At 36.3% G+C, this 72,089-nt stretch overlaps 2 protein-coding genes, 2 long non-coding RNA genes and 1 other non-coding gene across 5 annotated transcripts in view; 2 read left to right on the top strand and 3 right to left on the bottom strand.

Annotated features, from left to right (window-relative positions):
* Positions 1–141: 141 nt before the first annotated feature.
* LOC133529498 (uncharacterized) lies at positions 142–1,060 on the bottom strand. The gene has a single exon (XM_061867219.1). It carries the CDS (start codon positions 1,026–1,028, stop codon positions 279–281), a length of 750 nt encoding a protein of 249 aa, XP_061723203.1. The 5' UTR covers positions 1,029–1,060; the 3' UTR covers positions 142–278.
* Positions 1,061–36,746: 35,686 nt separating this feature from the next.
* On the top strand, positions 36,747–37,505 carry LOC133529734 (uncharacterized). Its single transcript, XR_009801192.1, has 3 exons — positions 36,747–36,996; positions 37,109–37,241; positions 37,338–37,505. It is a non-coding gene; the product is annotated as an uncharacterized LOC133529734 (long non-coding RNA).
* A 19,678-nt stretch (positions 37,506–57,183) lies between these two features.
* Trnak-cuu (transfer RNA lysine (anticodon CUU)) lies at positions 57,184–57,256 on the top strand. The gene has a single exon. It is a non-coding gene; the product is annotated as a tRNA-Lys (tRNA).
* Positions 57,257–57,302: 46 nt separating this feature from the next.
* Positions 57,303–58,099, bottom strand: LOC133529749 (uncharacterized). Its single transcript, XR_009801200.1, has 2 exons — positions 57,603–58,099; positions 57,303–57,486 (listed from the first exon to the last, which is right to left on the bottom strand). It is a non-coding gene; the product is annotated as an uncharacterized LOC133529749 (long non-coding RNA).
* Positions 58,100–70,782: 12,683 nt separating this feature from the next.
* Positions 70,783–72,089, bottom strand: part of LOC133529615 (uncharacterized) — a 4,531-nt gene continuing 3,224 nt past the window's right edge. Inside the window, exon 2 of the mRNA XM_061867370.1 lies at positions 70,783–71,205. Coding sequence (XP_061723354.1) covers positions 70,949–71,205 — 257 coding nt within the window. The 3' untranslated portion in view covers positions 70,783–70,948. The remainder of the gene's footprint in view (positions 71,206–72,089) is intronic.

The raw sequence follows: 72,089 nt of genomic DNA, 5'->3' as shown, positions 1-72,089 counted from the left end.
ACTTACGCTAGTATGGTCCGAGCTGGGGCTTCCGAGACTTCATTTTCTATGACGGATAATCGGTGAGTACCTACGTTAAGAAAATTGAATTGGATGCCTCGGCCCCGACCTGGAACGTTCTGGCGATAGTTATTCAATTCAATTCAATTCAATTCAATATTTTTAATTCGAATAATACAATCCATATTAGTGTTAGTACATAGCACAGCAAAACTTTTAAATCTATGTTAGTGACACCTATAACAACAAACAAAAATAAAAATAATAATAAACATTAATTAAAAGCGGCGCGGTGCGGCGAGCGGCGGCGCGTGCAGCCTTACCCAGCGCGCGAACAAAGGCGAGTCCCAGCGCTGCGCCAGCACGCTTAGAATACTGTTTGGGCTACTGCGAAGACGGTTTAGTAATGACGCACACCGCTTTCTAACTATTGCGTCGAAACTATCAGTGTGCGCCTCAGCAAACATAGTTGACGCACTGCAGTAACGCGGCAGCCCAAACAGCACTCTAAACGCGTTATTGTATTGCACGCGCAGTGCGTTGTATGCCCGCTGCGTGAAATTGACCCACAGATTGCACGTGTAGAATGTCTGGCAGTATGCTTTAAAAAGCGTTAACTTCACTTCAGTACTACAACGAGCAAATCTGCGGGCCAGCATGTTACTACGAACACACAACGCCCTGCGCTCCCTCTCCATGTCATCATTATCTGACATGTTTTCTGTTACCCGGTGGCCAAGGTACTTAAACTTCTGTACAACTTTTAAAGCGGTACCACAAAGGGTAACAGGTGTCATTTTGTATGATTTTGGTCCAGCTTTAAATTGTATTACCTCGCTTTTCGAGGTATTGTACCTTAACCCATGGGCAACTGCATATGATTCAGATGTCTTCACCAATCTCTGCAGTGCACCAACCGAGGGGCTCAGCAGCACCATATCATCCGCGTAGCTGAGGTTATTAACATACACCCCGTCTACGTGACATCCGACATAGGTACTGCTGAGCTCCTCGATTAGCTCGTTCATGTATAGATTGAACAGCTTAGGTGAGCTCAACCCCCCTTATATCCTTAATTTTTATATCTCGTCGGTGGCAACAAGCATACGCCTACCCTGCTGGTAAGCAATCCCCGTAGCTTATGGACGCGTGCAACTCCAGATATGTTACATGCGCGTTACCGACCGTTTAAAAACATGTATACTCCTTTTTTGAATAATATACTGTCGTCCCCCGAGAAAACCTTGGCAGGGAGCTCATTCCACAGCCGGAGCGTCCGCGGGAGGAAATTCATCTTAAACCGCACAGTACGCGACAATTTAGGTTCTAAGGTGTGAGGATTAACACCCTGCCGATCATTGGCATGATGTTAGTAAGCTCTGGCAAAAAGACTTAGCAAAGGGCTGGCAGATTCCTGACTTAACAAATCAGCCTTTATAGCGAGGAAATTTAATCCTACTATAAGCCACTTAGACTTATTTAAGTTATGCTTTTAAATTTATTTGTTACTACAAAAAGTAATTAATAATTATTCACACCCGCTCGCTACCGCTTCTAGTGCAAAAGAATTCTTTATGGACAGCCTTTGCACCAGAAACGACTCGGAGCGGGATTCTGAAGTTTAAATTCTAGGTTTACATTATATCGTTATTCACTGTAGCGTTTATTTACTCGTATATTGCATGTTATAAAGTAATTAAAGTGAAAATAACAGTTTATCTTGTAACTGACGATGGTTCGTAATTTAACGGAAATATTTTTATTATACCTGCTAAAGAAAAACTTACATATATACAAAGTTTCATTGAGACAAATAAATAACTACAATAGCTATTTCCTTTAGTCCACAGTTTGCAAAGTGAACGCAAACAGCTACCCATTGGGAAATCAATATTCTGTTTTGACTGGAAAAGAGTGGAATCGAATATGACCGTTTATTGGTATGCAGGAAAATATTCCTGACGGTTTAAAAATGTTTCGATGAAAAAATATTCGTCAAGGGTTGGTTATAAGTGCCTGTAATAGTATTTTACAGTACATATGGGGCTACTTTATAGCACTAGTGCGAGAAGTAGCATATTATGTTACTGTGTCGAACATTTAAAGGGCCATATGTACTGTAAAACGTTGTACGATACATGTGCGAATAGGTAATTCGCAACTCGTGTCGATTTAAAACACTCCCTTCGGTCGTGTTTTAATTTATCGCCACTCGTTTCGAATTTCCTATTTTTCGCACTTGTATCGTAATGTACTATTATACAATAATTATAAAATAGAGAGCTTTTCAGTCGAGTACCATGTTTAGGCCATTGCCAACTCTGCTTCGTTAAGCTTGCTGAGTTGCGTAAGTGGGGTACGTGATTGAAAAGCTTGAATATATCACTTTTTTTACGAGTCATCTAAAATAATACTTTTTACGATGAAGCCGATGAAATAATTCATAAAAATTGGTAAGTATCTCAGTACACAAAAATTTAGTACAAAAGACGTAAACACGCGAAGCCCTTGGCCCGACCGTCCCCCGTTTAGTCTTTTCTATGGGAGCGCGGCGGCACGTAATGGTCGAATTAAGATTTTGTATACCACACTATAACTACTACATACTTTTCATGTACGGCGTCCTAACTCAACTAAAATATTATTATTCATTTTGATACGCTGTAGTTCACTTTAAAAAAATGACATAAATATGGCTTTTTAATATAAAAGTATTATTTTAGATGACTCGTAGAAAAAGTATTGTATACAATAGTGATATAATGTATATAATAATGTAATAGTTGACTGCAGCCGTATCGAAATGAAAATTACAGTTGTATGGGCATCATGAAAAGTTCGCAATTATAGTTTGGTATACGGAATCTTAATTCAATCGTTATAGTCAACGAGTAAAAAAAAATTTGCTGTCGTATCTATTCATGTCTTTGTAAAGGATGCAAACGAACATTATTTTATATGAAAAATACCCAGTAATTATAGTATCTACCTAAAGTCCCGTGATTCGTGAACCAATTTATTGTTTAAAAAAATATCTTTAATTTTTCTGTTCTTTCTATACAGAAAAATTCTAATCATCAAATTTTATAAAGCCAATTATAACCAATATTTTTCTAGCTAAATACACTAAGTTTTCAATTAAAATATTTTTCCCTACAGAAAAATATTTTCTGTCTGGCTACACAAAGAGTTCAATTTAAAATTTAATTCCCACTATTTCCAATCTACATATTCTAACATCAGATGCAAGTCAGCTTTTACTGGGCAATTTCGAATTAGAGGGGGAATTAGCATTTTGCTAACGGGTAAAATTGTTTTGCATATTTAGTTTACCAACATGCGGTCATTTGAATTTGGTCTTCAGAATGACCTATTTTATGAAAGGCTTGTTTTGTTTATTTCACCTACCAAATATTCTCTCAGTTATTATAATTCGTAAAAAGTATGGAATAGGTATATGAAATTTCCTACGATGAATTTCCTAATATTTATGTTCATAAATATTTTGCACGATGACTTCGTAAAATTTTAGGATCGTTTTTAATTTCTATAAATAAAAACCGAGTTTTTATTTTGCCCACGAACTTCGCTATATTTAAACAACTATGTTTGTCAGCTTATTTAGGTATTTATCCAATATAACATACGGCCATTACGGCCACTATGCGTAATGGGGAGAATTATTATACCAACAACAAAACATTTTAATGCCTAGACTCTTAAAATAGAGCGTTTAACAAGTAACAAAAGCCGCTTAATATAATTAACGGCATGACTGGTCGATACTAAAGAAATCACTTTCTAAATTTAACACCACAAATGGCTCTTTAGTACCTACGTGACTGGCAAATTTTCCTTCACCTCATCGCCCATCAAAAAAGTTTTCTTTTGGCACTTAAATTACCCGTTTCGGTTTCGTGTAGTAGTAGCTTTGAGTTTGTGGAAACACGGCATGCCAGATTTACATTTTACTCCGTGTTGGGTAAGATTCCTGATAGAAGAAATTAAAATATGGATTGGCGGTACCAAATGTTGTGTCGTATTGGTTTACTGAAAATATATCGTTGTACTGGTAACCAGCATCCTGTTATATATAGATACCGTGTCTTGGTGTTTAATATTAAGACGAAGCTCTTTGTAAACATAACCAGGGAATTCTAGTTATAGATATAAGTAAAATGTTAATTTTATGAAGTATGCGTTCAGAAAATAGTGAACGCTACTAATTATCAAGTCATCAAAATGTAATTAATTCCATTTCACGCGCTCCTGAACATGACGTACCGCTCGTTGGAAGATTTCATTTTTAAATAAATGAAATTGGAAAACTCGGCGGCTGATACTTGTACTGAGTAATTTTTAATTGACGTAATAACTAAATGTTTATTTACTTAAATTTAAAATTAAATAAGTAAACTAGCTAATCAATAAAACTTAACTACATGTACCTAATCTAAAACTTAATATAAACTTATAAATAAAAAATGCTCCCCAGGTCGTTATATCATGAGGTATGGTGCCCAGAAGACAGCGTTACCAATTTGGATAGCCAGACTTAGTCTCGGGCCGAAATAGCTGCTAGCCCTCTGGTCACCAGAGGCATCTACAAGGCGCTCGGAAATCTCTTTGAAATTCGTAATTTACTCGTAAAGCCCAGTAAGTCCATGTTCTTCTTTCATTCTTACTGAGCGTAAGCGTAAGCGACCTCGATGTGCGATCGTTCTGGATATGCGTGACCGAGAGCGCGGATATCATGTTTTTAATTTGTTTTTATACGTTTAAACAAAAAAGTAAGCGATAAGTTCCCTCAAACATGATATTGCCGATTTTTCGAAGCAATTTTCATATTTTAGCTTTTGTGCAAAATTTGTTACTTTTTAAAGTCATTTTAGACCTATCCAACCCCTCTGATGTTGTAAGTGTCCAAGGGCGGTGGTAATCGCTTACCATTAGGTGATCCGTTTGATCGTTTACCTCTTATTTCATAAAAAAATATGTTTTATATTTCTATCGTGCAAAAATAGTATTTGATTGTCCTCTTATACGCAAAATGAGCCAGAGGACCAAATCACTTTTATTAATTTATTATTAGTGTCAGTAAACTAACATGTAGATTAAGTTCAAAACTAACAGTTATGTGGGCCATTATGTTGTCTATAGTAAATAAATTGATTGATTGATAAAAGCCAAAAACTAAGCATTCGAATCAATGGAGTCCCTCGATAAAGCTATCAAGATTGCTAATGAAGTTTTTGGCAGCCGTATTGTGATTCCAACAAGCGCCACGACTTTTCAAAAACTCCGGTTTCTGAACCTACTGCACCTTAAGACGTAAGTAAAAAGAAAAATTTATATTTTCCTCTCGTTTTGGTTTACAGTCAGAAAACCGATTGGCCCTTGATCAAAATTAATGACAGTAGTTCAGCGGTATCACATTATACGGAGTCTTTGTAGGCCAGTAATCTATTTAATCTCCTAATTCCCTTGCCCTTAACAACAATGCCCTTTTAAAAGGAGAAATTCAATTCGAATTTTGAACTATAGGTAATGGAATAAAAGGAGGTTCCAATTTAATTAATAAAATTAAAAAAACCCACGCTATATGCCAATGAAATCTATTTTATGCCAAAAATGCCTAACATCATTTTGCAACTGATAATTTTCAAACCGCTTGATAGATTTCTATGAAACATAGCTAAGAACCACCGCAGAAAAACAGGTTTTTACGTAAAAAAACTGCATTGAAATTGGCTCATCCGTTGGAGAGCTACGATGCCACAGACAGACAAACATTGCCGTGAAACATTCAATACTCCTCTTTTTACGTCAGGGCTTAAAAAAACTACAAAACTGAATGTGGGACTTAGAAAAATAAATTTTTTTAAATCATGCAACTGTAGTATTTAAAAAAAACCTCATTACAAAACCCCTTCATCTAATAGCATCTAAGTTTCAGCACTTTTATTTATATCAAACGCAAAATAACTCTTTATGTGCGTAATGATTACTTATCGATACAGCCAGACAAGACTCAATCAGGTAATCCTATTCCAGTACCGGTATTTACTTGGACCTTTTAAGGGATCTCGACATTAGTTCGCATTACTAAATACCTTTACTTTTCCCTTCGGATCCACTAATGCACCTTTGTTTTATTCTGTTCAGATTTGTTGGAATTTATCTTAGATATTTCAAAAGCACGGGGACTCCCAATGGTCTTAAAATATTGCTTTCACTCTAAACTCCAGAAATGTACCAACATTTATTAATTCATTGTGTTATATCCCTTCAGTGATTTGTATTTTCCTTGTGGATTACAGCGTACGGTAAGCGACATTTAGCGCCGATCCCGTGGCTGAATACTTGTCGCCGACCGTACGGCAATATTGAAAAGTAATTAAACCGTTCGCAGTGACGTTCGCTATAATTTCCTGTCTCGAATCGCTTCCAGATAAGGCTCGTAACGATACCGTTTAACACCGGTGACTCACACAAATGGCAATCTTTCTCTCCCCTTTCTCTCTTTCCCTCCACGCACATATTATGTTCTTTGAGAGTCGGTAAAAATTGCTGCCTATTTATTTACTTCAAAAAATCTCTTCTTCCTCGCGTTGTCCCGGCATTTTGCCACGGCTCATGGGAGCCTGGGGTCCGCTTATTCTTTCTATTTTGCGATAAAAACACAAAAAATTGCAATGAAAGCTTTGTTGATTGACTAAGCGTTAGGGAAGGTCTGCATTTTAGCTTGGGCAAAAATGCTTTTGGTATGTCCGGATGTTCTCCTCTACAAGTCTCAATTTTAGACAGACCGCCCGATTCGAAGAATGATTAAGACACGTTTAAGTTCTTGGAAAGATCTCGGAAAGATCTTCAAATTCTTAAAAAGCAATCAAAATGGTTACTTTTATTTACAAAATACAATTACAAATATGGAATCAATATTGATTAGCAACTCGATATCGGAAAGTTCAAAATGCCGGTGTAGTGTCATACATGTGCGCTGTTTGTTACTTTAAGAACATAACAACTTTTCTGCTATCAGGTTGCCATGGTTACGCCAAAGTATTTTTAACAGAGTGCTCCAAGGCCGCAATTACATTTCATTATTATAGAAATGTGATCACAGATATAGGAGTCAATGTAAAATGACAAACCCATGATGGTGTAATTTGACAAATTTGACGTATATGATCATAATTGTAGGATTACTGTCAGATAGGAGCCATCGCTCTGTTGTTTGAGTGAGACAACGCTATGCGCGCATTATAGCGACACCCCGCTAGCACGCCGGAGCAACGTGCAAATTGGATGTAATGTGCCATGTGCCATAGACACTTACGATTCCCGTCTCTCTAGAGATACTTAACAGACGCGATGTCCCAAACGACTTTCCTTCTTTTAAAAGCTTTTATTTAGTTTCACCTGTCCCATTGTCTGTCTGTCCGTAATCAAGTTAAATTTGTCCGGTTTCCATTGAAGCTGAAAATTTGCATACATAGGTATGTAAGTCGGGTGACAAATGACATTGCAATATTATGTTACCATAAGCCGTAAAAGTGCATCGGCGACTTTATCAATGAATTTATTCATAATTTTTCCATGCAATTTCGTAGCCCACTGTATCATCGAGCTGATTTAATACTGGAGACAAGAGGCTCATAGGAACATAGGAACTCTGTGATGAAATAACGCAACCTAACTGTGTTTGATGTTGTAAGAATTGTCTTGATGAGTAGATATTAATTGCATGTGGAAAAAAGTACAGTAAGCGTTAAAAGTACAAGTTTACAAACCAAAATGGTATTTTTTGCCAATTATTAATTCAATTTATTTTGTTATTCCAACAATGACTTCAAAGTAAACAATGATACTAATACATTTCCATATCCATCCGGCATGTTTTCTTTATTGGACAATGCAATACTTACATTGGCTAATTCCATTTACAAACTCATTGAAGCTAGGAAAAGATTTTCCTCCACCTTTTCCTCAGATTTTTTTTTATGGATTTAGGTGTCGTCACCTTGCTAATAATAATAATAAGCTTTATTGGCTTAGGACTACGTTGAGTTGCGACAAGTGACTTCAAATATGGATAATTTTATGGGGTTCAACAATATTTTTGTCTTACATTACATTTTGTATGACAGCCGGGATTTGAACAAGATTTGTGGAAACAAACAAGTCAAAGATATGAAGTTTCGTGATGACTCCCTGATACGAAAAGTTGTGAATAAATCACAAGCAGAGAAATACAGGTGAAGTTAGACCACTTGGGCAGTCTTTATGGCTTGGACACAAGGTTAAATCTCGACTGTCATATCTGAATAATTATTTAGCTTTGATGTTCGTAGATAATGACATTGATAATGAAAGGCAGTCATTTGTTTTCTCGCTCAAACTTAATTGTTACAAGAATTCATTATAAGTATTAAGTATTGAGATAGTAGGTATAGGTTGGCTATTTATATTTAAGTATGTTTTAATTGAATTGAAATAGCCTGTATTCCTGCCACATTTTTTTTTTACATGTTTCTTTTATAATTATACAAGACGTATCAATTTATTTATATATGTTTTTACTCTTTTTCTGTTTCTTCTTCTTTGTCACGCTGTTTTTGATAAAGGCTTCCTCCAGGCGGCGCCACTCTTCGCGGTCGTTTAAGAGTCTTTTCTAGTCTTAAGGAAAATCATCTTCCCAGTTTTTTTACGGTTTACATTGAGGTCTTTTCTTTCTTCTTGGGTACAAGAACATTCTGTGATATCTTTTGTCCATTGTTCATTTTGTGAGCGCGTTATGTGCCCTATCTGTTTTCATTTGTGTATTCTTTGGGAAACGTCATCTATTTTGGTTGTTTTCTTAATGTTTGGGAGTTTGCATCGATCTCTTAGTTTTATTCCCAGCATACTCACCTTCATACTTTGTTGACTGACTTTGACTTTGTGCTCATTTACACATATATGTTAGGAGTATACATGAGTTGTACATTTTTAGTAAGTACTTGGATTTTAATGTGTAAATGATTACCATAATTAAGTAATTATGTATTTATAAAAATACTAACTTAACCTTCTCCAAGTTACTCAAGTAATGAAATTAAAAGATAGGTAAGGCTCATCCAAAAAGACTAAAATGTTTTATATTACTGCAGTTAAATAGTAAACTTTAAGGATGACTTACGCTAGTATGGTCCGAGCTGGGGCTTCCGAGACTTCATTTTCTATGACGGATACCTACAAACCTACTACCGGATGTGAGTACCTACGTTAAGAAAATTGAAGTGTCGGATGCCTCGGCCCAGACCTGGAACGTTCTGGCGTTAGTTATATCCTTAATTTTTATATCTCGTCGGTGGCAACAAGCATACGCCCACCCTGCTGGTAAGCAATCCCCGTAGCTTATGGACGCCTGCAACTCCAGATATGTTACATGCGCGTTACCGACCGTTTAAAAACATGTATACTCCTTTTTTGAATAATATACTGTCGTCCCCCGAGAAAACCTTGGCAGGGAGCTCATTCCACAGCCGGAGCGTCCGCGGGAGGAAATTCATCTTAAACCGCACAGTACGCGACAATTTAGGTTCTAGGGTGTGAGGATTAACACCCTGCCGATCATTGGCATGATGTTAGTAAGCTCTGACAAAAAGACTTAGCAAAGGGCTGGCAGATTCCTGACTTAACAAATCAGCCTTTATAGCGAGGAAATTAATCCTACTAGAAGCCACTTAGACTTATTTAAGTTATGCTTTTAAATTTATTTGTTACTACAAAAAGTAATTAATAATTTATTCACACCCGCTCGCTACTGCTTCTAGTGCAAAATAATTCTTTATGGACAGCCTTTGCACCAGAAACGACTCGGAGCGGGATTCTGAAGTTTAAATTCTAGGTTTACATTATATCGTTATTCACTGTAGCGTTTATTTACTCGTATATTGCATGTTATAAAGTAATTAAAGTGAAAATAACAGTTTATCTTGTAACTGACGTTGGTTCGTAATTTAACGGAAATATTTTTATTATACCTGCTAAAGAAAAACTTACATATATACAAAGTTTCATTCAGACAAATAAATAACTACAATAGCTATTTCCTTTAGTCCACAGTTTGCAAAGTGAACGCAAACAGCTACCCATTGGGAAATCAATATTCCGTTTTGACTGGAAAAGTGTGGAATCGAATATGACCGTTTATTGGTATGCAGGAAAATATTCCTGACGGTTTAAAAATGTTTCGATGAAAAAATATTCGTCAAGGGATTGTTGGTTATAAGAGCCTGTAATAGTACATTACGATACAAGTGCGAAAAATAGGAAATTCGAAACGAGTGACGATAAATTAAAACACGACCGAAGGGAGTGTTTTAAATCGACACGAGTTGCGAATTACCTATTTGCACATGTATCGTACAACGTTTTACAGTACATATGGCCCTTTAAATGTTCGACACAGTAACGTAATATGATAATTTTCGCACTAGTGCGGTAAAGTAGTACCATATGTACTGTAATAGTATTTTATACAATAATTATAAAATAGAAAGCATTTCAGTCGAGTAGCATGTTTAGGCCATTGCCAACTCTGCTTCGTTAAGCTTGCTGAGTTGCGTAAGTGGGGTACGTGATTGAAAAGCTTGAATATATCACTTTTTCTACGAGTCATCTAAAATAATACTTTTTACGATGAAGCCAATGAATAATAATTCATAAAAATTGGTAAGTATCTCAGTACACAAAAATTTAGTACAAAAGACGTAAACACGCGAAGCCCTTGGCCCGACCGTCCCCCGTTTAGTCTTTTCTATGGGAGCGCGGCGGCACGTAATGGTCGAATTAAGATTTTGTATACCACACTATAACTACTACATACTTTTCATGTACGGCCTCCCAACTCAACTAAAATATTATTTACAGTACATATGGGGCTACTTTATAGCACTAGTGCGAGAAGTAGCATATTATGTTACTGTGTCGAACATTTAAAGGGCCATATGTACTGTAAAACGTTGTACGATACATGTGCGAATAGGTAATTCGCAACTCGTGTCGATTTAAAACACTCCCTTCGGTCGTGTTTTAATTTATCGCCACTCGTTTCGAATTTCCTATTTTTCGCACTTGTATCGTAATGTACTATATTCATTTTGATACGCTGTAGTTCACTTTAAAAAATGACATAAATATGGCTTTATAATATAAAAGTATTATTTTAGATGACTCGTAGAAAAAGTATTGTATACAATAGTGATATAATGTATATAATAATGTAATAGTTGACTGCAGCCGTATCGAAATGAAAATTACAGTTGTATGGGCATCATGAAAAGTTCGCAATTATAGTTTGGTATACGGAATCTTAATTCAATCGTTATAGTCAACGAGTAAAAAAAAAATTGCTGTCGTATCTATTCATGTCTTTGTAAGGGATGCAAACGAAAATTATTTTATATGAAAAATACCCAGTAATTATAGTATCTACCTAAAGTCCCGTGATTCGTGAACCAATTTATTGTTTAAAAAAATATCTTTAATTTTTCTGTTCTTTCTATTATACAGAAATAGTACATTACGATACAAGTGCGAAAAATAGGAAATTCGAAACGAGTGGCGATAAATTAAAACACGACCGAAGGGAGTGTTTTAAATCGACACGAGTTGCGAATTACCTATTCGCACATGTATCGTACAACGTTTTACAGTACATATGGCCCTTTAAATGTTCGACACAGTAACATAATATGCTACTTCTCGCACTAGTGCTATAAAGTAGCCCCATATGTACTGTAAAAATATTTTCTGTCTGGCTACACAAAGAGTTCAATTTAAAATTTAATTCCCACTATTTCCAATCTACATATTCTAACATCAGATGCAAGTCAGCTTTTACTGGACAATTTCGAATTAGAGGGGGAATTAGCATTTTGCTAACGGGTAAAATTGTTTTGCATATTTAGTTTACCAACATGCGGTCATTTGAATTTGGTCTTCAGAATGACCTATTTTATGAAAGGCTTGTTTTGTTTATTTCACCATTTACCTACCAAATATTCTCTCAGTTATTATAATTCGTAAAAAGTATGGAATAGGTATATGAAATTTCCTACGATGAATTTCCTAATATTTATGTTCATAAATATTTTGCACGATGACTTCGTAAAATTTTAGGATCGTTTTTAATTTCTAAGAATAAAAACCGAGTTTTTATTTTGCCCACGAACTTCGCTATATTTAAACAACTATGTTTGTCAGCTTATTTAGGTATTGATCCAATATAACATACGGCCATTACGGCCACTATGCGTAATGGGGAGAATTATTATACCAACAACAAAACATTTTAATGACTAGACTCTTAAAATAGAGCGTTTAACAAGTAACAAAAGCCGCTTAATATAATTAACGGCATGACTGGTCGATACTAAAGAAATCACTTTCTAAATTTAACACCACAAATGGCTCTTTAGTACCTACGTGACTGGCAAATTTTCCTTCACCTCATCGCCCATCAAAAAAGTTTTCTTTTGGCACTTAAATTACCCGTTTCGGTTTCGTGTAGTAGCTTTGAGTTTGTGGAAACACGGCATGCCAGATTTACATTTTACTCCGTGTTGGGTAAGATTCCTGATCGAAGAAATTAAAATATGGATTGGCGGTACCAAATGTTGTATCGTATTGGTTTACTGAAAATATATCGTTGTACTGGTAACCAGCATCCTGTTATATATAGATACCGTGTCTTGGTGTTTAATATTGAGACGAAGCTCTTTGTAAACATAACCAGGGAATTCTAGTTATAGATTTCTAGTAGAGAATAGTAGGGAATTCTAGTCAAATGTTAATTTTATGAAGTATTGCGGTCAGAACATTGTGCGTTGATAAACAAAAAATGCGACTAAGCTTCGAATCGATGCACTCCAGCAGAAAGAAAATCGAGACAGCCAATTAAACTTTGCGTAAAAAATCAAGATGGAATTAATAAGCAAAATCGAAACCGGGCTAGGTTGCAGAACGTCGAGTGGAAAAGTTAGTTTGGAGTCGCAGTGACATAGGGACAGAGGTTTCATATGGAAAATTTATTGAGAATATACACGTGCAGCAAAAGTTAACGATTTGAAAACATTGTTCTGTCATATGAGGAATGAGGCGTCTACAGTAAAAGTAACTCAAGACTGAATATAATGAAAACCTTGGGAGAGATTTTTGTCCAATAAAATATGCTTTTGTGATTCATATGCCCACTATCCTGAAAAGAATTTCGATGCCAGTTTGGGGCGATGTAGAATATAAAAAAGAAATAAGAATATTTAAAAATAAGGCCTGTACCGAAAAAAAAACTGTAAATTTCAAGCCCCTATAATTTTGTTTCTAAGCAAGATGACTACGGCATTTTTACCGCGATAAAAAGTCTTATTATTATATTATATATTCCAATATAAATAATTCTGGTTTTACGTTCTTCGACTTCACGCCGGTAAATAGATACTGATAATTGTTTTTTTTTTCAAAAAGCAAGAAACTTTGCAACATCCTACATGCCTGATTTCGGAACAGTTAAAATTACCTCAAAGATTCGTGCATTTCACAATAAATAACTAATGTAGTATGTTGTCTCTTGAATAAAGGCCTCAAAGCGGCAGATCTCTAGGTACATGTGACCCATCTCAAAGATTGCTAATGAAATTTTCGAAAACGAAGCATACCTGTCATAATTATCGTAAAAACTGTGGTAGGTATTTGGGTTAAGTGCATCGAACTACGATGAAAGTCAGTTCAGTTCTTCGTACGAAAGTTAGGATAACTAAAGTTATAGAAAATGTGTGTTACTTAAATCTAGGCCAAGTCGAAAGTCATACAATTTCCTTCGTACAAAAATCGCATTGGTAGTTGACATAGAATAGAGTAAGAGCTCCAAACGTCCTGCAATGCCGTTCTCTCAAATATTATTGGGCCTATTCTTGGGCTCAAATCAAAAGTGTATTAAAAGAGAAGAATGAAACAGCCAAAAAACTAACAATTCCAGCAGGTGACGGGCTGATGCAGGCAAATATGAAAAACGGGTCCTTAAAAAGCTGCCACTGAATGCGCTAGGAAGAAGCTGCCTATACATAAAAAAATATAAATAAAAGAACTGACAACTATCTAAATTAAAAGTCGCTTTTTATTGTAGTTATTCTAATAACCTTAGTTTGTTCTCAATCGTATCAATATTTTTCTTTTGAAGTTAACAGTTTTTTTTCGGTACACCCCTTATGCTAGACCGCTGATTTTCAGTCTCCAACAATTATCATCATATATTTAAAAGTTAGACTCTTGTCGGGTGAGCGATTTCCTGTTTGTCAGTCCCCAACTAAAAATCTCAAAACTATTTCCTAACTTTGGAAGTTTTTTATTTATTTAGGGACTTAAATAAGTTACATGATTTATGCCAGCCTCATCGTACCTTATTCTAGTATTCTTACATGTCTACTTATAGAAATTTCTGAAGTTCTAGCTCAAAATAAGCTAAGATCTCTTCTAACTCTCAATGGAGATACTGTCAACCCGTATGCTGCGTCGCGGCTGGCTGCCGGCGACAGTCTAATAACAACGGAGTTTAGAGTTCGGCTGTTCGCACTAGGGCCTCTCGACGTCATCTACAACTGTCGTTATGAAACACACTGTAGGATAAACTTATTAAATTACATTTATATTTGCATTGCAGTTACCCGCGAACATGGCCAGTGAACCCTGTGTCGAAACGTAAATAAAGGTAGGTAAGAAAATAAATTCGCTATAGACCGTTATTCATGTGATTTAATATGTGTGCAAAACGCGAAAGTTTTAAATGTTATTAAGGTATACTTAATTTTTAAACACTTTAAAGGAGTGCTAATTAGATAATTAGTTAAAGCGCAACCATATTGATTTAAATGTTCATTTTTAGCTTTCGAGCTTTTGAGTGACAAATTTGGGGCAAAATGACAAAAGTGTGTGTATGTGTGTGTGTGTGTGTGTGTGTGTGTGTGTGTGTGTGTGTGTGTAATATAAACAAATGTCGATATTATAAAATATGGAATAATTTTAACAATTAAGTACGAGTTGGATGTTTCTTTTTTAGGGTTCCGTACCCAAAAGGGTAAAACGGGACCCGTGGGCGAGTCTGACTCACACTTGTCCGGTTTTTTCATTGTAGCATATACATATAACTATATTTATCATATTTCCTCGTAGTGCCCGCAACGTTAGTCGCCACGAAGCGCGACTAGAGCATGCCAATGTCAGTTTTCCACACAAGCGAGGGAAACTGGCACTTCATAAGCTCATGTGGATCCATATAAAAATAAATTGAAGCATTCTCTGGTCAATATTTAATAGTATTTTATATGATGATATGTATATACCCGTTCACGCGGTTGCTCGCGTCTTATGGAGTGGTTGGAATAAGCTTTGTATATTTTAGGACATATTGATCACAAAATGTATTTTCAACTGTTATTTTCCCCGCATTAAGCCTAGGCATTCTCTCGCTGTCTAGTCTATTTTAATTACCAACTCGCTATTATAGATTAAACTGAACTTCCGCCAGCGCTCCAGTCATAACTGCTTTTAAACTTACAATTTATTACAAGGGATTAAATGCACTTGGGAACTGAAAGTTGGCTGTTTATGAAATTATGCAATTTAGTTGAAATTATTTATATTGCTTATAAACTTTAATATAAATAAAACTGTTTCAATGTTCACTCTTTAGAAAATTTCTCTGAAGATTTCTAGATATTATATATAATCCCTCACACAAAATGTCTGTGAAACTAAGACAATTTTACTACCAGCCATCCGCTAGGCGGGCTCTCTGTTCGTAAGCGTTTTTCGCTATGAAGCGGAAAAAACACGTTACAGGGGTACAAGCTAGTGCAAATGCGCTCACTTGCGATTCATTGTTAAATCAAAAACTGATCGACGCGTTTCGTTTCATAACGATAAGCTTTATCTAGATGGTGTTAGCAAATAAACAACCCTCGTTATCGAGAATGTGCCAAAAATTATCGACATAAAAATGCGATTGACCCAATTTACCATACTTTTCTAATACCTCCTATATGTGAATAAGAAAGTATCTCCTTTTGTTTTTGATTATACGTAGTCTTCATTTTCCTCTCTGGATAGAACCATTTAAAAATTTGTATGAAATCTGTTTTTCGCTCCTAACTTTTATAATAATAAAAGAATCTAAAAAAGTCAAACGTAGGGGAATAACTATGGTTAATATTCATCAAATTATGTAAAAATATTTTCCAAAACGTCAATATCCACAGAAGAAAATAGGGACTACGTTTGTATGGAGTATCGGCCGTCCTCTTTCCTCTTAATATAAACTATGGTTTAAGACATTTATTCTCATAAGAATATACATTATTCACTTAAAATGAGAATTTAAATTTGACTTAATGCTACAATAACGTGGTGTGTATGTTTTTGCATCCCTCGGAAACACGAGTAAATTCGCATAAATACTTATTTGAATAGGAGTAAGGTTGGTATTCGTAGCGCACCCGCGGCCGTGCGATGCAAAAACTGTACAATATTAACTAATTAAGAGTGGGTAGCGTAACAACAACATGCATAACTCTAAATAACTAACTAAATAAACTAACCTTATGGTACAGTCAATGAATTTGATTTATATGCCACTCTATACCCGTTGGTATCGGTATAGTCAGCAAAACCATTAGTTTAGCACACCTGCATACATATTTGGATAATACCGTAGCAATCAATATGAAAACCGCCAGTAATCGATCACATACTATTTTTAGTGTGACAAAGTACGAAGTGGTACAAATATCAAATTCCTTGACCGTAGAACGACCCAGTGACGTCATTGGGTCAAAGATGGCCTAATAGGCTGTCTTGGGGGAAATACACGTCCTTGTACTAGCTTATTAGGTACTTTATTAGCGTCCTTGTGGGCGAATGGCAGTAAAAATTGTACAGGCTGGTCAAGATCGGCAGTAGGTAACTATTATTGTCACCGCACGGTTGGACACAGGTGACTTTCGGATGTCACCTTCACCTGTATCCGTCAATTTCCTTAATAAAATTAATGAAGGAATGAACCACTGATTAAATTTCCAAACCGGTATCATGTAGTTGGCGCAAAACCTTTTAGTTTTGGTTTCGTTCGTAAATTCGTTTTATTAGGAAATCATTTAAATAAAGTTATTGTCAGATTAACCGGTTTAGAACTAAAAAACCTGTTTCTTCCTATGTTGGTGTCTTTGTTTACGCGGCACACCACCAGGCCGACCGGCCGTCTCTTCGCTCGTCGAATAAACCGGTTTATTTAGGTTACAATAAAGTTCTTAAAACGTTTGCGTTCTTGTGAACGTTCGGAGTAAAACCGAAATAAACCGGTATTTACAGTTTTTTTTTTTAAATCGGTTCCGAGCCTTGGAATCAACGACATAATCGCGGCAGCAATGCGGTGGCGAACGTTTCTCATTTTATCAAGAACATTTACAGATACAGCGGCGGTAACAACGACGCCGCAATAGTAACGAAGCTGCTGATGACATCCGGTCATTACCTTAAGTAACAGTTTCCAAGCGTAATTTCCTATCAGGTAGTTTTAATTATGAATAATATTTTGTAAGAATATATAACGCAGCAAACTATGATAACTGAACAATTTACATCCGCTGTTATTTGACAATATCGACACTGGAGCCCAGTTTTTTAATTTTGAGTGCCCGATTTCGTGTAACGTAGAGGCTTACGTGGGCGAATATCTCGCGAACGCGAAGCGGCGCGGCGCGGCGCGGGTGAATTCAATCCTTTGATACCTATGGAAGTGTCTTACGTGGGCGATCTCGTTGTGAACGCGAATGCCGTTGGGCCGCCGCGCCGCGCCGCGTCGCATTCGCGAGTTATTCGTTCACGTAAGCCGCTGCGTAACTCCCTTGTATATATTATATATCCACTGGCTAGGCATTTTAAATTCTACTAATAGAATTGAAAACGAGTAGTCAATACCACTAGATTCCCAATTTCTATTACTCGTATTTCAAAAATATCAATTCACCGTTTTCCACAGAATATTCAGAGACCAAATCGAGCCCTCGAAATTCAAAAATCGACCCCCTGGTTTTGAATTGCTTAATCGTTCTTCTAAAATGGTCCAGCGTTGGACCAGCTAGATGGCCATGCATGCGATGGTTAAGAACACGCACATATTTATATGCATATATACATAAATAACTGCCCTTACCATCGTATTCATAGGCAGGGCTAGTACCCACTAGGCCAGACCGGTCAACAAAGAGATACATAGATATATTAATTATGTTACGTAAAATAGGTAATAAAAAAAACTTTTCCGAAGCCCTAAATTAAAATTATTGTACAAGCAGAATACTGCTTCGTAAATATACCTTGTTTAGTAAGTACCTATATATTATAATATGTAATTAGCACGAGTATACCTACTTGTCGAAATAGTAATTAGCGTCAAACCAGCAATTTGCCAGATTATCCTCCGTAGTATTTAATAATTAATATTATTATAATTAACTGGTTTCGTCTGACAAGGCGGCTGATTACCCTACATAATTAGATAGTGAATAATTCGCAATACAGTTAACATGCGCTGTGAAAACATGATGGCTATAATAAGCAAGGAGCTAGCCCCGGTTGGTTACCATATAACGCATAATTTTCGTGTGCCATTCTAGCTCTTTTATTCGATCCGGGCCCCCGGTGGCTGTCCATCGGTGTAGATCAGGGGGCTTAACCAAGATGACGATCGTAAATCGAGAAGCATCAAACGAAAAGAAAAATGTATCGGGCTAAACGGTGGCGCTGCTACAAACAGTCAAGTGACTATTTATTATTTAAGTTCCGATTGGCGTTTTCTCTCAACGCTTGTCATCTAGTTAGGCCCCAGTATGGCAGGCCAACAAAGGGTTGTAAATTCAAATGGTTTTTCGTGCTCAGACTCGGACCCAGCGCGCTGAGCGGCGAGCGACAGTGCGCGTCGCGCGGCTATCGTGACCGCCACTCATGCGCTGTTGGTGCTTGAAAATTGAGACTTAGGCTCTCCAAAATATGTCGAGCAAGTAACCAAAACCGGTTGAAATCGGTGAGTGGTTAAACCGTATAATTAACTAAATTTTTCGTTATTCTATAAATTTTATACGGGACTAGCTCTCGTGTATTAGCAGTTAAATTGAAATCACAATGTTTACGACTACGCATTGGATTGTAAAATCATCGTTAAAACTGGAACACAATTCTGTATTATTCTTGTTAGCTAATGACATCAGAAACCTAAAACCGTGACTTCGTCTGCGTAAAATGAAAATAATGATGAGTAATAAAAACTATCCATTATCCTTTCCTGCAGGCGTATTATAGTCGGCTTTATCCACGTGATAAAATAACCGTCACTTTTTAACACCTCACGATTGAAAGTGACGCCGTTTTATCACGCTGTCACGTAGAAAAGAACGACCATTATATCCATACTGTGCGGGCCTCAAACTATTTCCGTACCCAATTTCATCTAAGTGTGAATACTGAAGAGGTAACATGCAGACACCGAGACTTTGGGTACCTCGGGAAAAAATACCTATACTCAAGAGCCAGTTATTGCCCTTATAAAGTGATCTGTTTTCGGTGTTCTTGAATCAATTAAAATGTTTTAATCATTAAATTTACTGTTTGCTCAAAAGATAAAACTTTTTATGAATATATTAGAGGCGAATTTACTCCATAGAGCATACTCTGTCACCTTTTCTTGATAAAAATGTTTTGTCATGTCTTGAGCTACCAATAAAAGGAGTCGAATTTGTAACTTTATGCTAATCACCTCACTCGTATTTAATGCCAGGGATGTACTTTAATTAACCTACTTAATTTAAACAATAGATCTTTTGTTAGGTATAATTCTGATTGAATTAATGTTTTAGTACGTCATACCTTAGGTATAAACAGTCGTAATAAACTGTGAGATATTGATCAATTATCACGTCAAGCCAGATAGATATAACTTGTTTTTCTTACTTAATTATACATAACATTAAGTTGTAAGTTCGTGTACCTATAATAATACTCGTACCTACCTACTAAAAAAAAACACCCAATGAGCCTAGATTTAAACCAGCGTTATCGGATTCTGCCCTATTTTCTGAATCACACAAACCAGGCAGTCATCGGCTAAATTTTTGATAATTCGTGTGTATATTGTAATTATAATTTTTTTTTTATGAGAATGAGGCTATGAGTAAATGAGACCAACAGACACTTCATTTTCTTAGCAAAAATAGACCATCATAAGTCTGATCTCCTGTCAAACACTGCTGCCATATATCTCAGGACCAAATTACAACAGCAACTCGAATCATATAAAAATATTATTGTGAATCGCACAGTCTCAATTTCATTAAGTGGGTGTCCTCAACTGAGATTCGACTCTTGGAGATTTAAAATTTAAGTGCGTATTTACGGATCTCGGTAAACAAACATAAGACAGCCGGAGAGTCATCCCGAGGTCCTCAACAATTATTTGCCCAGCAAAATTACTTCACAAATGGTAATTCCGTTCACGACCGTGTCTTGAAGAAAGAAAATTTGAATAATAGGCGATTACTTGTATTATTATTTTGTCTTTTTGTCTCGTACTGTAATTTAAAATATTGGAAAATAGAATTGATTTACATTGACGAGTTTCGAATTATATTGAAAATGCTCATTTACATGGCATGTAAATTCTGTGTGTGGATAGTTTGAATAGGTACTGAGTACCTATTTATATATTCGTCAATCCAACCAGAACTCCTATTAGAATCAGACCATGCTAGGTTTTATACCAAGTGTTACTCAAGTATGAAGCTATTGAAGCTTATAGGGAGGTGTGCATAGTACTGCATATTGTTACTGCCAAGTATGTTTAAGGTTAGCGTGGTCAGAGTCTAGCACAGCAAAACCGTTACTGTATAGGTACGAATTATTTTATATTATCGAAAGAAAGTTAAATTCTAAGGAATACGTGTTTTTTATCTCCTGAAACGCAACTATTCAATTAATATATCAAATCTACGATTAATGGATTCCATAGGGTCGTAGGTGTAGTATGACGTCACAACAAGAACTTATTTATTACATATAGGAAGCATATTTACCAAAATAATTTTCAATGTATCTCACTTTACATAATTTCGAAATGTTGTCAATTAAGAAGTCTATGATTACATTCGTTTATACGATTTTCCTTACTATCACCTGCCACTGCATTGGCTGCTAGGCTGCTAACGAACAAAACGCAACTGTTATCGCTCTTATATGGAAGAGTGATAGAGAGAGAGGTGACTACGCTCCGCTATGGAGCGTTAACGATTAGCATGTTTGCTACACGAGCCATATTTGATCATATGTTTTACTACAACACAGTATTTAAATGGCGCCTAACGTTGGGCCCCTTAGTCCCAAAATAATGAAATAAATTATCCAAATGTAGTAGCAAAATTAGCGTATGTTTAAACTATAGTTTTACTTGTCCACATACGTTTTGTTGATATTTTTGACTTAGAAACATAATAAATGGCGCCCAGCATGGGGCCCTTTATGTAGTTGCAGTTACATAAAACCATGATATAATGTATTACGCAAGGCTATAGGAAGGAATTAACCTGTTTAATTTTATATTTTCCTTTAGTCATAACCTGGTTACATTATTTTTGTTGATATTTTTTGACAAAAACACATAATAAATGGCGCCCAACGTGGGGCCCTTTCTTGTACTTATAATTTAATATTTAATGTATTACGCAAGGCTAGGAAGAAAATTAGGCTTTACTAATTTTACCTATGTATTACCTGGCCACATATATTTTTTTTAGATTATTATTTTTTAACTTCAATATATATATAATGGGGCGCCCAACATGGGGCTTCTTTTGTAGTTGCAGTTACAGGAAACTAATATAAATTACCTTAAACTGTAGTTGGTTTGCATTTATGTTTATTTTTTTATACCTATAGTTGAAACTTGGCCACGTATGTTTTACTGATATTTTCCGATATCAAAACATAATAAAAGTCGCCCAACGGGGCATCTTATTTAGTTGCAGTTATATTAAATTAAAACAAAGTAGCATTTTTAAACTTTTTTCATTATAGTTTTAATGTAGTTACCGACATCATCCACGCAATAAAATCGCACCCAACGTAAGGTCTAATGTAGTAGTAGTTATATAATACCAACATAAGTTACTCTATACTCAAGCTAAGGTTTTTATGGCCTTTTCATAGAGTTAAAATAGGAATTTTAACCCTTCAATGCATCTCATCTTTCCTACCGTATAATTTCACGCTCATTAATTTACATGTTGAATATTCCGGCCTCATAACGCTCGGTTCGGGTAAAAGTGGCTGAAACGGTAGCAATTACTTAAGTAACACCTCGTAAAATTGACGTGGCATGATAAAATCACAGGTACGACTGTCATAAATATGTATACATGTTTTGATCTTATTTCAATGACATAAGGTGAAGAAGCGTTTACATCTGGATGTAAGGTAACAGTGGAACATTTAGTACCCTGTCCTTTGAAAACGTAATAAAGTCAAGCGCTGCAATTTGCAACATTGTTCCGTAGCAGAGACAAGAAAAGGTGAAAAAATTAGATAGGTACCTATATTTTTTGTGCAATATTTACCTTGTATAATAGGACTTAATGCACGCTTGAATATCGTAGACACATACGTATCTATAATGGTATAACTTATAGGTATATGACTACACACATGGTTGGATCCATCCATCTACAATAAGTTTGGAACGACCGGTTCGGATCCTGGTAAGGGCATTTATTTGTGTGTTTATCACAGATATTTGTTCCTGAGTTATGGATGTTTTCTATGTATTCAAGTATCTATACATAGCTATCATTTATAGGTATACCGGTTGGAGCCTGTAACACGAGCAAATAATTTTCACATGAATTGTACTCCACAAATGATGACACTTTTTGTTCAATAAGATTTAAAAATTATAAAGTATTTAGACTTTCTATTTTTCATACAAATAAAACATTATCAATATACCCTGTCATCAGTGTAATTGACGTTGCTACGACCTTACCAGGATGCGAACCTATGACTATCGGCTTCACAATCAGGATCACTACAGACTAGGCCAGACCGTTTGTTAAATATATAATTGGGTAAAACGTTTATGTAGAACCGGCTCGGTGGGTCCCAAGATACAGGCTCAGCCTAGTTTGGGACACACAGGACAGCATTTGTGCAACTTTTACTATGTATTATTTTATGATAATAAATTATTCTTATTCTTATTCTTATTCTAAATACCCACCCACTTTAGTAAGTAGGTATGTTTATTTGCCACGAGTTGCTGCTAAAAATGAATAGTTCAAGAGTTCTTTTTCAATTTCCTTTTATACCATTTGCTTTATTGTGTTTTCATTTACTTATTCAGTTCCACGACAAAGAATATTTCCATTGCAATTTAAGCATCGATATTTTTACAAAAGGACGGAAAAAATGCATTGAATAACGGTTACATCTTGTCTACATATGTCTACTTCTGTCTGTCTGTCTGTTTTTTCTACTCTAATATTAATCACTACTTAATTCTTACACTACTCTAGAAAAACAAATATCTAGGTACTAATAAATAAACTCTGCCTGACATACAAATACCTATTAAAAAAATTTAACTACTGGAAGATCGATAATTTTGGTGTGTTGTTATTTGTTATCAACAACAACACCCTTTCTTCACTTCAATAAACCACGCTCGCACAGTGATAATTCCCGGCTAATCTAGTTTGGCCGAAAGCCAATTACGGCAATAGGCGGTCAGTCGCCAGCTGGCTCTGTTTAGTGTTTTGCGAAGGGACGGTATTCGGCGAGTCCTCTTCACAGTTTTTTCCATTTCCAAAGTTTTTTATGTCGCTATTTTTAAGTACTCTGCACAAATCTTCCTCTACTAAACAGGGGCTGTGTGAATACGTTTACGTAGTTCGCACTTCGAATTACTTCTTTACTATTCTAAGTAGTATGACAGATCTGATGCTAGGGAATTAAATGAAGATCTATAAATTTTTAGGCAAAGTAGGGAATAAAAAGATGAGATCCGTCTCTGAGATCGCATAATAATAATAATAAAATACTTTATTGCACACTACATATTAAAAGTTACAGAGAATTCATTGGAATCTAACAGTAGGTAACAACAGGCGAACTTATCACTAAACAGCCATCTCTTCCATACCTCTTGCATATCCCGTAACAAACGATATGTGATGAGATATCAATCGCTAAGGCCCACTTGAACCATCCCAATAACCCGATTAAACCATTAACCCATTGTCAAATTGTATAGGTTACCATGGTAACTCCAGTTTTAAGCAGTTAACCCTGGGTTATTGAAATGGTGCAAGTGGCGCTAAGTGTACCTGTAAATTGTTCCTACCTAAGAAAATAGGTATAGTATCCACAATGGTCTTTTTGTCAGCTGTTCAGTTAAATGATTTATCTTAATTAGAATTTAAAAAGTTATATTTGGTAATGTGGAACCGAGCCCTGAGCTTAGGCTGAAACCAACCGCAGCTGTTTTGTAAGCAGTGTTATAGAGTTTGTAGTTTATTGAAACCTGCACAGCTCGCAGTGGCGTTATAAGCCCGACTTTAAAGTTAATTTGTGATATAACTTTTTGACTGTTTGTTACTTCGTAAACCGCCTTTGTATAAAGTAAATAAAGTAAGATTATGTGGGAATTTCAGGACTTAAATATGATGGGTTGTCTGGAAGAAATTCAATTAATTAATAAGTAATTTTGTAGTACAATAAGAATATTTAATTGACTTTTATATTTAAAGAATATTTACTTACAGTACGCCTCAATGTCTCGTTTACAATGAATTAATAACAATATAATATGCTAAGTAACTTACTGACTTTGCTGTCAAAAAATTATACTGGGTGTCCAGTGGCAGATTTCTGATTTCAAATTCAAATGTTATTTTATGTTATCTAGTTATTTTTATTATGATATTTACTTCTTGGATACATACTAGTTATGTAGTCTGTAGAACTAGTTTTCAGATCGTTAGCTTAACAGTCTTTTGACGTAAAACATGTATTCATACTTTTCCATTTTTACTTCTTTGACACTAGAAGAGCCTTTACAACTCTAAGTCTCACTATATTTTATTTTTTAATATTTCACTGACCGTGGCGAGCTTTTACATCTCAAAATTTAATGTATTAATGTCTTTTGTATGTGTTTTTGTTGTATTGTATTGTTTTTTTTTTATTCCGCTACCTAAAGGTTGTCTGGAAGAGATCGCTTTTTAGCGATAAGACCGCCTGTTGTTTACCTCTTCTTTATGTGTTGTATTATTTGTACTGTTTCTGTATTGAGGTGTGCAATAAAGTATATTTGTATTGTATTGTATTAACCGTGGAGACTATATTCTGTAATATTTATTGTCTAATATTGATTACTAGTTATGTATTCTGAAGTATTGGTTTATAAGGCAGCTTAACAGGCCTTACGCGAATTATTTATTTCATATAAATTCATTTTGACGTTTGGAGAGCCTTTACAACTCCAAATCTTATTAGTACTCTACTCTGATATTGGGGACTTTTTACATCTCCAAATTTTATATTTAATTAACCGTAGAGACTATACATATATACATCTCTGTGTATTGTAGTAATTACTTATTTTAAGATCAGTTTAATGTAGTGTTTACCCAGGCCTTGGCTGTTGTACTTATGAATGTTTTTTTATTATTTTTTTATACCACAACGGTGGAAAACAAGCATACGGCCCGCCTGATGGTAAGCAGTCACCGCAGCCTATGGACGCCTGCAACTCCAGAGGTGTTACATGCGCGTTGCCGACCCTTTAAAAACCTGTACACTCCTTTTTTGAAGAACCCCATACTGTAGACTCTCGGAAAAACCTCGGAAGGGAGCTCATTCCACAGCCGGAGCGTCCGCGTTAGGAAATTCCTCTTGAACCGCACAGTACGCGACCATTTAGGTTCTAAGGTGTGAGGATGAACACCCTTCCGACGGCGAGCGGTGCGGTGATAGAAAGTGCCCGTTGGCATAATGTCAAACAATGATGCTTAAAATTATGTTGCTTAACAGTGAGACTGAGTTTAAACATTGACGAGAAGAACAAAAGAGAAATAAATAAGATGGAATTGCATAAGTGTTAACAGTGGGAGAAATCTTGGCTCATTAGTTTACGTATTGAACTAAAGCTATCGCAGACCAGATCGATGTGATCATGATGTTTACAAAGATTAAAGGACTTAGCAGCTCGTATGTAATAAATTACCCAAAATATCACTTGACTTGTGAAAGAGCTTTGAGGCCTACTTACAGAAACAATTTTTGAATCTTTTGATTTAAAAAATAATAATTTCCGAATGCGAGGTGCGAGGGAGACGTGAGTGTTGCGTATTGATTAGTGACCGTGGATCGCCGACCAGTAGAGCAGCGTGGATATTTGAATTAATCGACATTCATGCTACTACTACTACTGCTACTCTGTACTGCTCTACTGCTCGCTACTGTACACAAATAATGACTGTGCACAATAGCGAATGTGGTTAAATACTTACTGTGAGGAATTTAGACTGTGTAGAATTGCGAATAGGAAGAAATGATATTGGCATGAATGTCGATTAATTCATGCTATTGAGGCGTCTTGAATCAAGGCATTATCTCTTAGTACCACTTAGTAGTAAGGCGTAAGTTTTGCATTAATTTCGGAATATGTGGAACACGTTGGAGAAGTGCGTACAAGGTGAAGTCCGACATTTAGAAAAATGTTGAGTTTTCTGTGATGCACGCCTCCCATCTTTTTAGCATATTCAAAAAGTAATATTTTCTCTAATTAATTTGCTTAGATTTAGCTAATGTATCGGTTTCGTATGAAAAAAGGGTGTAACATATAATAACTATTTTGATTACGCTTTCACATAGGTAATAGTTCATTTGTCAAAACCCTGCTCAAACAGTGGGATAGAAATATTTAATCAAATATATCTCTTACATGTGAAATCCATAAAATGAATATGCACCACAAAGCCCAACTCAACTATCATACTTAACAATTCACCCTCACAATCCGGGCATCCTGAGGGTCCCTTCATAACATTTGCCGTATTATTTTTCATATTTGTAAGACTCGGAAGCAACCCGTAATATTGAGGACAATTTTCTCAACATCGCTTAGCAAGCGCATCGTTTCAAGTAATATATAAAATATTGTATTCGTTCACACTCATACATCTTTGTCGTTTCGAAATAGTATTTTATACAATCGTGATATAATAGAGAGCATTTCAGTCGTATACTATGATTAGGCAACGAAGCTTGCTGAGTTGCCTAAGTAAGGTACTAGGTTAAGTATCTCAGTAGACAAAAATCTATTGCAAAAGATATAAACGCGCGACAATAATTATCGTCCGTTTGACTCTTCTATGGAATCGTGCCACCACGGGATTGGTATGTTTTCTTATAGTTGACTGTAGCGTATAGAAATTAATATTATAGATAAGATGGGAGCCCATACATGAAAAGTAGGCAATTATAGTTTGGTAAACGAAATTTTAATTCAAACATTACAGTCGATGAGTAGAAAAACGTGATTCATTTCTACTTTTACGTTAAAGACTTTTTACATTTCAAAATTACCTACCTTCTTTTAAATTTTGAGTGTAAACTGTGGATTGTGTGTTAAGAGGAATTCCTAGTTGCGATTTTTCCATACAAACGCTCTCGACTGATTCCTCCCTGGATTTTTAACCTAGAGCAGTGATTTTTTCAAATAAGATCAATATCATCAATATCTGTGCCGCTATGTTTTGCTTTTTTGGACTATTTTATTTTGAAGAAAGATACAGCGCCTCGAAAATCGCAAAAACGGCTCAATTGAATTGGCTGTAAAAAAAGGCTCAGTATACAAATATGACAAAAAATATCCAAAAAATCAAAACATAGCGGCACAGATTATTTCTTCCTCTTGCAATTTCCAAAATTTCATAATGATTAGTTGCGTTTTGGAGGAGGAAACAGTCGAGAGCGAAACCTCGATTTTTGAGTTTTTTGCGAGTGAATTTCGGTCCGAGCTGCAGTTGTCCTTATCGCACGAATTGGAGGCGGAGACAGTTTCTAAATATACGTACACAGAAGGAATAGTGATGGGCATAACATCCTTATTAGGGATTGCAGAACCGGTACTGTTTTAAAGAACCGGGATTTCTCGGTACTGTCGGAACTGGTCTAATTATTTCATTATTTTAAATAAAACGACAGCATTTTGCGATTTGACCACCTTTCGTATTATAATTTAATAATCACATTTTCTTTTATTACGTAGTAGGCAATTTTTTTTAGAAATATAGTATTTTACATTGCTCACACTTGTGCGTCACAAGTAAAAGATAACTACTTTGATGTTTGCCACTAGATAGCAAATTTAATGAAATTACATTGACGAGGGGATTTATATATAAGTATCGCAGTCGTATTGTATAATCCGCCGTATTACATTACGGCTAGCCGATATCAAAATAAGGGCCATTTTGAAATGCGGCGGTTCAACGATTAAGGTATGTTGGGTAAATACCGGATGCGGGTGAAGAACGTAGGACATTCATTTCCCCCTAATTTGGCTTTATTTTTTAATGTTGGCAACATTGTGTAAGACGCCATTTCATTGCGCCTCGTCTGTCAGTGTCCCCGCGTCGCTCAGGGAGTCGGGCTTGTGCTATGTGCAATCACAGAGAGCAAGGTAAATTTCGCGAATTCTTCCTTCTATCCGATCTTCGCTCTGTAATTTATTTTGCGTATTGTGATGAAACTGTGTTTGTTTTTGTAATTGTGTTAACAGACCTAGCACTGCTGTAGACCGATATACGATCTTGACCCTTCCAGGTAAAGATCGGACCAGAAACAATCAGATCTTTACCTATTTAAAAAACAGCAGTGATTATCAAACTTTAAATTTTCTTCAATTTACCTACTGACCTTAATTATCACATTTATTGTTTTCTTGATCACACTTTCGGACCATTATTTTTATTCAGTACCACTACCAGCGCGACGGTTACTGACAATGTAATTTTTTTAATTTCCGCAACCCTAAAGGTTGTCTTTTAGCGATAAGACCGCATGTTGTTTACCTGTGCTTATGTGTATGTTTTCTTTTGTATTGTTTTCTTTTATTGAGGTGTGCAATAAAGAGTATTTATATTGTATAGGGATGATGATACATGTTGAAATTTATAACAAAATCGAGTAAATTAGATAGCAAATGAGCAATTTTTCGCAATAAAGTACCTTTACATACGATCCTTACATTTTATCAAAAAAAAAGACTGTATTAGACTATATATATATATATATATATATATATATATATATACATAATTGCAAAATTAAACCAATAAAATCGCAATTTTAATAATTTTCCATACTTCAAGATGGGCTCTCAGTGACCTTGACCTTTTTAAAGAACTACTTAGTCATTTTGATTTCTGAGTTTGATTCTTATTTTTTTGGCGACCTTCATTAAAAATGACTGGGCACGATTATTTTTTATTTTGATTTTTGTCCCTCCTACTTAATATCTACCAGTACATTCCATTCAATAAACAATACATTTACACTTTCCCTAAACCTGTACAGTTCATGAAATCTTAAATTGTCAAAACTACGCAACGTATCTATTATTTTAGTGGTTTTTTTTTATTACTTCGGGTAAACCTTACAATAAGAGGTTTCTTAGTACATTGTTTACTTATCAAATTGCCTTATGACATAGGTATCAAAGTTTGAGAGCCACAATTTTACAAATTTTTGTATCCGGGTTAAGATCGGATACAAAAGGGTAGACACCGGACCTATTTCTTTGTGATACCTTATTCTCTTTCCATTAGAAGCAACTTTTTTTCACCATCCAATGTTCTCCCTTGATGGCAAAACACTCGTTACCCTAAAAAAAAGTATGTCTCATCTTTACACAGGTACAAAACTAAAACCGTTCTATATTGAAGATTACCAAAATTCAGGCCGAATCTACGGTTATTATTTAACGATTCGCTACGTACTTGAAGAATCTGTCACGTGTTGAGATCTCGAAAAAACATTTTTTCACGAGTTCTCTCAATTGGTCCCAAAATTGTCCGGCATTACCCCAACATACTTTACCCAGATTGTCATTGCGATACGTTCTTCAATAAGGCGGCCCAAGTTTAGCCCCATCGTACTACAAGTTAAATAGATTGTAGTTTAACCATAGGTATATTTATTTTATACCTACATACAAAATTTCACAACACACCATGATCACTCCCAACTTACTGATACGGATAGGTACAGTCAAGTGTAAAAATATGGGTGTACACATCTTACTCAAAAATATGTCCCATAGCATCTTATTCCAGTGTAATAAGAGCGTAGTACCATATTTATGAGACGATTCTTTCGATACATATTTTTGCACTTGACTGTACGACGACAACCGAAGCTGAGACATCATTCTTTTTTGCAGTTTTTACCTATATGGTAATTAATATCAATCAATCAATCAATCATTTATTATTTCGTCATCATAGGTGTAAAATACATTTAGTACAGGTGATAGGGTGTTTGGTATTAGGGTGTAATAGATACAGTATAATATAAAAATGAAAAACAATATTACGTGGTAACAACAAAAACAACTTGCGTCGGGCAGCGCAGAATAAATTCCGTCTGGCTCGCGGGCGATGTCGACGGAACGGCGCGCAATGAGCGAGCGCACGAGTCTCGCGTCTGTGTGCGCGCACTCACACTTAGATAGCTCCGGCTCCCGCCCACCGCAGCGCGACAGAAACATAGCTTCAAAAATTCGAGATTTGAAAAGTTGCTCAGCTAGGAATTGCTCTTAATAAATTTAGTATAAACTCATCATATTGCGAATGCAATATGCGAAAGGTACATTGACTGTTGATTAGGTTTTGAATCGATGAAGTTACTAGAGAAAGGCCTCAAGATTGCTATCATCTTATTGATGACCGTTAGTTAGTTAGTTGGTTATGCTGGGCATTTTCCGCAAATCGACAACCATTGTGCCTATTTTGCGTGAAAACGAGGTAGCGCTACTCTAGCCACCCCAGCTCCTCCGCAAAATCTAGCAGTGTCTTCAGGTTGCTAACTGCCTCCTTTAGTGTGCTCGGAGTCCCTTCTGTGTGTTCTGACTTCTACCTGAGAATATTTTTCGTTTTTTCCTCTTCTTCCATGCACGCTCTGACGCTCGTCGCTCGTACGCATATTATGTAGGTATCGGCGTCTGTATTATGATCTAAAAAGGCGCTTACTCTGCTATCTGAATGCACCGCTTAATGTAACATATTGCATTTGATAGCAATGGGAATCACACCCCGGAACGTGAAGGCCACAATATTAGAGACTGTCCCAGTTTAGTGGATCGTAGCAGTAGTTGGACATTTATGAATTGAAAAGGGTTTGTAAATACGACACATTCATTTCACGAAAGGAAAAATAAAAACAATAGGTTGAGGGCAAAACCTAGTGAGAATCATGGACACAAATGGTGAAGAGGATGTCTATTAAGAAATATGAGCAAATAAATATAAAGATAACGGTCCTATTTTAGCTTTAAAGCTAATCGTGAATGTGCCTTACGACGACGGTATTTTTATATAGAATTTGACAGCTCGTCAAATCTAGCTATATGTTGCGCTATAATAGATGATACTTTTTGAAGATAATTTGACTATGGCATAGACAATTAAATTTACAGTTGCCTTCTCGATGGTTTGAAACTTTGCTCGATAGTTTAAACTTTCTCGCGTAATAAATTCCAATAAGTATAATGTCCATTTTTTTGTCAACTGCGTAGGTTTATCTCTACTATTTCAATATAACAGATTCGAGTGTAATCTGTCATATTGAAATGTATTATAGGTCTGATACAGTGATACGGCTTAAGACCCAATTTCGTAACTATACTTTCAAATTACCCTTTACAAACCCATTTGAATCAGGTACTCATCCAGTATTAATAATGAACACACAATTTTGCTGCTACCATAATGGAACATTTTTCCAACCCATTACACGCCATTAAATGCATTCGGACGAAATATTATGCTCCGTCGGAAAACAAAAGGCATAGCCGATCGGAAAACAAAACATCTTTCTTTTCATCTAGAGCTTCATTCAAGTATGAAAAATTGTAACATCAATATGACACCAATTCAAACAACGAGCGAGCTTTGCTCGAGTATATTGAGATTATCAGCGAGATTGATTTAAAAAATCGCAAGGGAATCAAGGAGCTCGATTTAAATAAAACAACTTGTGACGGTTTTGATCTTATTTTTATAGAACTTTGCATGCATGAAGTAATGGTTGAGTGAGATGCGCGCCAGCCATCAAGACGATCGTCAAGGTCGTATCAAAACCAGCTCTTCTCATCTTAGGTCCTCTCAATATTCTGAACGTGCTTTTTTCAGTTCCATACAAACAGTCTTCGAGTCAAACCAAGATAAGTTGGCAGCGATTTTGGCAGCCCAGACAGTGCAAGTGTGATTTTAAACTTCCAACTTCTATGAAATTATGACGTTTATTTAACACGTGCACAGGCTGAGCTATCAAAATTACTTACCTTGGTCTGACTCTAGAGAGAGTAGAGAGAGGAATCCTCAGTCAATAGCTTTACTCACATACAACGCGTGATATTAGATTGCTGTTGACTGTTCGTTTCTGAATTCTCTCTAGGAAAATTACAAGGATGACTGTCAAAAGTAAATTTAGTGTGAGAAGGAAAAAGCGGCCCTAAGTCAGGGTGACTGGCTATTCCCAGTAATTGTACCCGGACAACAGAGCCTAATTGTGCGACGGAAGATGATAAATGTAGCAGGAAATGCACGTGTGCCGAAAATTGGACTATTTATGGAAATTCCCATTTGTGGAACGCGTAGGTATTTGGAGCATTCCATTCAAATGAGGACGCTTTTATTATGCGGTGGTATGACAGTTTGAATTTTATTATAGGTAGTAATAACTTTATCAGGAGTGAATAAGCAAAATCAAGTAAGAAAGGATCAAAAATAATAATAAACTTACTTATACAAAATCGTTAAAAAAAACGGTATTCAAAACGTATTTCACATTCTTTTTACAACATTTTAAACTTATAAACTTTATTTTTCTACTACTAGAAAAATAAAGTTCATAAATAAACAAGGATTCAATTCCAAATAAAGAAGTTGGTCTTAGTCACCTACTTAAGGCATGAAATAGCCAGTCATATAATTATACTTATGTATGTACTACGTACTAGACAGGCAATCGAGAACAAATTGTGTCCGCCACTTATGTCGTTTGACGTCTGTTACTAAGCTAAAGAATAATCGTAGATCCTTATCTTTTTTGTATTCTTTAACTTCCACTGTTTCTTTTTTAATTCTTGTTGTTGTTGTATTTTCCTCGTTGTAATAATTGATGTGTTGTCTGAATAAATATTATTCTATTCTAGTCTAGATTTCAATTGACTGGGATATAAACCCTTATTACCTTTTATATTGTTCCCGTGAACAAGATGCATGTAACTGCGTCGAAATATCGGGAGCTCCATAAAAACAATATAAAAGGTAATCACGGTATCCCGGTCAATTTAAGTCTAGTGAAACTAACCGTGAATCATTCAAAACTATCAGAATAATCGTAGCTAGCCAGAAGTGAAATTGGTATGATAACTGGTTTATATTCTACCTACATACGCACTGTAAAGAATCGTGATTACATGCATATTTTTCCTTACAAATGTAACCAAAAAAATTACATATGTAACACGGGCGATATTATAATATATAAAATAGCCATAATACCCTATTTTACTCTCGTAGTCATTTTGATCAAATTGCGCTTATAGGATAATATGTCTATTTAAGTAATTAGGCTAAATAAGTCTCATGAATTTACACAAACAGTCAAACAGGCAAGACTATTTAATTAATTAAATATACTTAAACATAACAAGATCAACCTGGCTCAGGTATTTGAACATCATATTATTATTCCACGTATTTGCCAAATAAATATTTCCAATAAACATGTATTTCAAACACAAACCACAAGTCGCAGCCAAATGGGTTATATTTGCAAAGCTGTTTTATTAAGGTTGGCCACCCTTTTGTCTTGTTAAAATAGAGGGTAGGCATAAAAAGATAATGGCTTCCGATCCTTTGATCGTGCCGAGTATTTCTGAGGCCAAGTAGAGAAAATGTGAGAATGTACAATAATAGTAGATTGTACAACGGGCGCATAAACCAACCCATTGTATCCGAGGCTCACTCCGAGCCAATGTGAGGACTAATATAAGTCGAGAATTCTAGCTGGTATTGTTCAATCCGTTTTACACTTAATTGCGAGGAAAATTAAAAACAAATTTTATGCACTTTAGGTTATTTTACCGAGTACAAATTCGTAACGGTTCAGTTACCTTGTCTGGCAGCTGTGTAGCTGTATGGAAAGGGTTCAAAACGTCGAAATATATTTCAAAATATTATCGGAGATAGATTCAGTTGAAATTATTTTAAATTAACCGCTATCAATAAATAAATAAATAAAAAATAAAAAAAGCCTTTTTATTCCGACTCATTACATTGATCTCAGGTTAAGTTTAACTTATGTTAATTTAGGTACCTTAAAATATATCTAATGACTTTTTATTTATTTTTATTTGAATGAGCGGACCTCCTCGAGAGTAAAGGCCTCTCCCAGTTTGCGCCAATTCTCTCTATCTTGAGCCCTGGCGTGCCAGTTGCTCGTGACATGCTTTGATATATCCTCTATCCATCTAGTGTGTGGTCGCCCTTGGCTGCGTTTGCCTGGTGGCCCTTTCCAGTGCGTGGTTCGCTTCGTCCACCTAGTATGGGGTAGCCTAGCTATGTGTCCTGCCCAGGCGGGCAGGACCGCTATCAATAATATACATAAATCATTTATTTTTTATCAATATCAGCATCTTTAAAATACCCGTTTTCTCTTGGCAAACTTCTCTGCAAACGGATAGTTTAACTTGACCGACGTTTTAGTTTCATACCGTGTATTTGCATTTAGTTTTATGAGGTTCCGTTGCGCCATTCAATCTATACTACTGTCAGAAGAAAATGCGGTGTTCTAGGCATTTCCATAGATTGATACCTACATTATATATAATTTTTTTTTTTTTTTTTTTTAACAACAAATAAATTTATTGACAATAACAATATATAGAATGGATATATACAGATGATTACTATAATTAATTTTATCCTTAGTTTATAATACCTTTGTAGTAGGGGAGAGTCGGTTATATCGTACCAGTTTTTACTTAAATGGTGATATTTTGTGAACAACAATATTTATACGTTTATAAAAGTTCAGTATTAGGCTACATTCTTTATGAAAGATTTGAGGATTAAATTAACATAGTTAAAGAAGAGGGCTTCGATAGTTTTAGAGAAAGTGGAGAAAATAACACAAGCAGTTGACTATTCAGCACCAGATGTAATCGCGAACTGACATTAAAATGTAAATAAACAAATATACTTCAAGTATTCAAATATGGAATAATACTAGAAGAAGAACTTAAAACTATCATAGACAATAAAAGGATATAAAAACTATATTCAACCTCAACAATAGTTAATACTCAGTTTTTCGGAAGCACTGCCACCTATTTCAAAATGATATCTATGAAGCATTTTGCAAGTTTTATTACTTGTATAATTTTTTTTGGTTTGAATATAAATATTTATTACCAAAGCCGGATATCATACTTATACAGCTCAAACATATTTGGCCGTTTAAATCGTATCGTTTGCCAGTATGCTATTATTATATCTTTTAAATATAATCTGTATAAAAACAAAAACATAAGAGTTACAAAGGAATACACATTAGTAAATTCCTAATATAATTATCCCAACCATATTTATTAAAATGTCACTTTGACTTATGTGTTTGTAAGAAAAGGATAAAACATAAATTAGCCGATTGAGGCTTGTAAAGTTTTTATGAAAAGGGGAATATGATTATAAGTACCTTTAAGTTATGGCCCTTTTACACGATGGGCCATCATATTGACCACTAGCGGCCCGCCTTAAAGAGCGCTTGTGCAGTGCACTACCATAAATAATCATAATGAAATTATAAATAGTACCTAATTAATATAATATTACTTATTCATTGTTTATGTACCTATCGTAAACAAGTCAATAATAGTTAAATAAGTAATTATTATTCATTATAAGTTTATAGAGAGCCTATGACTACTCACCTACTGCTATATTTCATACGTAACGCGCGAAGCGGAGCGCTTTGGATTGCGCTCCTATGAAATAAGATTTAGTACATTGAATCAATAGGAAATTCCATAAGAGCGAAAGAGAAGCTTAGCCACAGAAACGTGAATCGACACAAGTTGCGAATTATCTATTCGCACATGTATCGTACAACGTTTTACAGTACATATGGCCCTTTAAATGTTTGACACAGTAACGTGAAATAGAAGATGTTCTATGAAGAAAGACGTAAAATTGGAGCGGCGCTCCTACTGCTCCTAGTCCGTTTGACCTTGTGCCTTCTCAACGAATGCGCGCGCACTCTGCGCGCCATGTTGTCTTTGTCATATGTTCGCAAACATACCTTTTATAGTTGGTCAAGCAAATCTTGTCAGTAGAAAAACGCGGCAAATTTGAAAAATCGCGGGTTAGCAACACTGTGTTTGAATAATTCCAAAATCGCGTGTAATCTGTGTTTTATCTGTGGAATGTGGATCGTCCATCTTGTTTGTTTACATTCCGAATCGGTGCTAATTCAAGAGAAATTTCTGCTCCCTGCATTAAAATAAATATCAATATATTAAATAATATTGTGCATGACCATAAGCAAAGTCAAGATGCCTACAATGTAAGTACAATCATGCTCGTTGATCTTAACCATTAGAAAATTTTGAGGTTATGATAATTACTGGAAGATCCCTGAGAATTTTTAAGATAATGTGCAGTTTTTTCTGTTTCAGGGTTAAAAGGCTTAAATAAAGATAAAACGTATGCTTAAATATATCCATTAAGACGACGAATTGTGTCCTCGAAACCGCAACTAATTCGATTGTTCCCAATATCAACAGACGAAGTCCTCAAATATTTTCAAAGGTAACTTTTTTAAACAATCTTAAGACGTATAAGAACCTTGATTATATCTCCTTTCTTTCGCAACATCTACCTAATCCTTACGTATGTTTGTTGCAGGATTAAAACTCGCCCAATATAAGGCGTTCGTAAAAGTTTCTCTTCATACAAAACTTACCTACGGCGGTTTACGTTCATACGTGTACAACGCAAGCAAGACGAAAAATAAACTTGTTACTTAAAAAAACTAAAAAAATTCGGACAATAGTTTAGATTATTACTGTAAAAGTTGTCCGTTAAATCCTAGTTTATACTTTCTGAAGTCGGTATGTACCTATTTAAGAGAAGTTTTAAGTTGCTTTACCTGTTTGTTCAATAAATTAAAATAATTTATTCAGTGTGCATAATTTTATAAAAATATTTACACATTTAAATCATACCTTCTTTTATCCAGAATCAATATAACTCTATATTACTCACATGAGTGGAAGTTGGTAAGCTTCCATTGTCAAGGTATCTTTTATTAATGTTTTGAGTACCTGAAATTGTGTCAGTTCCTGACAAGTCTTGAATAAACTAATGTGCAAGTTAATAAAATTTCTTAGCATTCTCCTGATATCTAAATGACTTTTTTAAATACCTATCTACATATAAAATATGATTTAGCCGATACATGTAAATATCTAACATTTTTAGCCTATATAAAAACAGTAGTGTGAGCAAAACCTTACTAAGCTAGCATGTAAGAGTGGTCTCAGAGATATTGGAATATCTCTGTACTATAAATTAGGCAAATTGCTTTAGATTAAGTTTTATGTGTAACTACTACTAATAAGAATACTTTAAACTTGAAATTACAATTTTTCAAAGTATTATATGACTAGGTACAAAGTATTCTGATGCTTGGTTGGAGTGGACCAGTAACATTAGTAACTTAATTATATTTTTTCAATGAATGGCCTGAATTAAGTGTAAGCTAAAGTGACCCATATCTTAATTGCCTTGAAATTAAATGAACACCAAAATATCTGCAGTTGTGTTTTTATTTATTTTTAATCTGTATATCTATATAAGTATATTGTAAAACCATTTCAAAATTACACTGGTATGTGAATGTGACATTGTTCAAGAGAAATTCACTAATTTACAATTAACAAGTGGCATAATTATTCTCTTTGGGCTCCTTCAGTTTCTGAACTGATGTTAAAAACAGCTTGCTACCAATTCACTAATTTACAATTAACAAGTGGCATAATTATTATCTTTGTGCTCCTTCAGTTTCTGAAATAGTCCAGATATTTGATATTTAATAAGCCCTACAATTGTGACAAGAATAGTTACAGTGATACCCCACACGTATGGTACCCTACCAGGGCTACCGCTGCCAGTGATGGCTCAGGGGTTACTATGCAGGTACCTATATTTACCTAAATAAAACAATGGATTGTTTTATTCTAGTTAAATTCAGTAGTATAGGTACCTACTAACAGCTCGTTTGGTAAAAAGTACTCAAGTGCAAATGCCTTAACCTTTCGTATGCGCCTGTCAAAATTTACATTTATTTAGCTATGACATCTTCATGTTTAAGTTGAATTTGGTTAAATATATATTTAGCAGATCTGCTCCTAAGCATACCAAAGGTTATAAATGCGAGCGCTCGCCTTTCGCGTCCACCTTTTACTAAGCATACAAACCTTTATTTTAATTCAATCTATTGATATATTTTTCGATTGTACCTACCTAAATATGTCTAATTAGCTTTTGAAGGTTGAATAAAGGAGCATTTGTATTGCATTTTATTGTGATATATCTTTAATATTGAATTCCAACCGAGAAATCTGATAATATATTAAAATCCAGCTACCTGCAGAAGCAATGATTTGATTCAAACATTATTTTCTCCAGCATAGTCCGTTTGCAAATGGGTATTTTTTGATCTCGTTTATCATATTGATTGACATCGTTTTTACTCCAGTTTAAATTGTCCCTCTCATAACAATAACAATTTCCAGATGCTTCAATAAACCGCGAGCGGCAATTTTAGTTGACGTACGAAGAGCGCGCTCAGCGGAAAAAAACTATGTTTCGGTTCGATGTACATTGCTGCTTTTCTTAGCGCAATACTGCTCTGTGAGTGTTGCCATACTTCAGTTTGCTTTACATTGCTACTGACAGACTTTGCTTGACAGACTATAGCTTAGTATTTTTTAAAGCACGCGCGGGAATGCAATTTTGGCTTTTTTTATTCTAAATAATTACACAAGAATTAAAAAAGTGAGTGTAAACAAGTTGTTAGTGGTAAAGTGATAAAAATGAATGAATATAACGTGACATTCATAAAATAATGTGAAAAAACTTAACAAAATCGACTCGAGTTAGATACAAAAAGACGACCTTCAACCTTCGTAAAAACCGATTCCATGAAATTAAAAAAAAACATTCATAATCTCGAAACCATTTGTTAAATGACCTGCAGTTGACGTCTATCGGTCGTCAAGATATTCGTAAAACAGATTCCATTGCGCACTTACCCAAAATCTATAAGAAAGTTCAATGACCGGGTGGACGAAAACCGATATCTATAGGTATTTTGCGACGGTTAATAGATTGGGTAGTTTTAGTTTTCTTCTTTAATGTAAGTGAACACCCGTAATATATAATCATCGGCCGCCGCTGATATTGACCCACTAAGATGGGCCAGCGTGTAGAGAGAGAGGGTAGTGGCTTATGGCGCAGCGGGATGGCCACGATGTCGGGTTTTCGTCCGCACATCAAAGGTCCAGCGATGGTGCCTACGCATCTACACGTGGCCCATTCCATAGTGTGTCGTCTCAACCATCGCAAGGCTGGCCCATTCCATAGTGCGTCCTCTCAACCATCGCAAGACCTTGCTGGTCCAGCGCTGGGCCATCAAAATGGTCCAATAGGCATAAAAAAATGTAGGTACCTACAAACGTAAGATTCTTTTAAAATATTATTTGAAATAAACTTGTTACAAATTTTAAAAGAATGGAAAAGTTTCATTTTGTGTAGACTGAAGACAGACCTGTGTGAACTAAGAACAAATGACACCTTAATTTTTCACCTCTAATAACTTCTCTAAAGAAAGTCAACTAATTTACAAAACTCAAAAGAGTTTAATAAAATAACTTTTCTTTTTAAAATCCCTAAGGTTTAGCTTTTTATGAAAAATTTGTCTGTAGAACATTTTGTATAAAAAAGTAGTATAACCTGATACAGAACAATTTTACTATAAAAAATTTGTCTCAAAAGCTTTTTCCAGTACATATGGGCTACTTTCCCGCACTAGTGCGGAAATGAGCACTTCCGTAGTGCCTATGTCGATTTGAAGGTACTGTAAAACGTTGTACGATATAGGGGCGAATAGGTAATTGTCACCACTCGTTAATTAGCAACGTCATTAATTTGTAACTACTCGTTGCTAATTATCTACTTTCCGCACTTGTATCGTAAATAACTATTGTATAAGACTAATAATCTGATAAATATATAACCAATTATTTTTTGGAACTGGATGGTTAGCTTACATTTCATAACACGTTTTGAAGTTTTAAGTGCACAAATTCAGTCATTCAAATAATATAAAGCAATTGCTAAGAATCTACAGTCCAGCTCGCTGTGCAGTGGATTTCAGTAAAATCTGTTAGTTTGCAGTTTCCGCGTGTCATCTAAAATAACAAGGCATAAGTTTCTAGCGATTATTATTATACTTATTTGTACATTTATTGTCTCACTGCAGAGTCCCTGTTAAAGGCTTCAAGCTCGTCCCGCCATCTCCGCCGCCGACGAGGTCTACCGGGACGCCTTACAATTTGTGGGATCCAACCATTGAACTATTATTACCAAGTATAAAACCCGCACAGAGAACCGGTATCTTGCACCATAAGTTGTTGTTCTTTTGACAACAAACCATAGAAGCGAAGCGTGAACCTCGCGATCTAAACGCGTAAACGCCATGAATTTCACGGCGCTTACAACTTTTTGGTCGCGTGGTACAGGTGGCGATTGTGACAATTTCATTATTTTGCATGGCTAATAGTAATAATAAGCCAATGGATTTAACGAATGGCTTGGCCCACAGGTCATCCGGCATACGGCAGATGTGTCCTGCCCCGTCCCATTTATTTTGGTAGGAGTCTCAGCTACGTTAGGTTATTTAGTTTTGGAGCGCAGTATGGTATTTTAATGCGATTGTTGTGAATGTTACATCTCCTGCCAGGTTGGAAGGTTTCGCATATTCCCTAAATATTATTGAAGTAATTTTATCACCAGCGTGTAAAGCTGGGTTTTGTGGAGTATTATGGGTTAATTTTTTTTGGGTATATCTAAACAAACAAAGATTACCTTTAGAAAATAACGGTGAAATAGGAGAAAAATGTCCTAAGCAGTTGAAGAATAGGTTACTTTACAGTAAATTGACTTCATTACGCAAAAGAAAGAATCACTACCCAATGCAAATTAACCTGAAACCATAAATGAGAAGTTCACTACATTTTTTTGTGATGTTAACACCTATTTAGATCATTAAAAACTTACCAGTTATGATCACTAGTCTCATGTGATGTAATTATACAGTGTATAAGATTAAGCTTTGTCAGGGATTCTGAAACAGAGATGTAAATGAAGTTTATTGCTAGGCATTGAGTTATTATTACTATACTCGTAGGGAAGCTATACCACATAATGAAATTCGGCCCAATTCGAAGAATGATTAAGACGCGTTTAAGATCTTGGAAAGATCTTTAAAAGATCGATACCTAAACGACATGTCAAAATTGACGTTTATTTCGATTCCGCTGTGATCCCAAAAAGATCTATCTACGATATTTCTAACATCAAAGTGACATTGGTTGCCCGAATCGAGCTGATTCTGTCAATTATACCACATTTTCTTCTTCCTCGCGTTGTCCCGGCATTTTGCCACGGCTCATGGGAGCCTGGGGTCCGCTTGGCAACTAATCCAGAGAATTGGCATATGCACTAGTTACGAAAGCGACTGCCATCTGATCTTCTAACCCAGAGGGTAAACTAGGCCTTATTGGTATTAGTCCGGTTTCCTCACGATGTTTTCCTTCACCAAAAAGCGACTGGTAAAATACCAAATGATGTTTCGTCCATAAGTTCCGAAAAACTTATTGGTACGAGCCGGGGTTTGAACCCGCGACCTTCGGATTGCAAGTCGTACGTTCTTACCGCTAGGCCACTAGCGCTTCCGTAAATTATACGACATACAAAGGATATCTGAATGAGAACTTATCTAAACCCGTATGTCATTCTTCGAATCGGACCGAAATTCATGGCGCTTACGCGTTTTGGGTCGCGAGATTCACTCTCCGCTTCAATGGTCTGTTGTTAAAACAACAACTCATGGCGCAAAATACTGGTTTCTGTGCCGGTTCTATACGTAGTGACAATAGTGAAGTGTTGCTAGGTACTCATCTGTGGGCACCTACATAAGTATATAAAATTCGATCGCTTAAATAAGATATTTAACAAATCATCCCGGTTCGACTCTCCTTAAAGATTAAAGTAATGTCTCGACTCGGTTAGACTATGAGGCCAATTCAAATTTACAATGTGACATCATAATTATATCTAAATAATCAGTTACCCATGCGTCTCGCTCGCGCCAATACATGTATCGAGAAGTACAAGTGAAATTCACGCGCCATTGACATCAATTAGATATCATTTTTATGTCACAACGTAAGTTTAAATTGGCCTTTAGCTTTTAAATTCATTGGGTTTTCTCGACTCTGCGATAACTCCGCGTATAAATAAGTACATATTACTCTCGAACCGTCTGCTGTTTTGAATTTATTGTTCAACTTTTTACGGTCCCGAGACTTCATAAATCTAAATTTTCTTTGTTTACGTAAGTTTTGAAAAACAATAACCAGCTTATAATACTTCACTGTACCTAATATGAACAATTAACAAATGTTTTATTACGAAACTCACTATTAAACTGTATGAAAGGCTCATAATTAAGATTCTCAAAATATATTTAATTATAAAACTTCGGGAGCAAATTAAATCATCGTTTTATTAAATTTATTTGTGATTTTAATAAAGTAGTCAATTATAAACTAAGGTATCCGCCATTGGAGGACTTTGCCACTTTTTTTTGGTAGGTATATGACCTCTATTTCAGTAAATAGATTGAAATATATTAAGTATTATTTTATGTACCTAAATTACGTAATGTATTAATGTTAGATACATTAATACATTACGTAATTTAGGTACATCCCTCCTTTAGTTACTTGTTTATAGCTACCCACTTAAACAAAAGAAATATAATGTCCCTAAAGCCTACTTACGTAATAAGGCCTACCTCTATTTTTCCGTAGAGGTCGAAAAATAATTCTCATCTGCGCCCTAAATTGTGGTTTTGTGGTCCGAGGTAAATGTAAGCGCCTAAGTGATAAGCCCTGTGATCTGCGACCCTCGAACATTGGGCAATCCCACTGACACGACGATTCATCCAAATGGGAACAAACCGCAAAACTATTCGACCTACATCCCTAAATAGGGGGAACTTGATTGATCGCTCGTTCAATGACCGAATATTGTGTTTTATATCAATGCCGTAAGGTTTGTTTTCCTTTGTATGAAAATTGTAGCGAAAATTTGTACGGACACTATCCGGACAATGCAATTAATGAAACATTGTTAATAATTATGCTGTTAAAACGGTTCATTATCGTGTTATGATTAATCTCTAGCTGTAAGTTCCATTCTGAAGAAAATGTAACTTGACTGATGTGCATGCACTATTATACCTTGTATGAAACCTAATTTATTTTAAAATCTACATAACGTCTAATGACAGTGAACTATGTACAGCGTAGATTGGGAGGCATTTTGGGGATTTTTGTATGTTCAGTTTTCTTTTTCACTTATGTGCGTCACTGGTTTGGTTTGATATTATTCGAAGATATCAAACATACTGTGAACCTATTTTTGGCTTTTGCCTTCCACACGTGGGTACCTTTAGCTATATCCCAAGATATTAGAGGCGAACATCCAGAAGAGCAGCACAAATTAAGATCCGACATTTATTACAATTATAAAGAATATTGTAACAAAACTTTATCTAACGAAGCAAAACAAAGCTAGTCATAAGTGACGAACAAGTACTACTTGTATCCGTGATAAACATACGTCACAGATGTTACACAGTAAATGACAACCGCTGCCCTCACCACATTGCACCACCGCGAGACTTAAAACTAATGAAATTTCCGGGCACCAAATGTAGCGGGATTTAGTGGGTAGAGTTCTGTAACAAACCAGTGTTGAGTGATCTCCAGTTACGTAAAACAATGAGAGAAAAGATACACTGGTTCTAGTAAGAAATAACGTAAGGAATGACACTCTTGAATGTAGCGAAATTTTGACGCGCTCCAAACGAAGATATTATTCCTTCAGAGATTTAATTTAATTACAGAGACGAGATGCAGGAACTGTGAATAATTCGGTTTAGTGAAATAAATATGCAAATGAGGAGAGAAATAGTCTCAGACCTGTTGCATAAAGGATGAATGCGACACTGCGCCGAACCCGAGCCGTGCCACAGCTGCTTTCACAAAATGTTTTTGCAAAATTAAAATTACGCTTAATTTGAATGCTGTAAATCGTTCCATGGTGTGTCTTTTAAAAACAATATGTACTGAAATTAGTTGTATAGCCCCTTCGGCCGCGTACGCAACCAGAGCTTCGTAACCAGATGCGATCGAAAACTATTTCTGCCTTGTACGAAACCGGTTGCGATCAAAAACTAATTCCGTTTTACTAGTTATCAGTTACGATCGAACACTTTTCTTTGTTGTACGAAACCTTTCGACCGTTGATAAAGTCAGCTAAGATTATATTTATACACCTTGTTATACAGTATAAGTACTGTACACGTTATATATCTAGTCAAAAATCAGAACACAAAAATTGTACCAGTTGATAATATTCAAATACTTTGTTGGCAAATACAATGTAACCTTGTTCCTTAAAAGACACTGGCTTGAGTTGAGTTTTGTTAAATCAATAGTTTCCAAAAAATGCACAGGATAAGAAATTATCATGAGTATCATGACAAAATATTTGAAAAAAAAAATGTATAGCTAGATGGCCCAGACATTGGTTTCGTATAAGAACGAGAAGTGTTCGATCGTAACTGGTTACGGGTAAGACGAAATTAGTTTTTGATCGCAACCGGTTTCGTACAAGGCAGAAATAGTTTTCGATCGCATCTGGTTACGAAGCTCTGGTTGAGTACGCGGCCGAAGGGGTATAGCGAGATACTATGTAACTCAAAGATTAGAATAATATATAAATAATATATGAGATTATATACATACAATAAGATCCTGGTCATGGCACGTATTGTAATGCTTCCTACATATATGCCAAATTCAAACATTACAATGATATCTCACCTGAAACACAGGGAATCCTAATTCAAGCATATGTAAACATCACTATTTTTAAGTCTTTGTTTTATATTAATGTAATCATGGAATACGTGTTTTTAAATAAATTATGTTTATAAATTAGTTCTGTTATAAATTATGATTTATACACTCCCGAATCAAAAGGTAGCTAGGGATACTTTGAACTCCAAATTAATTTGAACTCAAGTAAGCATAATAATATATCTAATATTTATTTGGAGTATTTTTAATGGGGTAGGCAGTGTTGCACGAGTCACTTTAATCTTGTTGAGTTCGGACGCTTAAAATATTTATTTTAAAAGTAAGCTCGACTTTTCAAAATTAACGATTTCATTAAAATTCACAAACGTGTATGAATCGTGAATATTATACGCTTAAAATTAATACTGCAGAGACAGTTAAGATTTTATACATTTTTGCTTTCTGAATATTATATAAATACCTGTCGAATTTAACTTTAATCAGGGAAACATTTAAAGATGTTTTAATTTATTATGGTTAAGTGAAATGATTTATTGAACGAAATAAGCATATACATACGTGTTAAGTATTGAATTGCTGCTTTTATTTATTATATGTATGAGTTCTTTAGCTCCAATAAAAACAAACTTAGGTATTAAATTTACCACAACTTTTTGGAAGAAAAACCACTTCGGCAAATCTGGTTCATCTATTTGTTGTACCTACCTAGTTATACCTCGTTTACACATTTTACATGACAGCCCCGTGTAATCTTCTATCTCTCTCCCACAAATGTCCACTACCAGTATTATCTTGAAGCACTAACTTACCCTGGTGCCTAGATTAGTAATCAGATTAAATTATTACTTCCCAAGAGCCGTAAGTTTCCTTTGAGATGGGACCAATATTTATCAGCGGTTGACGCTTTGTTTATAGTTTAATCAAGATAATTCATTTCCGAAGAGAATTGGGAGCTTTTGTTTGGCAATAATGTAATTAATCGGGTATACAAAGAAGCTCTCTCTAAGCTCTTAGCTCATATATAAACAACTAATGGGAAGGTAAAATCAGTTTCAAAATTGGAATTGAACTACAAGATATTTGATTGCAGACCGTGGTCCATATTTTGTAATTTTTCATTGAATATACAATATTATTTTCATATTATGTGATATTATTTAAAATCTTATAGCTAGTTATTGAATTTAAAAATTACACAAATATAAAACATAAAATTCAAATACTACATACTTGCTTGGATATGCATTCTAGCATGAAGCTGTGTCTAGTGCTTCTGAAAAGGGCAACCCGCCTACTGTACAGTCACGTCTGAAAATATCGACACGATCGAAGTGCCAAAAATATGTATACATGACCTTATGGTCCATATATTAGGGTAATGTATACATATTTTTGGCACTTTGTCCGTATCGATATTTTCAGACGTGACCGTACACTACTGCGAGGATGCCATTGGTACCGCCACGAGCATGCCACGCCAGGGATGCGATTCACAAACGAATAATTGGTTGAAAACGCGCGAGTGAAAACTTCCTCAAACAACAAAAGCGCCTATTTTTTTACGTCCTTAAAATATAACAATTTAAGTACGCTTCGTGTGTAAGAATTCCAATTACCCAAGACAAATCGATCTCTACACGCGTTCTGTGCCCGCGGCCCATTTACAAAAGGGCGTTAGTCACTGTCCATTCTGTTGAAGACGCGCCTTTTTTATATATAACATAATATATTATTATTTTAATGGGCACAGTGTTTGAACGGGTTTGGAACTGAAATAAGCAATTTGAGGCTGATTCTATTTTAACAATTTGATTTTGGTTTATTTTATTTTATCTTAATTTTACGACCATGACTCAGCTTGCGGCGCCTGCACCCAATTAGCATAAGCGGCTATGGTTCTCATGTCATGCAATCAGGAGTCGATTCATAAAGTATCTCATTCGCACTACTGGTGCGCGTGAAATGCCTGATGACACGACTTAAGGTCATATCAAAATGAGATCAAAACCTTAATTCTTAAAACAGAATCGGCCGCTTTATGCCTCAATGAACACTGAAATAAGACGAGCGTGAGCATATTCGATAATTCATGCTTTGCCGTTCAGACGCTGTGTAGAAAATCCCATTTTTCCATACGTATATTGAAATTAAATCTGTACCTAATCATTTTTACGATTGAATTGTTTCATTTTAATAACGCCAGAAGGCGTAGATTTATACACTGTTAAGCTGCCGAGCGTAAAGAAAGGAGTTTTTAAAAATTTGTCTCGCTTTTTTAGATCGCAATACGGTTGCAAAAAATCAAATTAGCAATCTTGAGGATTTTCTCTAGAAACTTCATTGATTCGAAGCCTTATTTTTTTGCCTTTCTATTACGCTCGATAGAAAAAAACAATGAAAACAGGGTTTAAAACGCGGTTAAAAAAATTGTTACAATTTATACACATAAGCTAATTACGTGAAATTTGCTTCTAAATATGTGCAATTTAATTTTTGAGAGAATTTAGCGATGACTTTTTTTGTTAAACCTAACAACAAATTAAAAATCAAAAACATGACATCCGCGGTCCCGAGCACGCACATCCATCTTGCTCGCTCACGCTTAGGCTCAGTGAGAGTGAGAGAAGGACACGAACTGCGCCTTACATTACGAACCTACAGGGCCTTAAGCCATTTTTAAGTTTCTTCCTGCTAGGTTCAAACCACGGTAAGAGCATTTACTTATGAGTTTTAAATTGTTTTCACATGGATATTTGTTATTTCTGTCCATGATCATTCACCAAATGGTCTGTTGAATTACGTAATTGTCAGCAGTTTAGCTTAATCGGTAGTGACCCTGCCTACGAAGCAAGAGGTCCCGGATTCAAATCCTGGTAAAGGCATTTATTTGTGTTATAATAATAATAATAATTCAGCCTATATACGTCCCACTGCTGGGCACAGGCCTCGGCTATAGTCCCCACGCTAGCCCAATGCGGATTGGGGATATCACATACACCTTTGAATTTTTTCGTAGACGTATGCAGGTTTCCTCACGATGTTTTCCTTCACCGAAAAGCTAGTGGTAAATATCAAATGATATTTCATACATAAGTTCCGAAAAACTCATTGGTACGAGCCAGGATTTGAACCCGCGACCTCCGGATTGAAAGTCGGACGTCATCTCGGCCGCCACGGCTTTTATTTGTTAATTTCACAAATATTTTTCCTGAGTTATGGAGGTTTCTTTTATAAGTTTTTATATTATATAACTATATCTACTTTATCTATCAATAGGATACAAAAAAAAAAAAAAAAACAAAATACATTTTTTTTATTTCCTTAAAATACACATGGCCATGATTTAAGGGATAGAGAATAAATAGGACAATTATTCGATTAATGTATTATAAGTATTAAATTGTCAAATTATAATATGATGTATATAAGTGAAAATAATTAAAACAATATTTGCTGCACATCTTGCCTGAAACACAGAGCATCCTAGTTCAGGCACATGTAAACTGTCACAATTTTTTAAGTTTTTGATATTAATACGTGCAATTGTGAATTGTGTGCGTGTTGTGATATTAATACCATGCAATACGTGTTTAATAGTACATTACGATACAAGTGCGAAAATAGGAAATTCGAAACGAGTGGCCATATATTAAAACACGACCGAAGGGAGTGTTTTAAATCGACACGAGTTGCGAATTTCCTATTCTCACATGTATCGTACAACGTTTTACAGTACATATGGCCCTTTAAATATTCGACACAGTAACGTAATATCGTCGCTGCGCTTGTAAAATCCGCTATGTTATAAAACCCAACTTTACAGGAGACACAAAAAACATGTTTATATTATAACTTTATATAGAACACAAAAACTGGGGATGTCAAAAATTCAAGTCTTCAATGGGGCATTATATAATGAGATGTATGGAAATTTTAACTTCTTATTTAAGGAGCTATAATTTTTTATTTATATTTTGGGCACATAGCGGATTTTTTTTGTGTTGCAAAAACCGATATGTGCTTTCGAAGACACATGTCGGGTTATTTTTCTACACAATATCACTTTGATGAAGCACTAAGCTTATTTGTACCACATAGAAACGAATGAAAAAACATATTGTTGTGTATTGAACTGTTTATTGGCATCAATTTTTATGATATTATTGTTTTTTTTTTCTAATTAAAAAATTGCAATAAGTGTTTTTAACTGGTAATTTGTCAAAGCATGTCAACATTGTCCAACATAATGTTTATCAAATAACCAAACTACCTATTCTAACTATATCTTAAGGCGTATTCTGATTTTAACAGGTTACGAATTTGATCTAGATTGGTAATGGATATGATCTGTCAGTGTCAAAAGCCATATCATCAAAATTTATCATTGATAAATTAAGAAAATGTGCTTTGTCTGATATCTAAACGCACTTATATACATAGATATATTAAGGTACCTAATATATCTACCTTATTAGATGCCTAATATACCTACGTAGAAATATTGTCATAAAATGCATTGTAATCACGATGCATAAAATACTTCAATAACTATAATCTATTTAATTTAGTTTTATTTCTATGTCGAACTCTGCCTTTCTTCTTTGCGTTATTAGAGGCCACTCTTAATCAATGGGTCGCAGTTTATAATAAGTTTATCTGTTATTATACAGCAGGGACCTTACGCCGTTCACCGTCGGACCACCGGTTCTTTTACCAGGACGTATGGACTTGTAATTACTAGGCAGGTTTTCGTTATCCTTCAAAAATGTATTATCTCTATAATTTTCTTACGAGTACAATATACATCATCATTATCATCATCATCATGTCAGCCCTTTATTGCCCACTGCTGAGCATAGGCCTCTCTTCTAGTACGCCACTTGTCCCGGTCTTGAGCTAATCTTATCAAGAAGTGACCTGCGTCCATATTATACAGTTGTGATGATCTAGCTTTTCGATTACTATTAATATAATCGACTGGTGCGTAGGTATAAAGACGTGTGAAGTGCACACTATCAACCTCCATTATATATACTCCTTCAGGTGTTTCGTTTAGTTTTGTAGTTATCTCTATTATCAATACGTGGGAATTTTGCCTATCTTCAAATATATGAGAACAACTGTTCGACTTTAACAGAAAGTAATGATGTTTGACTTTAGCATGGCTGCTTGAAATTTCTTAAGGAGTCATTGGTTCTTGTAGTTCATCTATTCCGGCAAACAAAACAATTGAAACTGAACACTCAGAGTAACGTTTATCGTTAGTAGTGTTGTTACGGGTTGGCAAGGATGTTAAATCAGACTCAGTAAGCTTATTAACTACGTTTATTAGATCTAACTAAAACTAAGCACTAAACTAAGTGTTGGACGCCAGGAGAGTTTCCGTCAGTTGTACGACGTGGTACCCATCCAAACCACTGCCTTTGTAACGGCCAGCTCAGTCATTCGGTTATAAATACTTTAATAGCCGTGAACCAAAAGGGCATGTCGATACGCTAAAACAAAATACAGACTTGTTATTCCTCCCTACAAGGAATAATAATCGAAAGTAACTTCAACGGCTAATTATAAAATACTAACATCCAATTCTATACCTAATACTAAAACTTACCCCTTGATACAGTTGAGACGGCACTCACAAAATAACCAAAATATTATAAATATAAATTCACTTCCACTGGCAGGATGTCTAGACGTCTATTTCAAATTACTTATTTCGATAAATTCGTTTTTACGATATTATATCACAACAGTGGAAGATCGATGTCTACTTGACTCACCGTTGCAAGTTCAAGTCTCCGTTTCAACTTTTTCTCGACATGACCGCAAACTTTATTTTTTAAATCTAACATTTACATTGCTCCAATATTTAAAACACACCAATAAAACATACAAAAAGTTCACTCATGCCGGGGATCGATCCTCGGGCCTCTGATTTGCTAGTCAAGCCCGAATACCACTGGACCACCAGGAGACATAGCTAGCTGTTGTAAATAGGTAACCAGTTTATGCGTCTTTGAACCATTGTACTGTATTGCAACGACAGAAGGACTAATATAGATTGATACCAGTCACCTTTAGTAGGCTTAGTGACAACATAACATGCCCCGTCCCTCAATAAAAATAAATAAATCACATTTATTTATTTATTTTTACATAATAGGGTTTCAGATCTTTGATATGCCATACACCAATATTCTTGCCATGGGCATTATTTAATCTAAATACAATATTTGAAAGTTTTTCCACTACAACAGCCCTGTCAAATTTTGGAGCTAACTTAGCCATAAACTTATTACTTGCATTAGATAAACACTTGGTTCTTCTCCAGACTATATCACCTACCACAAAGGTCGCTAGCCTTGTTTTCTGGTTATAACGATAACTACTTTTAAGGTGTGCATTTTTTATTTTATCCTGAACCTCTCTAAATATCTCGCCCCTTGCTTCCAGACTATCGAGATAGGGTACCGTGTCTATAGCAACACTATCAGTTGGAATAACTATTGTACGCGCCGACGGCAAGGGTAACAAATTCGAGACAGTGGTTTCCCTACCAAAAAACAAGTAAGATGGAGTGCGCCCCGTAGTTTCATGAATGCCGTTCTAATTGCATGACCTAACTCATCTATGTTTTTATCCCACTCATTATGCTTTTTGGATGTTATATAAGAAGAAATCATTGTGCCTACCACGCGATTTACCCTCTCGGTCGGATTGCTCTGCGGATGGTAGTGCGGCGTGTATCTGATTTCCACACAGTATTTAGAAGCTAAATCCTTAAATAGATGTGACTCGAACTGTTTTCCATTATCGCAAACAATGACTTTAGGCGCACCGAATAACAAGAATTGCTTTTCTAGGATTTCGCACATTTTATCCGCCCTACCCGTACGTAAAGGAAATAAAACTGTGAATTTACTAAATAGGCAGGTTATCACTAATAACATGGTGTTACAATTTTTACTTTTTGGAAAGGGACCCATAAAATCCATAGCTATTACTTGCCAAGGCCACTTTACTTCTCTGTGCTTCCCCATATGTCCTAAAGGTAAATCTTGGGAGACTTTACGACTGGCACAACATTCACAAGCTTTCACATACAGTTTCACATCTTTTAGCATGTCGTGCCAAAAAAATTTCTGTTTTACCCTGAAATATGTTTTCCTTATGCCTAAATGACCGGATGTGGGAATATCATGGCACTCTTGAAGCACTTTCTCCCGCAATGGCTCCGGTACAAAAAGCTTCCATACGTCCTCTTCACTAGGGAATTCTTTCATAGGGACTTTTTTAAAGAGTAGACCATCGCTAACTATCCATCCCGAATTGCTTACACCATTGGCTATCTTTGCAACCTTATTTTTGTACCATGTGTCTTTGTGGCTATCTAAGATCTCAATAACATACATCTCACACTCTGCCTTAGGCACACCTCGAGATAAAGCATCCGGGACAATATGGCATTTTCCCGGTCTATGAATGATGTCGAAATCGAATTGTTGAAGTTTCATCGCCCAGCGAGCCAACCTTCCATGCGGGTCCTTCATCTTATGAAGCCAAAGTAGCGCGCTATGATCCGTCACTACCGTAAAATGAATCCCATCAATATAAGGTCTAAACTTTTCTATTGCAAAGACGACACTAAGCAGTTCCCTTTCTGAAGCCGAATATTTTACCTCTGTATCATTAAGTTTCCGACTTAAATAAGCTACCGGCTGGTCAGCTTCGGCTACTCTCTGACAAAGCACAGCTCCGATGCCCGTACCGGAAGCATCACACTGAATGACAAACGGCTTCGTGTAATCGGGACACGTCATCACTGGTGTCGAAGTTAACAAGGTCTTCAGACTTAGCCAGGCTGTTTCAGCTTTCTCAGTCCAAACCAACTTCTTCTTCTTTCCCTTGGTTAAATTGTGTAGTGGAGCCGCCACCATTGCAAAGTCCTTAACAAAGCGTCTGTACCAACTTGCAAGCCCTATAAACCTTTTCAATTCCGTAAACGTTTTGGGTCTAGCAAAGTTCAATATTGCCTCCACCTTTTCCGGATCTGTTCTAAGACCATCCTTTACGACATATCCAAGGTACCTTAGATTGGGTCTAGCGAATTTACACTTATCCACATTAATTGTAAGGTTAGCCTTCTTCAAAACTACCATAACTTTCCTTAATAGGCGTAAATGCTCTTCGAAGGTCGCCGAACATATAACAATATCGTCGAGATAGGCCCAGACCTTGCCTTCCTCAGCATGAAACAGAATGTCCATAAGTCTTTGCTGAGTCTGAGACGCGTTCACTAACCCAAACGGCATCACCTTAAAATGGAACAGCCCTCTGCCCGGAACGGCAAAAGCAGTTTTCTCTTTGCTGCCTTCCTCCAGCTGGATTTGCCAAAAGGCAGATTTTAAATCGATAGTACTTAAGAACTTAGCATTACGTAGACTATCCAGTATGTTGGCTACTCGAGGCAGAGGGTACGTATCTCGTTTCGTAACCTTATTTAGCTGTCTACTATCCAAACATAGTCTATTTTCGCCGTTAGGCTTTTTAACGATCAGCACCGGCGAGCACCAAGAGCTGTAAGAGGGTTCTACTACGTCTTTTGCTAGCATATCATCCAATTCCTTTTCAATGGCTTGTTTTACTATTGGCGAAAAATTTTACTGCTTTTGATGTATGGGTTTGCTTTCACCAGTGTCTATACTATGCTTTAAGATGTCCGTTCTCCCTAACCCATTTCCGACTGTGCTCTTAATTTCTTCTATTAACCCTTCCAAACTTGCCAGCTGACTTGAAGAGAGATTTTCTTTATCAATTATTACAAGCGCGTTTGTTGTATTCATCGCAGCTAGTTCCACCTTCTTATCTTCCTCTTTACCTCTAAACTTCAATCCAATGCCGAACTCATCAAAGAAATCTTGGCCCAAGACGAAGTTCTGCTTTAAAGCTGGCATGACCATAACCGGAACTACCTTAAATTGATCGTCGAAGTTTATGGGCACATCAAAAATCTCCGTAATCTGGTGTGCAACCCCGTCGGCTACTGACATCTCAATCGGATTCCTCTTAACCGCCTTCAACCCTAGTCTCGTAAGAGTCTCTGCAAATCGTGCATTGACCACTGTGCGACATGCTCCACCATCGAGCAACCCCACACAATCATAACCTAAAATATTTAATACCACATACTTCCTATTATCATTTATCTTTTTAACTACTAATGGGCATAAATCACTATCATTATGAGCAAAGAACTTCTTAATTATATTCAACCAAGTTTGCCACTCTAAACTTTCACGTCCTAGGGAGAAATTCAGTTGGCAAGACTCGAACCTCTCCCTTGCTCTTTTCCCTGACAAACACATTCCTTTGTCGTTGTTCCAAACTTCCCACATCTGTAGCAGAATAGTCTCTGTTTCGGCATTGAACACTGCCTGAACACATGGCCACCTTCCCGACAGTTCCAGCATCGTTTTACAGTCTGAACCGATCCCTGGTCGTGTGCCGTGTTAACTTCCGCAACCTCGCCTATACACTTATCAGTCCCCTCTGCAGTATTTGCTACACCCTTATACGCTAGATCTGGCTCCAAAACGTTGACAGTCAGTTTAGGTTGCTGAAAACTTTCACAATTAATCTTTGTTCGTTCCACAATTCTCAACACATTCATCATATCAGAAACAGAATCAAATATATCCCTACAGATGGCACGCTGGTAATACGGTGATAAATTCTTCTGAATAATTAATACCTTTTCCCCCTCTGAAACCCTGTTAGGCAATCGGTTGAACATATTCTGCATAACAGAAATATATATTAGCACAGACTCATTACTGCCTTGCGTCCTTGCCCTTATCTCCGCTAATAGCTCTTCCTGATAATAAGGTCTCTGGAATGCACGTTTCAGGAGAATGACCAACTCATTCCAACTACCAGCGTACTCCTTATTGGCCCTGAACCAGACTAATGCATCCCCTTCAAAAAAATCAATCGCGTAACGCCATAGGTCCAAATCAGTTGCATTTCTAGCCTCTTTCAATTCACTAACTCGTTCCAAGAAAGCGTTCACACTCATTTTATTTCCTCCCGCGAATTTAAGACCCCACTGATGAACCGGCACTAACTTCCGTTTAGGTAACATATCATCCTCAGCAATGGTCGAGTAACGCACTAACCTGGGCCTACTATTCCTATCCTGCTCCCGCTTACTGTCTGTGAACACAACACTCCTATCGCCGCTACCCAACACTTCCCCCTGTTCGCACTCCACCATACTCGTAGAAGCGCCACCGATAGGATCCTTAGGAACACTAGGCTGACCCTCCAATCTCTGAATAACTAAATGCCCTAATTCCCCCAAAGTGTTCTGTAAAATCTCCTTATCGTCTACAGTCAGGTTTTCGCCCTCGACAATGTCATCCTGCCCTTCCAGCTTATCTACCAGAACCTGACACTGCTGCAGTAAGCCTTCCTTACGAATACCCTCATCTTCGGTTGCCTGTTTCACTAAAAATAATCTGTTTTGAACATGATACAGCCTGGAGATCAACCTTTTAAACAAAGTCCTATCTGGTTTGCCAGTCAACTCAGCAACGTAATTTGACAGAACCCGCAGTTTTGCCGAGCATATTTCAAGGTCAACTTGAACAGAGTCTGACTTCGGTGCCTTAATTTCTAACCCTGAACCCTTGTCTAGCTCTGAACGCATCAGTTCCGTCAACAGCCTTTTCATAACCGGCACTGTCGCTGCCTTTAAAACAATCCCCCGGCACGCGAGCTCATACTCTAATTCATCTTTCAATAAAAAAATAGGATCCATGTTTAACACTATTTACCTGTAGACAAACCCAATGATTTAAAAAAACGTAAAAACAATTCACATTTAAAAACAAACAATTATCAAGGCTTAATAAAAACAATGGTCCTGAGTAGACAATCTAAGATTAACATAAAAAATTTCAATTATCACCTAACAAAAAAAACAGTATTCAAAAACAAAAACAAAATATTATAGCTACTCAAATACTCCTAATGTAATATATAACCTGTCTATTTATATTAACCCTATTTTATCTACACTATATTACCTACTAATCTTAACACAAACAGAACGACTTAATCATAACCCACAGAAATTTAAAAACAACTAATTAAAAGCAAATTAACATTACATGCAAGGATTACGCTGCAAAAATTGCAAAATTCACCTCAACGACCTTTGAACTGTGACAACCGCTTGCCAACCAACCGTTATTTTACGTTGGGCGCTAATTTGTTACGGGTTGGCAAGGATGTTAAATCAGACTCAGTAAGCTTATTAACTACGTTTATTAGAGTTATGTTATGTTGTCACTAAGCCTACTAAAGGTGACTGGTATCAATCTATATTAGTCCTTCTGTCGTTGCAATACAGTACAATGGTTCAAAGACGCATAAACTGGTTACCTATTTACAACAGCTAGCTATGTCTCCTGGTGGTCCAGTGGTATTCGGGCTTGACTAGCAAATCAGAGGCCCGGCTAGCTCAGTCGGTAGAGCATGAGACTCTTAATCTCAGGGTCGTGGGTTCGGGCCCCACGTTGGGCGCCAATTTGTTACGGGTTGGCAAGGATGTTAAATCAGACTCAGTAAGCTTATTAACTACGTTTATTAGATCTAACTAAAACTAAGCACTAAACTAAGTGTTGGACGCCAGGAGAGTTTCCGTCAGTTGTACGACGTGGTACCCATCCAAACCACTGCCTTTGTAACGGCCAGCTCAGTCATTCGGTTATAAATACTTTAATAGCCGTGAACCAAAAGGGCATGTCGATACGCTAAAACAAAATACAGACTTGTTATTCCTCCCTACAAGGAATAATAATCGAAAGTAACTTCAACGGCTAATTATAAAATACTAACATCCAATTCTATACCTAATACTAAAACTTACCCCTTGATACAGTTGAGACGGCACTCACAAAATAACCAAAATATTATAAATATAAATTCACTTCCACTGGCAGGATGTCTAGACGTCTATTTCAAATTACTTATTTCGATAAATTCGTTTTTACGATATTATATCACAACAGTGGAAGATCGATGTCTACTTGACTCACCGTTGCAAGTTCAAGTCTCCGTTTCAACTTTTTCTCGACATGACCGCAAACTTTATTTTTTAAATCTAACATTTACATTGCTCCAATATTTAAAACACACCAATAAAACATACAAAAAGTTCACTCATGCCGGGGATCGATCCTCGGGCCTCTGATTTGCTAGTCAAGCCCGAATACCACTGGACCACCAGGAGACATAGCTAGCTGTTGTAAATAGGTAACCAGTTTATGCGTCTTTGAACCATTGTACTGTATTGCAACGACAGAAGGACTAATATAGATTGATACCAGTCACCTTTAGTAGGCTTAGTGACAACATAACAGTGTTTATGTTATTCAACCACGTAGAATACGTAGATGAACCAAGATCCGTCCATTCTAAAGCCTCATTAACCAGATCAGAATAAACAACAGGTCGAAGAGTATTGATAGCAGTTTGCTTCCGCTTCAGTCTCCTCTAATAAAGAAGACAGTTGAATAATAAATTTCTTTCTTATTTGCCAATGAGACAAGCAACCCTGCTCTCTGGTGCGTTCCATTTTAAAAAGGTGAACTTGAACCTGTGCAGCACTAACAAATGTTCTCTTCTAATTTATATGTGTCCTTAATCAAAAAGTAACAAAAACTTATAAAAACCATTAATGGACTAAATATTATTAGAGGGGCCACACTGGTGCGTTGCGTTGCGTTTACGCTGGCGACAAAACAACGTGACGCAACGCAACACAACACACCAGTGGGGTTGGGCCTTGTTTCGTATCTGAATCAAATAGAAATATATCTCACTATCACTGTAACTGAAAAAGCAAATCGGTGAACCACAAATTATGAAATAAAACAGAGGTACCTATGTATGTGCTTACTGTGAAGGTTTCCAACCTCGTGATAGATAACTGGCAATGATTATTTGAATTCAGAACTATCGCCCTGCTGACGGAATAAAGATCTGCAGGCGATTTCATTCTGAAAATGGCAAGCATCGGTGTTAGACGATATTGCTGTGATTTTTGAATAAAAAAAGATTAATAAAATAAGAAATCTACCTGGAGCGTTTACATTCCCCACCTCAGCTAGACCGTATTTCTTTTACAGTACATACAAACATAGATTGCTAATTCTTTTTATGTCTTTGCCTCTTATGCCTTAGTATGATACACAAAGTGTTAGAGGAAGACCAAGATAACTCTGCAGCGATTTTTATAGCACTGACGTACAAGTGTTCATGGAAGTTTGACGTTTGAAATAACAATTGCACGTCTGTTCTATAAAAATCACTGCAGAGTTACCTTGGTCTGACTCTATTGTACAAAAATAACTAAACTAACTTATGTAATAAATCCTTGGCACTAAACAGAGTTAAATTACTGTTTATTTTTTAAAGCGTTCCTAGTTCACTTCGATTATCTGTTTGCAGTAAATGCATATAACAATTTGACGTATTTTCATGTTATATTTTTTTAAATTGTCTACCCACTTGTATGTAATACCCGCTTTGTGGCATCATAAGGCGCAATATAACCGTGATACGCACCTTTGGTAAAAACCGCTATGTGATATTTGAACGTTTAGCGCATTTTGCGCGGCTAAATGAGGCATATTTTACATAGCTAATTTTAATTTTTTGTGAACCAATTAAAATAGAGAAAAATGGATTATTGAGGAATATGCGCCTTTAAAAGTAGTTTCAAAATACGTCAAAAACCATTTTTCAAAAAAAGTCACATGTTGGATTTTACAAGCGCAGCGACGATATGCTAATTTTCGCACCAGTGCGGTAAAGTAGCACCATAATATATGTACGTATATGTGACGTTCCACGGGCGCTTGCGTCTCGTAACACCGCATTCATATTGGTGCGCCGTTTATAAGAGCGTAAGCACCAACCTTCATAAGGTACCTTTTTCCGTGGAACGCCACATATTTTTTATAATTATTGTCGTCTAGTATCTAAAAACATAAACCTTACCTGAGCTTACTGTAGGACTAGGTGGATCTGTGTAAAATTGTCGTATAATATTTATTATTTACTATAATACCATCTATACCATGAGTCACTGACAGTGTCAAAACTGACATAAGCATATACATCTCGCTTGCACTTATATGCGAGTACGAGCGAGATGCATAGAAAGTAAGTTACGTTCTCGATAGCGTTTATGTCAGTGCCGAACTGGTGGTAGCCACACTAGTGGTTTTTTTTTAATAATCCAACCAAATGAAATATTCAAGGCAACCTTTCTCAACATTATTTTATTAAATTATAAGAATAACCTCATTTTATATTCAAACAGAGAATTCATACGTTATTTGTCTTCCTGCACTCGCACGGATCCATATCATTAACTTCGCAGCGGTTGAATAACAAGCTAGAAAGTTCAGCGATTATTTTTTAGTTAGAGAAGTTTGTCTAATTAAATTATACGAGTATGAATAACTTAATAATATATAGGTTAAGGTTTAAAGAACTTTATTCTCATAAAGAATTATATAATTCACTTATACATGACAAAATTCACATGTTAAGTCACAAGTAAGTTAAGCATAAAGTGTACACAAAAAAATGTTATAAAATTCAAAATGCATTACAGGATACTTATTATATACACTACTGTTATGTTGGTTTTATTTTTAAATTAGTCACATAACATAGTACATACATACATATACATAGTTTCTGTTTGGCCCAATGGTTGACTAGTAGAGAATGCCTTAAGGCATTAAGTCCGCTATTTGTATTTTTTTGTATTGTACAATAAATGTGGCATTATCAGCGTGAAGGGACCTTACTGTCGGTATTGAGTTATTAGTATCCCCATAATCTACATTTCATAAGCTATCGAACCATGTAAAAAACATGCGTGTAGGTTTAGAAAATATTTAAAAAAAAAGTCGTAAAAGGCGATATTGAAAAAATTGCATTCAAACTTCGACACCAAAAAAAGCATGTTATTGTGGGAAGTTACATAAATATCATAATAATTCTGGACGATGGTAATACTGGTAACATTGTTGTTTGAAAATGAATTTGGAAACGGAGTTTCTTGCCATCACCCACGAAATAATCACTATTTTAATGTTATGGCAATTCCCACTTAATTTGTTGTTATTGTTTCCACTGTAACCTACCCACCGTACACCTGACAGCTCATGCCAGCACCATTGGTTTCATTTTTAGCCGTAGCGGGCGCTGTGATCGGTTTCTGCTTCCCTCACCAATGCTTGCAAGTTGTTTATCGCATTTCACCGCTTTGCATGCAGTGAAACGCGATAAACAACTCTCTCTGAGAAATTATTTTATTTACCATCCTCACTAAATGTATGTAATGTTCAAAACTTTTCTCTAACTTTGCATTGCTATAATTTTGACATTATTGACTTCAGTTCATCACAGAAAAGCAAAATAAATGCTGAAATACCGTTTTTAACATAATTATATTCACCGCACGCGAGCACGAAAACATTTCTGCCACACCGTAACAGCCGTTTGAAAACTTACTCAATTTGCTACCTTATTCCTGGAGTATAAATTCCAAATTCAAACTAAGTTTTTTAATGACTGTTAGAACTGTTATGTCTGATAGAGTAGATTTGGCGATATGCTGGCCGCTCGGTAATAATTTAGGGATGTGTATAGTCGTACGTTAATTTTGTAGTTGGCCCCGAACTGTTAATTCTTTGTCTATTGTAAGTAAAACCGCACGTACTACTTATCTGCGTAAAAAAAAATTCGTTCGCTTTAACCGGTTATTGAATTAAGACTCTATAGGAATTGCGATAAAATTCAAAACGAACTAACGCAAAAATATTTTGCGAAGCCTCGCAAAATATTTTTGCGTTAGTTCGTTTTGAATTTTATCGTATACACAGCCGTGTATAGTCCCTCTACGGTTACTGAGTGCCTGCGTGTCGAACGCTATCTATAGAACCAGTCTATATATAATGTGTCATCGAGATGCGTATTAACAAAGGTGCATTATCGGAGAGCACACTTGCACTGTTTTTTAGCGTTGGACTAGCCTGCGCTCAGGTGCTAATTAGAATCATTTTTGCAGGTTGTACGGTTTTACTTACAATAGACAAGGGATTAGCCGTTCGGGACCAGCTACTACAAAAGGATTGACTGTACCTAATTTTGACAATGGCGCGTCTATCCTTGGTATTTTTTATAATCGGTTCCAAGAGGATAATGAAATTTCCGAAGCGTCCAGAACCGCTGTAACATCACGATTATGATAATCTCGCTAATCTGCTTTCGCTGTTTATTTTCACTTAGCACACAATCGTTGCAAAAATTAAACAGTGTGTTTTGAAAAGTTTAGTTTTATGTTGTAATATATCGTTTAACTACACTTCGTTTTCCTCTGTAAGTTCCAAGTTATGAAACAAAAAGGAAATCTGTCAGACGATTTTTTTTATTATGTAAGTTGCAAAAAGTGTAATTTTTGGCACTGATTTAATTGAATACCTACTGAAATAACAACAATAGTGGTCGTCACCACTCCTCCTGTAATATTTGAACTGCATTTCACCCCTGTTATAATTCTCCAGTCTGAATATTAGGTATATTTTCCCCGCTTGCCAAACCCGCAACCAAATATGTATAACTACGGTGGTAGAATATAATAGTTTACAAATAATTTTAGTTAATTTAGTATTATTTCTGTTTTCATATTTTTTTTTGTGCAAACTGAAAAAAATATATTTAGGAACACAACATAGTACACGAAGAAAAGAAAACATTCAAAAACGTTAACGGATAAGCATAAATAGGTGTTATTTATGTAAGAAGTGTACTTACACTAAGTGTAAGTGACTAAGACAGAGAAAGTCTTTTAAAATCACCTTTACAATAACATAAGAGATGTGCTCTTTATTATTCTATATATTTAAACAAAAAAGACAAAACAAAGGTATGTCAGGATCGTATCAAGTGGAAATCCGAGATCTCTGCCTACCCCTTCGGGAAATAGGCGTGATTATATGTATGTCTTCTCTTCTTCTTCTTCAACCTAGCGTTTTCCCGGCCTAGCGCCAGGGTCCGCTTTCCTACTTAATCTTCTCCACTTTGCCCGATCTTCGGCATCCTCAGATGTGAGATTGTTCTCATCCATGTCCGCTCTCACGACCTCCAGCCAGCGCTTCTTAGATCTTAGGCCTACCGCGGCCGCGTGATCTAGGGCCTTGGACAGTGAGGTTGAGGCATCTTTTTCCGACGTAGTCTACTGGTCTGCGGCTTATATGGCCATACCATCGGAGGCGACTTTCCTGCAGCTTATCCGCTACGTCACGAGTTCCAAGGCTGCCACGGATGTGTTCGTGATTATATGTATGTATGTATATTTAAACAATGTATCAGACACGTCTTTCCCAAAATAACTCTCCATTTTTTATGTATAGTATACTTCAGTTACGGCTATCTCTTTTAAGCAGCTTTACCAACAGGTCAATTACGACATATAGGGGTGGTAGTCATCGCTTCGTAGCATTAACTATCCCTGGAGGTTTTCCTTTTGCAGCCGTGACGTGGTTGCAGCGTGGGGACCCTTTTAAAGCGAGTATCAGGCAATATAAGTATAAATAAAAACTGTCTCGTTTATTCTTTACAAGGTTCAGCATATGGCTCCAAAATTGAGCCCTGCGGTATTCCAAGATTATGGAAGTAGTATAGGTGCCATATCAGCATTAAAAGTGATGAATTAAACTACACGTCAAAAGTATCGACCACTCTTCGAAGTTCTTCGTTCGTTCAAATCCTGGTAAGGGCATTTATTCGTGTGATGAGCATGGATATTTTTTCCTGAGTCATGGGTGTTTTCTATGTACTTAAGTATTGATAAATATTTATATATTATATATATATCGTTGTCTAAGTACCCTCAACACAAGCCTTATTGAGGTTACTGTGGGACTTAGTCAATTTGTGTAATAATGTCCTATAATATTTATTTATTATTTTTTTATTTATTTACTCTTTAATAACTTAACAAAAAGAGATACGTCTCTGTATGTACTACAATTAGAGTGTGACAGGTACTTATAACGAGAGCTGTACAAATATTTATCTATTAGGAAGAGTAGTCCAGGGTGCAGATACTTTTGGTGCATTGTTTCATCCGCTGCTATTGACGTTGACGGTACAATTTGTCTCAGTTATATTTACAGCAGTGTCTTTAGTTTTTTTTTTAAATTTAACAATATTTAGACCTTTACTTGACATCTCGTAGTGTAATCAACTTAGGTAGTATGTAGTGTAAGCTCTACGCAATCAAATTCTTTAGAGAGTTCGCAAAAGCCGCCTACAACATGCGCAAATTCCTAGGTGACATGATGTTTTTTTTATGATTATAGATGATGCTGCCGGTTTAAAACAAAGTTGTTAAAGAATAAATTTAGAATGTCGATAAAAATGGCATTCGACACTCTCTCAGATATTTAACTTAAAACCTCACTATCTTTCTAGATTTCCTTTCTTTATAACATTCTTATACAACTCTTATCTGCTAAAAGTCGCACCACACCATAAACACACAACACACTCACATTGTCTCATGCTCCCGCACTAAAGCACTACGTGTAAGCAGGACAGCCGCTAAGTGATGGCCTGTAATTTTTCAGTAGCCTGTTAATGGGAATAGCTAGTATAAGTTAGTCGCAGTCAGGTTTACCTCGCAGTGCATATGTGTTAAGAGGGGTGTAGAGCCAGGAAATTAGGACAACAAAAGAAATGGCGCGCCGCGCGAAACTTTTATCTATATCATTCTGAAATTCCTTTTTTGAAATTTTCCTAGTCAGATCTTTAGACTATATCACTAGCTATACTAACATTATAATATAGTATTTAGGGTAACGATAGACAAATATACGTAACTTACATGAACATTAGACATGTATTCGTGATTTTTTTCGATAGAGCCAACTTTAATCCTGTTTGGTTTTGGTTTGTGTCTGCCCTTGCCAATATAGTTTAGATTCCGTGAGATTTTTTTCATGACATTTTTCTTAGAGCAAGCCGTATACAAAAGACAATATAAAAAATAAAATTTTGCGTTAGTCCCCTCTTAAGCAACGAGGTTACAGAATAAGAAATAGTTCTCGAAGAAGTGTTGCAATGAATTTTCTATGCAGAATATAAAGAAAAAGCAGTCCGAACGGATTATTGTTAAATTAACTAAAAGAGTTATTTAGGAAAGCCAGATTGCATTGAAATAAGATGTTTATTCGATTTCAAATAAAAAAGTGTTTTCGTTACGTTGATTTTTAGATAACACAGTATCATATTAATGCTATTAGGTACTTATAATTCATGCATCTCAACCTTTCATTACTCTAACAAAACTACGCCAAAGAATCGATGAATTCATTCTCGAGCATCTTGCTACTTATTTAAAATTGGATTCAAGCAACATGGCCGACATTACAAAAATACCTTACAGACTAACATATAAAAACTATTTATTATTTTATGTACTTATATAGTACAAGAAGTAATATAAAAGTGGTATAGAATATGTTTTATCGCACATCTCTATGTCAAAGTAAAATGGAAGTTACAAACTCATAAAATATACTTGATTTAGGAAAAACCAATAACAAAACAATACATGATATTATATATAATGTACAGAGATATTGTTTGTCTTTTAGATTTGTATACCGACATTCAACATTTCGAGACATAATTATGCAATGATCAGGGCCAAATTAAACTTTATAGTCATAGCAATAAGGACCACGGTATGCCTATCTTAAATTATAACAGATAATTGACTGGGAATTTATCAAAATTAAACTTTGAAACCATGTCAATTAGGATCATTGATACTAAAACTTTAAACTAAATGAGACGTGATCTAAATTTCAAACCACATTTACGTTAACCAGTGAACCAGCTAATTCATCGTAATCATTACTTCGGCAAACGTATTTTAACGAATTAATTACGTGTATGTTTATTAGATTTGTGACAGCCTATTGAATTGTAGGCGATTAATTGCTGGAAATAATTTGGGAATATGGAAATACTGGATGTTCGAAGATACATAATATTATATACAAAGTACTGATTCAGTTTATAAAAGTTCCTTTAATATTGTACCTACCTGATACTTGCTACACTTCAAGTATTTAGAATGCCCGCATCCCTTCATCATCTAGTCGAAATCCAGATTCTAAACATGTAATAATATGGACACTTTTTTTTATATACCACGTCGGTGGCAAACAAGCATACGGCAAGCCTGATGGTAAGCAGTCTCCGTAGCCTATGTACGCCTGCAACTCCAGAGGAGTTACATGCGCGTTGCCGACCCAGACCTCCCCCCACCCCTCGTTGAACTCTGGCATCCTTACTCACCGGCAGGTACACAACACTATGAGTAGGGTCTAGTATTATTTGGCTGCGATTTTTTGTAAGGTGGAGGTACTTCCCCAGTTGGGCTCTGCTCTATTCGATCTGGACTGATATCCGCTACGCTGTGCCCTCCCATACAATACCTCTCTTTCGGACGTAGTTTAAGGACGTACCCGGGTCTATTCAGATTCAGACTGTTCTAGCCTAAGTGCTGCACCGTTGCTGTACAACATAACTGTCGATTGCTGCAAGAAAACTGACAAGTTTCCAAAATATGGTCATTAAATTCGACATTTGCTGAAGCAATGCTGAACTGCAATAGATCAGCATTGCTAGACTAGTTCAGCATTGCTAGACTATATCTGCAGTAAACTTCAAATTCTATCAGTTTTTTTCAATGTCACGCCTTTTTGACATTCCCTGCAGTGCTGTCGAGGCAGTCTGAGTCTACCTAAAGAATTCAGAACTCAGAAATATTTATTGTATAAAATGTGTAGGTACAAGAAGTATAACTAGATTCATTTTTTGATGTGTATCGACAGTTTTACCCTTTTCTGGCATACAATTAAGTTAAGTTGAGGTTGAGTGTAAAATCTCAAAGACGAGCAAGACCCTAGAGGGTCCCACCAATCCACCTGTAGTCTTCGAGCGGCCTGCCGTCCTAGGTCAATAACGTACATAAGCGTTTATTGTCTGCCGGCAATGGCCTGCTGCCACCTCTGCGACTACACACTAGCAGTTGAGATTCGTCGACTTTCGCTCCAAGACCACGGACTGTCCGGCCGATATCTGTCGACGCTGGAATCGTCAATCGGCCACACACTTTCGGTTCGTATTAGTCCTCAGGCCAAAACCTGAAATGGAACTGGTGTGTGACCTTTCGCGATTAAGACAGACCAACTGGTAATCTGTGTGCCCTTTAATAATGCTGAAGATAGAATCGACATAAACAGAACAGAGTGAGGGAATTTAATTATAAACGACATATTTTCATATAAATTTTTCTTTGCAAATGCCATGCAGTTAGCTTGATCCGACTCTAGTAGATTTAGTAAATTCATTCACAGAGTTGCTTCCTGAATTAGAATTGCATTCATTTATAAATACGCAGTTGCGAAGTTCAGCGGGAGTAATCCTAGAGTTCGCTGGAAACGGTTGAGCAAGTTTAATTCATAAAACGTCACACGCGAGTGCAAAGCGCTATAAAAAGTTATCAACTTTGTGGTACAAGTTGCAAGCGGCGAGCTATTGAAAAATTGGGATTGACTTCCATTCTTACGTCTTTTTCTAGTCGGCCTTTCAGTGTGAGACAAAATAGGCTATATAAAATAGCAGTCTAGGACCAGAAAGTTCAGCCATTGGGCCTTGTAATTGCACTTTTATGCGGTCGGTAACATTTTTACATTTTTAGTGGTTGTTTTTTACATTATTTACGTTAGTTACTAAATGTGTGATGTGAATGACTTATTTTTTTTTCTATTATTAAAATTACTCCTGGGTAGCAGATACTTTTGGTGCGTTGTATCATCCGCTACTATTGATGCTGACTGTACTTAGCTTCGCAACATACACCTATGAAATCGCTGTGACACTGGTTGCCAAAAACGAATGGATACGTTGATTTTAAGTGAACCAAGAGTTTCTTTAGGCCACTACTGGGTACCTGAAGCGCTGAGATGATGAAGATTTTAGAATGACTCATGCTTGAAAGTTCCGGGCTCAGGGGCTTCCGACACTTAATTTTCTATGGCGGGTGCTCGGCGATCACGTGACGAATTCTATAGAAAACTGAAATGTCCGACGTCTTGGCCCGGAGGTTCTAGCGTGACTCATTCTTTAGACTAGTTATGATCCAGTTCTCGCTTTAATCGCAAGTTCTTAATACATAGACCAACCAATAATACTGCACTGAAGCGACACACAATAAAGTGCAGGTACGGTCAGTGACGTAAATATATACACGTTTTTGAACTCTATTCCTCGGTAATAAAGTTTAAATGTGTATTTACATATTCGCTGCTTAATGGGTGCATGTGTAAGGTGTGAAGACTGAGCTATGCTTACTCGGGAAATGGCGGCCAACTTTGTTACGTATAAATCGCAATTTGCTCATTTACTTTCAGCTCAGCTGAAAGTTGGGCCGCTTCTGCAGACTTTCAACGCATGACTGAATTTCGGCGATATAATAAAAATACTAAATAATAGTCTGTTAAGACATGGACGTCCTCTTCTCCAAACAAACGTAGTCTCCGTTTTCCTTCCTGGATATTGATATCATGGAAATAATTATTTTTTATAAGCTCCTATATTATAGTAAAATACCCGTGTTCCACCCCAAAACCTAAATGTAGGAGATATAGTGTACAAAGGCGTGTCCAAATTTTAATACTTAGGCTGCACCGTTACTGATACCAACAATCGTGATGAGGACATAAAGATTAGGATCCAGAATACATTGCGATGCAGTGCAGCCCTTCACAAGGTGTTAGTGTCCAAGCTTCTAAGCAGACGCACCAAGATCCGAATCTATAAGACCGTGATTCGCCCAATCCTAACCTACGGATGCGAAGCATGGACACTAACACTCAAGGAAGAAAACATGCTGCTAGTTGCCGAGAGGAAAATCCTCTGTAAAATATTGGGCCCCAAACGAAGACCGGATGGAAGTTGGACAGTCCTTAAGAACCGTGAGATTGAAGACCTAGTGGCTGAACCTAACATCATGGGAGAAAGTAAAGCCCACAGACTCCGTTGGTTAGGCCACCTTGAGAGAATGGACGAAGATCGGAACGTAAAAAGATCGTACCTGGGTCGCCTAGCAGGAGGACGTCCTATCGGACGCCCTAGGTATCGCTGGAGCGACATGGTGGAGGCGGATCTGCGCGAGCTTCGAGTCGACAATTGGCGAGAGGTCGCACAGGACCGAGAAAAGTGGCGCTGTCTTGTGTCGGAGGCCAAGTCTCATTTTGGGTCGCTGAGCCAACGGAGTAAGTAAGTAAGTAAGTAAGCTCCTATATTATAAGTAAAACACGAAAAAAAAACGAAGGCCATAGCTGTGGTTAATAATAATATAAACATCAAATTGCGTAAAAAAATTGGTATAATGTTAATATGAATATGGTAAAAACGTCCGTCCCCTTTCCTCTTCATTAATAGGTACTCGTAATGTAATAAAGAAAACAATTGGCTGCAAATAGAAGTAGACAACAGGCGGTCTTATCGCTAAAGAACGATCTCTTCCAGACAACTTTTGGATAAACAGACTTCCAGACAACATCTGGACAGACAGATTAAAATAATCAAAAGAGTGTTTTAAAAAAAATGTGAAGTGTAATATTTTCATTCCTATATTAGTGTTCCATACAAAACTTTGTATGGAACACTTATGGGATCAATCGGTTATTTTTGGTTTATTTCAGTAAATCTGTAGATATACCCGGAAACTTTAGTAGCAAAATGAGTACCGGCTTGTTTTCATCTGTTTCGTGCGCAACTTTCACGCTTCGTGTTGTATATTTAATGATAGAGAAAATTTTAAACACAGAATATTGAAATTTAATGTAAAATTATTTATGTCTACATGTAATAATTCTTGCACATTTTCCATAGGTACAAACAGTTTAAGCAACGATTCTGGTATCGTTCTTAACGACGTCAGCATATAATTCTGCCAGCCTTGCGGTCTATTGGCTTGGAAATGATTGTAATACAGTAACTTTATACATAAGCGTTTGTATCAAATACCCAATAATCGCCCAAATCTAAAAAAAAATTCGCAGTTTTCTAGATTTTTGACAAAGTTGCGTTCGGCGATCGAGTTCACAAACTTGGATTATTCATTGGGCCGACATCATAAACAAGTCTGCATAAAATCAAAACTACCGGATTTGACGAAAACGCAATGTATAAAGTTACTGTATGAAACATTTGGTTTCCCAGAAAACTCGAAGCGACCCAACTCTATGTGAGCGTCGCCGTTCTGGGCCGTGTTTGTGTTGTAATTGAATCGGCACCGTTTGATGTGTTTTGATTTCACTTAATTACATTTCCTCGTAGATCTGAACGTGCCTTAATGTTAAGGTGTATTTGCTGTTCTATTTCTGAATTATCTTGTATCTAAGAGCGAAGGTTTATTTAGGAATGTTGTCCTTAAACGAAGGTAATTATTTGCTTATATGTTTGGAAAGCGATCATTAAACAAAATGTAGGCACGCGTAAACGAATACCGCCAGTTGAAAACCAAGCATCTTGACTATTGTACGCGCCGACTAAGTGATAACCCTAGTACGCAAAACGTTAAAGGTTCAAGTTAATAAACAAGACCAAAAATATTCGTAATTAGATAAACATAAATACCTTATTAACCGACTTCAATTTCATAGAAGGAGGAGATTCTGTATTCGGTTGTGGATATTTTTTATTTACGTTCTACGATTTTTCCGATTCTCTATTTTCTCATTATATATTATCTGACATTGAGTCATGTCCTCTCTTTCTTTGTCCAGCCCATTTCCCAGTTCAGCTGGGGTCGGGCCTCCTCGTACGTCGGCGCCAGGACAGTCTATCCTGGGTTGACCGCGTGGTCAAGTTTTGTGTCTGAAGAAGCAGGAGCGACTTCCAGATACGGGCGGTGGACTTAGGTGGAGAAATAATGCAGGAGCTTCCAAAATTTAACACTTTAATGAGTAATAATAAACTACATGGTAGGTAAGTACTATATGTACGTATGCGTTGCTGGTTAGATGAAGAGTGGGGCGTGGGCCGCGCCCGCGCTGCTATCGCTGTGTGTGTATGTGTGTCTCATGCATGGCACACATATACGAGGCGTTAACATATTGGCCCCCCAGGAACCGAGCTCTTGTCTTCTACTGGAAATGGGCATAGGCGATTGAAGGCGCGCCGGACAGTTCCAGACATGGTGAGTACATCGGCCATTCGGGATATTCCATCAGTGCCGGGATAAAGTTGTGTTACTCGACCCAGTAACCATTGCTTTGGAGGCAGTCGGTCGTCCTTGACAAGCATCATTTCTCCTAATTTGAGTTGTCCTCCATCTTTGGTCCATTTGTGACGTTTTTGGAGCTCTGAAATATATTCATTGTAAAATGGATGCCAAACGTGGGCCTTCAGTCGTTGAACTCGCATGTAACGTGACAAGGTGCAGATGGCAGCAGATTCAGGGGCCTGGGGAGATGGGAGCAACGTGTCTGTTCGTCCGATCAAAAAATGTGACGGAGTGAGGGCTGAAGGATCTGAAGATAAAGGAGTGAGGGGTCTTCCGTTTAAAATTGCCTCGGTCATAATTAAAACGGTATTCAGTTCTTCATAGGTTAAGTTGGTACCAGAAATAATTCGCTTTTAATGATGTTTGACTGACCGAACTGCACTCTCCGCTAAACCATTAAAATGGGGACTATAAGCAGGTGAAAAGCGGAATTTTATTGATATTTTTGATGCATCAGAACTTATTTGATTTGAACTTTGTTTAAGGAATCGAGATAATTCAGTGCAGGCTCCCACAAAACAACGACCGTTATCAGAGTAAATATGTGCAGGTTTTCCTCTGCGGGCTATGAATCGGTGCAGTGCGGCCATGAATGTTTCACTGGTCAGATCAGTCACAAGTTCGATGTGAACAGCCTTTACGGCAAGGCAAACGAAGATGCATAAGTAAGCTTTGATTAACTTGCTACCTCTACCTTTTCGGTTCAATATCATCACTGGGCCAGCATAGTCAACAGCCGTGCTAAAAAAGGGATATTCTGCATGAAATCGCAGTATTGTTTTTTAAAAGATGGGTTTCTACTAAATCTACGTTCCAGTGCTTGAAATCTGCTTAACGCTCGATTGTATGAATCCCCTAATCTATCAGGAGATTCCTTCAATGGAATAGTAACAATGAATCTTCCTTCAGAATCTCGACAAAAGTTCTCTAAAAAATGTTTCTCGCATTGTTGCTCTTCCATTG

This window comes from Cydia pomonella, chromosome 21 (assembly GCF_033807575.1).
Source record: "Cydia pomonella isolate Wapato2018A chromosome 21, ilCydPomo1, whole genome shotgun sequence".
In the NCBI taxonomy this organism is placed as follows: Eukaryota; Metazoa; Arthropoda; class Insecta; order Lepidoptera; family Tortricidae; genus Cydia; species Cydia pomonella.
Note: the sequence above shows the minus strand (reverse complement) of the source record. Positions and strands in the feature narration are given on the sequence as shown.

What these genes read in the sequence shown, in the direction of transcription:
- LOC133529498 (XM_061867219.1), bottom strand. Translation starts at nt 1,028, where the DNA reads ATGAACGAGCTAATCGAGGAGCTCAGCAGTACCTATGTCGGATGTCAC.